The 72,089-nt window shown below is 44.8% G+C and overlaps 1 protein-coding gene across 1 annotated transcript; it reads left to right on the top strand.

Moving 5' to 3' along the window:
- The first annotated feature begins 33,142 nt into the window (after window positions 1-33,142).
- On the top strand, window positions 33,143-62,239 carry Pxdc1 (PX domain containing 1). Its single transcript, XM_046453393.2, has 5 exons — window positions 33,143-33,929; window positions 47,321-47,412; window positions 48,729-48,846; window positions 56,921-57,032; window positions 61,061-62,239. The coding sequence occupies exons 1-5, from the start codon at window positions 33,674-33,676 to the stop codon at window positions 61,176-61,178; spliced, it is 696 nt and encodes a 231-aa protein (XP_046309349.1). The 5' UTR covers window positions 33,143-33,673; the 3' UTR covers window positions 61,179-62,239.
- Window positions 62,240-72,089: the final 9,850 nt, after the last annotated feature.

The raw sequence follows: 72,089 nt of genomic DNA, 5'->3' as shown, positions 1-72,089 counted from the left end.
TATTATTTTCCCTACTTTCAAGATAAGGCTAGAGACAAGGTCCACCTTTGACATGTGGAAGATGTATTTATGGAAACGGTTTGAAAGGCAATAAATTGAAACACTATGGTGGTTATTTCTGGATGTTTAGACTACAAGGACTGTGTGTACACATGTTTTCTCAGCAAATGCACATTATTTATATGATTTTCAAATAGTAAAAATATTTTAAATGACAACAACTGATTAGAATTTCATAGACATAGATTGAACAACTTAAAACACTTGCCAAAGAATTTTCAGAGGCATATAGATAAACCACCCTCCCCTCTTTTTTTCTGGTTCATTCTTTAGATAGAAAAATAATAATAATGTTCACTACCAAAAATTTAAATCAAATCTGAAAGTTTCCAAAGGAGGTAAGAAATGCTGATAATCACTAGGACTTCAGTATCTATTCAGTATCTACCCTGACCCTTTGTCTGTTATAGTGACACAGAGCTGTACTTCATTTTAAACTATTCTGACTTCTGAAGATTCCTACAATGTTTTTGACATCTTAAAGATGGACATCCGTTGTCATGGCCAAGTCAATAGTGTCGCTGCCCATTAGGAAATGTGGTGAGTGAATAGTACTACCTCTCCTGGGGACAGACGTGTGGCTGCTTCTGTATGACAGAGTGAGACCCTCTGACTCACATCCTCTTGCAGTGGCGCAGCCTACCTGTCCGGGTTTTTGAGTTTCTGACACATGTTATAAACATGGACCTGCAAATTTTTTCTATGAAAAGTCAGATGGTAAATATTTTAAACTTTCAGGCCATATAATCTGTTGCCACTATTCAATCCTGACATTGTAGCATGAGTAGGGTGTGGTTGTGTCCCAGTAAAATTCTTTACCCAAACAAGCAGCTGGTACCAAGCTATGCTACACACTCATACCCTTGCTACTCAAAGTGTGGTCCCTGAGCCAGCAGCATCACTTGAGAGAATGTCAGGCATATGGAAGCCCAAGCCCCTTCCCCAATCTACTGTGTCAGAATCTACAGCTTAGGAAGATCCACAGGTGATTTGAGTGCAAATCAAAAATTTTTTTGAGTGCAAATCAAAGTTTGAGAAGTGCCGTCACAGAACCTGATTTTCAAGTCTGTCTGCTCATTGGAGAAACCTGTGGAGTATTTTTACATGTTATGTTATAGGGTGGACCTGGCATGTCTCCCAAAGGCTCATGTGTTGGAAGTATAGTCCCCAAAGCAGCAATGTTTAAAGATGGGGCTTTAGGGAAATGATTGGATTGTGAGGGTTTTGATCTCATGCATGGATTAATCCATTAATGGGTTCATATTTAGTGGATTATTGGGAGGTGGTGGAAACTATAGGAGGTTAGTCTAATTGGAGGAAGTAGATCACTAGTGGCATGCCCTGGAAGGATATATATTGTCCCCAGCCCCTACCCCCTTTCTCTCTCTCATTCTCTCTCTTTCTGTTTCTTTGCTTTCCATGAGGTGAGTAATTCTGCTCTGCTCTGCCACATGTTCCCTGTCATGACATTCTGCCTGGATGAAGTCTCAAACTGATGGCACCAAGTCACCACGGACTGGAACCATGAGCCAAAATAAACCTTTCCTCCTTTAAGTTGATTCTCTCAGGCATTTTGTCACAGAGATAAAAAGCTGGATAACTCCAGTACTGAGGCCCAGAGATGCTCATTTATTCTGGCAGAGTTCTGGCACTGGGATTCTTAAAAGTCCCCAGGAGATTCTAACCAACAGCCAGAACTGGTAATCTATAGAGATGGGTACTTGAACTATATCCAATTCATGATGCAATAACAAAAAAATTCTACTTGTCAGGAGGACAGACAAAGCACTCTACAAAACACTTGCCTGTTGCAAGAGAAATTACATTATTTATCCACAGGTAGCACTCAGGCCTGTTCCCCTGATCCGTGTTCTCGGGAACTGGTTCCTATGTGGCTTTCACAGCCTGTCCACGGAGGACACGGAGACCTGGGAGCCAGGCGGAGCCACACAAAGAGTAAAACTCCTCGGCTATGATTTAGCTTAAGGAGAACCTGGAAATACTTAGATTTCATCAGTCCAGAAAGAAAGGATGATTGTCAAGTCGGGATGAATCACATGATCAGAAAGCCTAACTCCCAATTGCATCACAGAACTTATTCATAAAAAAGAACAAACATCAAGACTCTGAATGCCAGATGGAGTCCTTTCCTTGGGGTTGGGGAGGGTAGAGCACACGCTGCAGCCATCGGACCTGTTGTTGGGGGGAAGGGGATCACCAAAGGCAAGGCATCCTCGAGAGCTTAAAATGTATTTGAATATAGAATTCGTGCAGAAGCTCTCACTGTGGCATGGGAACTGAAGGACAGTAATGTGACAGTGTGGTGACATATAAACCTGCCTCTAATGGAGCCTGAGAATGAATTCCTGTGAAACTTGGGTTTTCCCCTCAAACCTGAAATCTGCACCCAAAAAGCAACCATGCAAGGATATAAATGGAAGACATGACCCACCCCTTGACCTTGAGAAGGAACCCATCACCTTCATCAGCCCAGCGCCTTCCTCATTTGCAAATGGTCTGATTTGGGGTCTTCTCCAGCTCAGATGCATCTTTGGGCCTCTGAAATCAGCCAACGAAGCCTCTAAATAAGCTTACGCATTCGTGAAATAGCATCCATGAATTTGGCCTGCTTATTTTTGGAGAGCTGGCTTTGTTCTTTTACATGTTTGCAGACAGAATGCTTTAAGTTTCCTGCCACAGTCGCATAATTAGCTCAAAATGAAGGCTATGGATGTTCCCACTTTGGAAAACTTACCTGGCCTGTTATTTTCCAAGGCTGGGGTTGGGAGTGGCTTGAAGGCTTTGAGCAGGAAGTTGGTGTCCCTCCTCTGAAATTAGTTAGCATGAGAAATCTCATCGGAACAGAAAGGGAGGTAACCACAGACTACATGGTTCAAGTTGGAACAGCAGGCCCACACTGGAGCTGCTCTGGACAAGCCAGCCACTCAGTGACCATGTCACTTCCCACTGCCACATCACATTGTGTCCTTTGACAGAATAAAGAGATTAGAGTGTCTTGGTTTGGCCAGGAGGGCAGTCCATGGAGCAAATACAAGAGCTTCATAATGTATTTCTCTAACAGTCTTACTGTGACATATCTGTTGTACCATATGAAAGCCACTCCACTTTCTCCTATGCAACTTTGTTCACAAAAAGTGCAACACATTTCACAATAGCTAAGCTCTGGAGGTAACCTAGGTGCCTCTCAACAGACAAATAGATAAAGAAAATGTGGTACATATGGAGTATTACTCAGTCATTAAGAAGAATGACTTTATGACAATGACTGGTTAATGGATGGATCTGGAGACTATTGTGTTAAGTGAAATAAGCCAATCCTCCCAAAAACCCAAAGGTCAAATGTTTTCTCTGATATGTGGAAGCTAACCCACAATATTAGGGGGTGGGGGTGGAGAATAGAAGTTCATTGAATTAGATAAAAGGGCATGAAGGGAAGGGAGGGGGATAGGAATAGGAAAAACAGTGGAGTGAATCTGACCTAACTTTCCTATGTACATATATGAATATACCCAGTGAATCTCACCATTGTGTATGTCCATAAGAAATTAATTTAAAAAATAACTATGGGAAGATGGCAGAACAATCAATAAAGAGAAGGCAGTAGAGGATAAAAAAAGGGAAGTGGAAGAAGAGGTACTAGGGTCTGAATTAGAGTAAGATCTATTCCACACTTATATAGTTATATCAAAATGGATTCCACTGTCATGTATAACTAAAAAGAATCAATTAAAAAGTCAGGCTGCTGTCCTTTGAGGATGTCCAGGTGCATCAACACACACAACTCAGGAAATTATTTACAGCAGAGACCTCATGTTGGAGGCCTCCAGGCGTGTACCTGGGCTGGCCCAGGCTGCACTTGGCTCCATTCTGATATGTAAAGGTGCCCCTTTCTAGGGTATACAAGATACCTTGGCCCACATGACCTCCTGTTGTGAAAAATGCTAAGTGCATGCCCTTAACTATATTTTAATAAACTGGACACTTTGCTGTTAGGGAGACTGAATAGCTCATCTCTAAGCACAAGCTGCAGATATGACGCAAACAACTATTTACTAGTTTAAAGAGAAGGAAGAATAACAAACCAACTAAACAGATGCTCCTATGATGCTTTCACCATAGGAATGTTTTCCTAAAGATTAGGGATCACTAATAAAACTGGAGAATTAAAGAATAAGTTTCATCCACTTATTTGCTTTGTAGACTTGATTACCCTGCCTCAGCTTTCTCACCTGTGAAATTAGAATAATACTGCTATCCCCATCTCTGAGATGCCAAATCAGGTGCATGCAGGGCTTTCTTGGCACAGTGAGGGGCATGTGGTATCATTCAATTACTTCTTCAGTGGATTAATCCACCGGTAGCTGAGTGGACTACTGAGAGGTGGGACCTGGTTGAAAAGGGGTCACTGGGGACGTGTCATGAGAGAGTTTATCTTCTCCCCTGCCCTTTCTCTCCTCTCTTTGTCTCTCCCTCTCCTGCCACTTCCCAGCTTCCATGAGTGGACAGATTTCCTCTGCTACGCCTTTCCACCATGACGCTCCTACCTTGGAGCCAGCCAACCAGCTGGCCGTACCCTCTAAAGCCACGAGGCAAAATAAATCAAAGTGGATCCCAAGTTGTTCTTGTCAGGTACTTTGGTCAAAGTGATGAAAAGTCAACTCACACTCCAGGTGGATCGTTAAGGCCAGGAGACCCTGGCCATGACTCTCCAAGGACAGCAACAGAGAACATAGAGCAGCTGAGGAGTCAGTGAAACAGCAAGTTCCCAGGACCCTGAACTTGTCACCCACTTAGGTGTTCTCTGAGCAGCTACAACCCGTCCTTATCCCAAGGCAGGGATATCAGTACATCAACTGGAGAGATGTCATACTTGGTGCCAAGGCGGCCAGCTCACAGCGCTCACCCAAGAAAAGAAAAATACGTTTTTGAAAACATATCTAAAGCCAATTAACATTCCTAAACTCTAGTCCACCCTGGTCACTCCTTCCTAGGAACAAAACTAGCTCTGTCCTTTGTCCTGGGAGCCTGCGTGACACTCTCTTGGTCAGTGCTGTATCTCCCTTGCTGGATGAAGAAATCCCAACAGAGTCTTGTTCCCTTGCAGTTGTGCCTTGATTCTTCTGATGGAGAGCGCGAGAGCCCATTGAGCTGGTAGCCGATCCTTCCCTGGGATGCCGTCTGTCTCCAGTGGCTGAGCCACTCCTGAGACACTTTCCGCCCTTTGGCTTCCCTGGCTCCCCACCACCCTGGCAGGAAACCTGCACCACTTCATTGCCTCACCCTCCTCTTCTCTTTGCTTCCACCGGAAAGTCATCGGGCGTCCCAGGGACTCTGCTATGGTGTGTCCCTTTTGAAACTCATGGTGGGTCCATTGTGGCAGTGTCAGAAAGGGGGCCTCTCCAAGGTGAGTGGATGAGTCCATTCGTCAAGCCAGCTCTCTCCAGGGCTGGCCCACTCTGTCTCAACACACCCTGAGCTGAAGCAGCACAGGCTGTCACTTGAAGCCAACCAGAAGTGGCCACTCTATCTTGGGCTTCCCAGAATTTGGAACTGTGAGCCTAAATAACTAGGTTATCTAGTCTTAGGTGTTCTGCTATGGAAACAGAAAATGAACTAAGACAGGTTCACTATGAGCTGGTCTCCCCAAGATCACCTCTGGCCTCAGGGTCTGGGGTGGCCAGCCTCAGACAGCCCTTGTCACTCGGGTTGACCAATTTCAGTGTCTTCTGATCTACAATCCCTATCGCTGATGCCTCTGCTTAATTTACCCACATTCTTGTTGCTCAAGAAGGTTTGTGATGTTCCTGTGCTGTGCCCCAGGATGCTCCCTCGTTCACTCGCCCTCTCTGGGTTTCTGCAGAGTGGAACCACCTCTGCTGTTTCCCAGGGCCCTGCCTCAATTTCCTGGGCAGCTGTGACCCAAAGAGCCTGGCATTTGTCTGCACTCTGTACCAGCCCAGCATATGAGGGAGGGAGGGAGTGTGTGACCCCCACCCTCCCGGTGTGCGTAGCTGAGGACGCCTTCACTTACCTTCCCACCGTCTTTTTGCAGAGTCCTGGATCATCTTAGTTGCTCAACAAACATCTTTTAAACAGAGGCCTGACAAGAGCCAGGACTGAGATCTCCCGTGTCCCCTCCCAGTGAGGCCATGGAGATAGTGATAAGGTGGCAGTGCTCTCTGTCAGGTTGGCAATCAGCCATGGGCCCCACCCTTAATGCCCCTTTCTGTGCCTTGGACATCCAGGCCCCTCCCAGCATTCCTAAATCCTCCTTGAGCCCACATCCAAAGAGTGACCAGGACACAGCAGAAGTTCTGCTGTGTCCTGCATTTCAGCAAACGACCAGTCTGTCCTTTGGTGCCTCTGAGAGTCTTATTAAATATAGTCATATTTAAATACACTAGTATTTAAATATAGCAAACATAGTCTGAGCCTGCCCTGAGTATGTACACTCAGAGGAATACAATGCTGATCGATTTGGGGTTGTGCAACACATCAGTGTGGTCTGGGTACATCACGCACGTGGCCCCTAGATGCAATCAAGAGAAGCGATAAACACGAGATGGACAGGCTGCTTCCAGAGTCCCACTGCAGACAGGTTTGTAGTAAACCTGTTTTTCCTAAGTAAGAGTACTCCATGATAGCCATAAGTACCAGTGCCAGCCACGTGGTCGTTTCTTACCATTCTCCAGCACCACACACTGTGCCTGATTGCACGTGTGTACCCTACCCTGCTGGTGGCACAGGGGTTTTGTCGACACTGGTGTCTCCACAACCACGTGAGGGATGTTTTGTGTTTTGATGTTGTGTTGGCTACAATGTCACTGGAAGGTAGGAATGTTTTAAGGCCCCTATGATATTAGAGACTCACGTACGCAAAGCCTTTTGTTGACCAAAACATCGTTGTGCAGCTCAGGCCTGTATTTTGTGATAAAGTTCTGTTGTGTGTTGATAGTTTCAGGTAGGAGTAAACAGAAGAGGAATATGTGTCCCCCGATGCCAGGAACCACAGGTAAAGAACACATTAGCTTCAAACTGCAGCCCCCTTCCATGGCGGTGCATGCCAGGTGCCACGGCAAGGGTGAGGCATGTGCAAAAAGAGTGGGCAGCAGCCTCCAGAAGTGCTCTTGGCTCTGTGACAATCAGGAAGGAACAGCTTTGGCAAGCTTGTTACCCAACACCCAGGGCGTCTCTTACAAGAGCCATCCCAAGTCACAGCAAACACAGAGGAAAGAGCCCTCAGGGCACAGACCAGACAGGTGCCCGCTGAGCAGCCCCACGGAGAGAGGCCGAGAGGTGAGGTGTGTGACGCAGTGTCTTTTCCAGGTAATGCCAAAGTTAGGGTGTTTTTTCCCCCAGCAGGGCAGGAAGGATGCCTACTTAGCATCCCAAGAAAGCTATCTTCGCCACTTACCTTCAAATGCAGACATCCCGAGGAACTTCGAGCTGGTTTGGACATGCAAGATTTGAAGCAGGGAACAATAAAATCGTTTACAAGATTAATTAGGACGTGAGTCAGTGCAATTTGTCAGATAGTGCGATATTGCCTTTCATGCTAATTTTTCGATGGCAGAGGTGATGGGGTTGGGAACCAGTGCTCCGTGTCCCCTTGCTAGGCAGACAGGAATAACATCATAGGCTAGCGATCAATGCCACAACCCACAGGAGAATGCTTCGCTGGGGCTTTTATTGGCAGGACTGGTCTTCTGGTGTCTACAGCTGTGAAAAGTTTGAGTGCCCTTGGAGGAAGGAGAAACAAAGCAACACACACACACACACACACACACACGAGAGGTACATGGGCTGATGTGTAAAAATAATAATGTCAGTGTGGTTTCAAAAGTAGACAGGGATTTCAGCTATGAGTAAGAGAAAAAAAGCTGAAATGATATTCGTGCCAGCTGAGTTGGGTTAACTTAAACACACACTGCTTTTCTGGTCAGGAAGGGTCTGTATTTTCTTTGCAAGCAGCAGCCTCAGAGGAGATGAGCTTACGCTTTGGCACATGCTTAGCCATGCATGTCATTACACATCCTTGCTGATTTCATCTCATTTTGTTTTCCTGGAAGGGACTTCAAGCTGGTGCATGAAAATTACACGTTAGTGGCGGGAAAAAGAAAATAACAACAGAGAAGCTGCTTTCTTGACCAGCTTTCAGTAGTAGGGAGGGTTGCCGCTGGAGCTGGAAATCATCTCTTTCTCCTTTGCTGCCAATTATCACGTATGGATCTATTATTTATTTGGAGCAGAAAAGAGCGGACACAAAAGGCTCTCTGTGGAGTTCTGTGCCAAGGAACAAAGCAGCACATCGCTGGAAGTGGGCTTCCCTCAGAGGATGGCCCTGTGTGGCCTGCCCTCCTCGGCCACCCTCTGCAGGCCTGTGAAAAGAATTGGTCACCACCAGCAGTGTTAGTGTGACACCAAGGAATGACTGGCATGTGCAGGTCTTGGGGGCTTAGCTCAGCGTCCCTGGAGGGTTTGCACAGACACCGGGGAAACACTGCACCAGGGACCTCACATTGTCCCACCTCCCTGCCCCAGTGAAACACTTCTTCCTCTCATCCCACTCTCTGATAACATCTTAAGTATTTCTTTGGTGTTTTAAATAAACAGAATTAAAGTCTTGAGTTTCAAGTTCCTTTGAGCAAAATTTCTGTGTCTCAAACTCAGCCAAACCCAAAACTTGGCTTCTCCGCCATCTGCTCCTGAGCTCTCTGCCTGGGTTAGAGGCACCGTCACGTGGGAAGAAATCTCAGAGCCACTCCCATCCTCCCCAGGTCCCAAATCTAGTTAGTGCTCAAGACTGACGATGGGTCCCTCCCATATTCCTTCCCCCCTCTGTTTCTGCCAGTACTTCCCAAGTTCACAGCTGCTACCTGCTCTGCAGTCACAGCCCAAGACTGACTAACAGTGCCTCCTCCACTCCACACCACACCCGGCACCTTCCAGGACAGGTCGGCTCCTGTCACACCCAGCCCAACACAGGGGCATGTGCACCACACACGCAACATACATGCAACCAATACACCCAGCATACACACAATACACACACTCAACTCATACATACACCCAACAATACACACTCAACACACATACCAACTCAGACACTCCCAACACACCCCCTTAACACATGCGTGTGCCCAGCACATTTTTACATCCATTATACACCTGCCTAAAATTCAACCCCAACAGACACACCCAATGCACACCTGCCCAATATACACAAATACCCAGCACATATAGCCACTCAACACACACCAGTAACACACTCAATACATACCAAGTACACACATATGCACAGCACATACATCCCCAATACATATACATAGCTAATATGTACACTATACACACATATACACAATACACATACACACCTAACATACACACCAACACACACCTAACATACCCACACAGTACATGCATACCATAGTACACATCCCCAACACACACACACACACACACACTTATAAGCTCTTTACAGATCTTCATCATACTCAGAATAACACCTCAACACTCCTCGTCTGACACGCTCAGCCCACCACAGGTAACTCCAACCTAGATCGCTGGCCATGTATCCCACCAGCCCGTGCCCCAGAGACAAACCGTTAAGGGACTGCTTCAAACATATGTTATCACTTGAAGCAGAAAGCAGTTTTCAATGGTGTATTTCCTGTTTGTGTTTATGTGTTGGGCAGAACAGTAAAAACAACACACATACTGCATACGCACACACAACACACACAACACACGCACATGTCAACTGTAACAGGCTTGTGAATGTCTGTGAAGAAGGGGGAAATGTTCAGATGCAGGCCGCCTGACCTGGGGACTTCTGGAGTGGAGAGGGGGCGTTCCCCACAGGGTTCAGATGCAACCCTCCGACTCGCTGTTGGCATCTCTGCTACGGCTCTTCCCACAGTGGCTGTCATCCCTGACGTCCCTGCCTGAGACTGGATGAAGATTCTGTCACGAGTGAGCCCTAGTGGCCTCGTGTGAAGCAGGGCTCAGATTTTATCACTCGGTTTGCTGAGCACCATGGTGCCTCTGACAGCCACAAATCTTACGTTGCTCTCAATCATAGTTTTCCAAGGTTTAACTCAGATCCAGAATAGACCATTGGCCAAATAAACAAGGCCTCTGGGATGTTGAACTTATTTAAATGCAGGAGATGAAGAAAAAATATATAATCATTCCTCAAACAAGCCTCAAAAATGTTTCCAACTGCATCCATAGAACTGAAACTCTTAGAGGATATCTGGGAAGCCATATCTCAAAACCACTGTCTAAAATAGAAAATATAGTGATTGATTTTACATTTATGGAAATAAATTTAACAAAGAACATCTTCTCTGTTACCATTTTTAAACCAAATATGAACATTTGTTTTTAAAAAAACTGAGTTCATAGTCCATTTTTCATACCTTAAACATGGTTCATTTCAATCTTCATTTTAACATTTGTTGTTTGTCCAGATGCAGCACAATATAAGAGGTCATTAAGTTGGGTTTTTTCATATAAAATTAAAATGTTAAAAAGCACAAGTCACTCTTTAAATGAGAAAAAATAAAAATGCATCAAAATCTGATCATCATAATATTACATTTGAAATATTTTATAAGACTTCCTTTACTATACTATAGATCTAACATAAGATACTAAAGTTGGGGAAATGTTTGGTTACAGTTATATGGGAAAGGGGCTACATGGGTTGGAAATAACATTTTCCTATAATTTGGTGTATTCATCTGTTTTCTGTTTCTGTAACAAAATATCTGAGGCTAGTCACTTAATATAATATAGGGAAAAAAAGGTTTATGTAGCTCACAGTTATGGAGGCTCAAGGGCATGGTGCCAGCCTCTGTGCACGTCTGACGAGGGCCTCATGGAAGATGGCATCACAATGGTATGAGTACATGTAAAAAGAACACAAATGACAAATGTTGGCAAGGATGTGGGGGAAAAGGTGCTCTCATACATTGCTGGTGGAGCTGCAAATTGGTGCAACCACTCTGGAAAGCAATATGGAGATTCCTTGGAAAACTTGGAATAAAACTACTATTTGACCCTCTATCTCACTCTTTAGCATATACCCAGAGGACTTAAAATCAACATAGTAAAGTGATGGCGTCACATCAATGTTCATAGGAGCTCAATTCACAATAAGCTATGGAACCAACCTAGGTCAATGGATAACCAACAGATGAATGGGTAAAGAAATGTGGTGTATATGCACAATGGAATATTACTCAGCCATAAAGGATAATGAAATTATGGCATTTGCTGGTAAATGGGTGGAGCTGGAGATTATTGTGCTAAGTGAAATAAGCCAATCCTCAAAAACCAAAGGCCGAATGTTCTCTCTAATAGGTGGATGCTAACACACAATGGGGGGTGGGGCAAGGTAGGGAAGAATAGAAGTTCATTGGATTAGACAAAAGAGAATGAAAGGAAATGAGAGGGTAGGAATAGGAAAGAGTAGAATGAATTGGACATAACTCACCTATGTTCATATATTTATGAATATACCACAGGTGCAACTCCACATCATGTATATAAAAAGAACAAATAAAAAGATTTTTTTAAAAAAGAATAATCAGACAGGAAGATAGGAAGAAAGAGACCAGAGAGGGTTTAGGATCACTCTTTTTTCTTCTCTCTCTCTCTTTTTTTTTCAGTCCTGAGGATTGAATCCAGGGGTGCTGTACCACTGAGCAACACCCTCATCCCCCTTAGTTCATAGTTTGTATCTTGAGACAGGGTCTAGCTAAATTACTGCAGTAGGCCTCGAACTTGTCATCCTCCTGCCTTAGCCTCCTGAGTGGCTGGAATTATAGGCATGCCCCAGTGCTCCGGTCAGGTTTCCTTTTTTATAAAACCCACCCTCATGGGAACCAACTCATTCCAGGGCATTGTCCCCAGTAACCGAATCACCTTGCGTGAGGCCCCGCCTCTTCAAGTTCCCACCACCTCCCATGGCCACACTGAGGACCCAACCTCCACATGTGAATGTTCGGGGGACCCACACACACCATTTCTGAGCCATAGCACAGAATCAGAATCACACAGTAAGCTGGTTAAACAAGGAGACTTCTGATTCTCAGGTCCATGAAACACAGTCTCCAAGAGGGATGCTGGGCACCTCTATTTTTAACAAGCATCTGAGATGATTACGAGGATGAATCTGGTGTGGGAAACACCCATCTTGTCAGAAAGCAGATCTCTTAGGCAAGAAGAAGCCAGAAAAGCAGGTTTGCTGGCTGGCAAAGCAGAAGGAGCCCAGATCTGAGGGTGGTGCTATCCTGGAGGATCCTAGAAAGTTGGGATCAATGGAGAAGACCTGGAAGGAATGGATCAAGAATTAGGGAAGGATTAAAGACGCAGATTATCACTCTGGAAAGCAGTATAGAGATTCCTCAGAAAACTTGGAATGCAACCACCATTTGACCCAGCTATCCCCCTCCAAAGGACTTAAAATTAGCATACTATAGTGACATGGCCACAACAATGTTCATAGCAGCTCCATTCACAGTAGCTAAGCTATGGAACCAATCTGGGTGAATGGATAACCAACAGATGAATAGACAAGGAAATGTGGTGTATATATATACACAATGGAATATTACTCAGCCATAAAGGATAATGAAATTATGGCGTTTGCCAGTAAATGGATGGAGCTGGAGAATATCATGCTAAGTGAAGTTAGCCCATCCCCAAACACCAAAGACCAAAAGTTCTCTCTGACATGTGGATGCTGACTCACAGTAGGTGGGGTTGGGGAGGTGGAGGGGTGGAGGTTCACTAGATTGGAGAGGGGAATGGGAATGGGAAAGGCAGTAGAATGAATCAGACATAACTTCTCTGTGATTCATATATGTATGAATACAAGACCAGTGTAATTCCACATCATGTACAACCACAAGAATGGGAAATTATACTCCATGTATGTATGATATGTCCAAATACATTCCACTGTTGTGTATAACTAAAAAGAACAAATAAAAAAAAAGATGCAGGTTATTGCAATTGAGCAGACTCAATTATTAAACTTAGTTCTATCTCTTACCAGTGACCTTGGGGCAGTTACTGACCTCAGTTTCCTCATCTGTATAATAGGGACTTTCAAAAAATCATCCACCTAGAATTGTGGTAACGTTTAAACAAGAGCATCCAGGCAAAGCATGTGAACCCACAGCAGCGAACCATAAAAGAGAGGGTGGGAATGGCTTTGAAGAGTGGTTTTGACTCTGCCTTTTGGCCTGTCCCAGAGAAATTATTAGTGTGTGTATATATATATATATATATATATATATATATATATATATATATATATATATTTGAAACTGTAACTTGTCTGTTGTCCTATTCTTTCAGGTATGGACAGTTTATTCACAAATCCAGCCAATCTGGGTATCCATACCATTTCACTCGGGTGGTGTTTCAGTCATTAAACTCTCTCTCCGAGTTTGGAAATTATTTATTCTTTGGAGTGGTCAACTTAGAGCATTTGGTTTTTGGGCTTAATCCATGCTGTGTTCCAAATGTAGTTTTTCTGAGATTTTATGGGAGAAGATGGGTGTTCTAGAGAAAGAGAATCTTATAACATAGACCTCTCTGGAGTAATCAAAAAAGCCAGGTTGGGGGTTATGGGATGGTCTATGCTGAGATTTTTTTTTTTACTCTGGTCTCACCGCAAACATTCTTCTATTTAACATCCTCTGGCCATGGACATGTAATGGTTAGCCTGGCTTACAAATGGCAGGGACGATTCTAAAGGCTGTAAAATAACTCACTAGAAGCGTACAGGCTGGTAATGAGATTAGAGACTCAATTCTCAGACATCACACAGAATAAAATACATATTCAAATGCCCTCCCCTACCCTTCAGGAAGCCCGGACATGCAACCCAGTAGATGTCATGCAAATACAGAGGGTAGGTATTTGTCAGGAAAGTGATGAAAATAGAAAGAAAATAATCTCCAGACGGCTCTTTTCCTTAAAGAAAAGATGTGACTGGCTCCGAATTGCCCCCTGAGAGGACTCCTCCTCCTCCTCCTCCTCCTCTCCGTCCAGGCTGGCTCTGAAGAATACAGAGTGGATAGGCAGCTCTGGGAAGCCTTATGCAAATGAACCCCCTCCTGGTTTCCAGCATCCAGGGCGCCCAGGACGCACACAGAGCTGCAGCAATCAAGCGAAAAGGAGGAAAAAGAATGAAATGATTATTTTCCTCTTTGTCCCTTGTGGTGAGACATGGTTACTCTCAATCTATTGTTGGAGTTGATTACATTTTCCTATCTCTACCTTCCTTGCAGGCACAATGCTCTTAACTGCTTAATATTATTAGCATATTTCAGCAAAAATTCTGACAGCAGACCTGTGCCACCCAGGGATGGATCGTCTTCTGAATAGAGGAACGAAACTGGAAGTTTAGGACATTCTCATTCCTAAAGTTACGTATCCAGACTCTCTCCTTGATGGTTCTCTGCCTTCTAGTATAGACTGACTGAAAGCCAGAAAGTGTAAGTGAATTTTAGAAGGAGAGCATGAGAGATCTGTTAGGACTCATCCAATGTGCCATTTAAAATTTACTAGAAAGGTCTGAAATGAGTGCTTCTCAAATTGTGAATGCAATCTATAAGTAGGCTTGTTACCACGGAGAAAGCGTCCCTCAAAATGGGTGAGAAGATTCAGGCAAAAATAAATGGTGTGGCTCGGGTACCTGTGGCACAGTGGCAAAGCACCTGCTTAGCATGTTTGGAGCCCTGGGTTCAATTCCCAGCACCAAAAACCAAACCCAACAAACAGACAAAAAATAGAAATAATGTTATGATGTCTGGATGTGTAAACAGACACACACACAAATCTTATTATCCAGGTAGTAGCATTCTATACAAAGTGAAGCTAGCATCGACACTAACGAAATGTAAAGCAATATTTTAAAAGAGTTCACTTTGATTACCGTCAGGGGCACAGTTGCTATTGCTTACATTACACAACAAGTTCCTTCTACTCTGAAAACAAAACCACGGTGGAATTAAAAATTGATAATGAACTTATCAGAGACACTAGATGATCAGGTTCTAGAATATCATCTTTCTCTCCCTGCAGTGTCCAAGAGCCGGGTTAATTCATGATCTCTTAGGCTGATGTGTTAGTCAATTTGATGTTTCTAACACAAACACCTGAAATAATAAAATAAGTGTGTGTGGGGGGTATTCCAGTGCCCAACTACCGCTGCTGACAAATCTGAATTTTTAAAAGATAAACAATAATCCTGAGACCTCCACAGCTTCTTAAGGCATGGAGTGATCGTTTATCTTTTATTAAGAGGCAACCAACAATAGAAAACAATTCTCCAGCAACACAGGCACTACTCTCACTGGATTAGCCACCTCCTTGTAAAAAATGGTTGAATCAATGCATGAATGAGTGGTGAAAGTTTGGGAAAGGGGTGGACAAAAGGGGACTTTTGTAGGGAAGGAAAGAGTGCTGGATAAATAAATTTAGATTCAATGGGAAAATATACATGAAAGATACACATGCTTATTTTGGAAAAATAGACATAGGTTTTGTGTCTGCATTTATATTAGGAAAAAAAAAAGACTTTTCTCAAGATTAGCAATAAATCTTCAGGGCCTTTAGGAATCTCATTTCCCAAGGAAGTGTGCCGCTCACATGCGTTGTCATAGATCTTTTTAAAAATGTGGGTCTCCAGCCATGTTGTTTCACTGAGGAAACTGGTAAGCCCCCAGGATCCCTCACACTCCTCACTGCCCACCCCCCACCAGCCAGGAGACCATGTCCCTCCTCTGGCAGAAGAGATCCTGGAAAGGCCGTTTGTTTGAAAACACCCCTTATGGCTCAGAACCAGTGCACAACAGGGGAACACGCAGCTATCATGGAGTAAACCTCAGGAGGCAGAAGCCAGCCACAGGTTTCAGGAACACATGTACAGTCAAGTATCTAATTGGGGATAATTTGGAATATGTGGAAATATTTCCAGCCACCTTATTATTAAATTGCTTGACATTCAATATTTACATGAATTAGTTAAATGGCATGAAAAATTAGCCTAAAGAATATCCTTAGGGGGCTGGGGGTGTAACTTAATGGTAGAGCGCTTGCCTAGCATGTGTGAGGCACTGGGTTTGATTCTCAGCACCACATATAAATAAATGAAAATAAAGTTGTATCAACAACTAAAAAATAAAATTGATTAAAAAATATCCTTAAAAAAAAAGAATATCCTTAGGTCTATTTGTTTTCCTATGAGTCTCTGATTTGAACAAGGGTATTTCCAGACTTAGCGTTGCTTTCCCCTCACCCATCACCCTTCCTCATTTCTTAGACACTGTGAACTAAAAAGAGAAACCCAACAATAGGGAAATGAACTGAATCAGATGAACCCAGTTTCTGCCCAATATCCTGAGTTATTAAATGTATTCATTTTTTGGGGGGAAGCTACTTCAATCCCTTTTTGGAAAGAGATAGTTATAAGTTCAGGGGTCTCTCCATATGCATGGGATCTGTATCTGTGAGTTCTGCATCCAAGGATTTGACCAACCAAGGATCAAAAGTATTCAAAAAGAAATTGCACTGGACTGAACACTTAAACTTTTTTCTTGTCATTATTCCCTAACCAATGCAGTATAACAACTACTTGCATGGTATTAGAAGTCACCTAGAGATGATTTTAAATATGCAGGAGGATGGGCACAGGTTCTATGCAAATACCACATCATTTTTATAGAAGGAGCTTGAGTTTCTGCAGGTTTTCACGTCCCTGAGGTGTCCTGGAATCCATCCACAGGGGATACCAAGGGACAACTGCAATTGAACAGTATGTGTGCAGTTACATTCTAGGAAGAATGACATTTCTTCTAATGTGGGACTCACAATTATTGGAATTAATTCATTAGAAAATACTCTCCTCAATGCCATTTTCTCTCAGATGAAAAATACTGACAACATGTCAAAACCTGTTTCCCTGAAGGGAGCCCCAAACAGCAAAATTAATCACCAAGAACTGTTATCTTTGAGTACTAAATTACATAAAGGCCTCTGAAGACTAGACAGGGCTTAAACTACACACGGGTGTGGTTGTGGGTGTGAGATGTGGAGAGCGTGTGAGCTTTGGCTGTTTGCCAGGCATGCCCACACAGCTGCCCAGGCTAGACAGCTACGCCAGAGGCTTGACCATTTTTCGATGTGGTTAAAAGGGCCATTTAGGCTCTGTCAAGGCAGCTACTCTTGTGTTGTCTGTCTTTCAAATGCAGTGCACTTGCAAACCAAGAAAATGTACTGTCAGACAGGGATTTGCTGATGCTGAATTTGGAGTGGAGTTTCAGACGGAGTATAATCAGAATCTAAAGAGATGCCAGTCTGCTGAACTCCGAAATGGGTTATTAACAAAAAACAAAATCTGTAGAGCAGTCTGCAATTGCTTAGCTTCTAAACGATAGCTGTAGTTTAGTCCAAGATTGGGCATAAAAACCAGCATTGGTTTTCTAGGGAAAAAAAAAGTATATATATTTGGGATTGGCAAGAGAGTGGTGGCAATAAAGACCCCGAAACAGTGTGCATGCATTTATTTTCTCTCTCTCTCTCTCTCTCTCTCTCTCTCTCTCTCTCTCTCTCTCTCTCCACCCAGAGGTCCAATATAAGCAGTATAAGCAATTAATTTTTATTAGATAAGTAGGAAGTAGATGTTCCATTTTTTCTTAGTTCTCCTTCAATCATTGGTCCAAATTGGATTTTGGAGAGAAGACAGTACTTTCTCTTAACTCTTTAAACATTTATTCATTTATTTTTTTCCATCTTGGCCTATGACTTCTGTTCTGGACGGAGGCCAGGTTGTTTTGAATGTCTGAATTACAGAGCCCCTGGGAAAAGAGGTTTCAAGTATTGTCCTGCCTGGGTAATTGTCAGAACAATTCATCATGACAACTAGTACAAATGAACTGGAGCCTAGAAAAGTCACTCCTTGAATAAGACGGTAGATTTTGTTTCATTGCCCTGGGCTTTTTCCTGGTTTCAGTTCACCAAACACTTCACCTGAGCAGAATGTAATTCTCCACTGAGAAGGTGTGCACAACCACAAGACAATGTAGAGCAGAAAGTTGACAACCAGCCAAGATACTTGGGACAATACAGACCACTAAGTAATTTGGTAAGTAATAAGGTAAGCAATTTGGGCCATACTTCAAAATAAATATTCTGGCCAACTAGGGGTGAGGGGAGAAAAGTAAAATTATAGATTTTACTGATATAGCCATCTGCATTGAGCAAACCCAGGTACAGGTTTCCTCCCCATCTATAAGTCTGCATTTTGCAGTTTTACTTACCCATAGTCAACCATGCATCCAAAATATTAAATAGAAAACTCCAGAAATAAAAAAAATAAAAACTTTTAAATCATACTTCATTTTGAGCAGCATAATGAAATCTCACAACATCCCAGATGGGATGTGAATTATCCTTTTTTTCAGTGTATCCATTCTCTATATGCTACCTCCTCATTAGTCACTGGGTACCCATCTGGATCATTAGATTGACTGTCAAGATATCACAGTGCTTGTGTCAAAGTAACTTATTTTACTTAATAATGGCCCCAAAGCACAAGACTAGTGATGTCAGCAAATGTATTATAGTATAGTGTTCCATTTTATTATTACTTGCTTTTGTTAACCTCTTGCTAGGTCTAACTTATAAATTAGTCTTTACTATAGGGGGGTATAGGAAAAAATATAGTGTATATCAGGTTCAGTACTCTCCATGGTTTCAAGCATCCATTGGGGGCTTGGAATGTAGCCTTGGCAGTAAGGAGAGTGTAAACAGAATGAATTTGGTGATTCCTCTCTGAAACTGGGAATGGCTTCCTCGGGCTGAGAGTAGAGGCTGGGTGGGGGACCAGATGGGGACCAAAGAAGCTGAAAATGGAAATTGTCTTCAGCCCCTGCCTGTATCTCACAAGCTGATGAAATCTGCATGTGTACATTCTTTGCCATTTTTCTCACTCCTCTGTCTCTTCTTTGAAAGTTCTGCTCACCTTCAGGGATTCTGATGATGGAATTTCTGGAACAATTAATTTTCTTCTATCTTTCTTCAAAGATGGCTTTGAATAAAATTTGTCTTTCTACCAACTGGACTGAATGTTGCTACAGCAGCAAGCCCAGCCTCTCCCTCCCTGGGTTGGTACTGGGGCCACCTGGTAACAGGGGGTGACTGTATACATGAAAGCCAAAATGGAAATCGGAATGTGGTTATTTTTTTTTACGTAAGAGGGTTACCTGGAACTCAGAAGTCCTCTCGACTGGTAGTAAGGTATCTTCAAGCATTCATATAATATTTCCCCACTTCCTTAGACCAGGAATATAATAATCATAATTATTATGTCAGGAATACAAAGAAAAAGAAACCAAAGTTTCTCCCCTCAGGTTGTGAGATTCCAAAAGGAAGGCTCTTGAGATTCTCATAGGAAGACCACAGAAGATCAAGAAATAATGGTTATGCCTTAGAAAGAAAGGAAAGGAAATGTCTAGAGTCAGGTGGGGTATGGGGCAGGGAACGTAGTGGCCGGTGTGCCTTGGCGCTGGATGGGAAGGGAATTGAGAATGAAGAGAACCAATTGGTAGATTGCACATGCTGCCCCATGGATGCCAGCCACACCTCGTGCACTGCAGATGGCCGGGATCTGCTTTCCTGTCCTTGTTGGGCCAAGACCTGGCTGCATATGACCTCCCTTGAATGGCCCAAACAACATAATTCCTCCAACACAGCAGGGTTTTGCTACTCAGTAATGCTTCTGGGGACAAGCCCAAGCCTTTTTAGGTGGGAGACGTTAAATGGTAGGATATACTAAATATTGCAAATCCGTGTCCATTCTGATACATGTAAAAGGATGTAATCCATCCACACCTTTTCTGCAATACACCTACTTTATAAGGTGAGAGGCACTGGGATGCATCCTTGGTCTTCCACACCATGAGCTTTTGCTCACTGAGTCCTAAGTGTCTGATCATGTGATCAGACTGAGACTGCACCCAATGGGCAAGATGCTTGGCATGTAGACACGAGCAGATGTCCGATGAAGTGAGCATCAACCCAAATCTCCAGCCACAGCTCCTTGAACAAGCCTGAAGGAACTACATCCCCTTTCATTGACTCATAGAATAAAAAGCTTACTGAGTACCAGCCTCAAAAGTCTTCGTGTTATGTGATACAACTAATACATTCAGGACAATACCTCTGCCCTGCAGAGCTTGAATAATTTCACAACCAACGTTCACCCCAGTTAAGTGATGATTAAAGCCCTTTTCAGCTGGAAGTTTAAATGATTCTCTTAAAGTTGAGTTGACTATCTAACGTGGGGGATTTGGATATAAAATGCTATATTCTGGACTTAATTTATGTGGGGCTCTTTTGTTGAGGGAGGTGTGCAGTAATCTCGGACTTATCAGGAATAAAGAGGCTTGAAATACAGCTGCTGCCACATCTGTCACCGTGTGGCTAACTGTGAAACTGTCTTATATGCTCCATGAATACTTTAGGAAGTTGTGATACCCACTCTGTAAATATTCTATGAAGTTGTCTTACATGCTTTTGAGTATCCCATGAAATCTTTTTAAGGACAGTTCATTTGATTTTACTTTAAAATTTTTTCTGAGTATTTTTAAAAATTGTTAACTGACATCCCCAAATTTTAAAAGCTGTACACAGTAATGGGGTACCCATGTACTGTTTGATTCATGTATATATGCATTGTATTATGTTTAAATTAAGTTAAACATATTTTTTCCTCAGATATTCATCATTTCTTTGTGGTAGAAACTTTCAAATACCTTTCTTCTGGCTTTTTGTAATATACACTGTATAATTGTTATCTATAATTGCCATACTGTGTAATAGTACCCCAGAGCTTCTGTTCCTATCTAACTGTAACTTAGAACCCATTGGTTAACTTTTCCCTATCCCTCCACCTCCTGCCCCATTGTGGTTGGTCTCTGGTAACCACGTTCTACTCTCAACTTTTATGAGATGAACATTTTTAGATTCCACCTATGAGTGAGACCATGCGGTACTTGTCTTTCAATGCCTGACTTACTTTCTTGAACATGATGATCTCTAGTTTCCTCCATGTGGTTTCGAGAATTCCATTCTTTTTTTATGGCTGAGTACTACTCCATTGTGCACAAGAAACAAATTTTCTTTATCCACTTCTCAGCTGATGTGCTCTTAGATCATTTTCATTTTGGGGGGTATTGTGAATAGTGTGCAGATGTCTCTTTGACATGTTGACTTCATTTCCTCCAGGCATATACCCATAATGGCTGTTCTAATTTACATTTCCACCAACAGTGTGCAAGAAATCCGTTTCTTTCCTTCACATCCTCACCAGAAATTGTTTTCTTTATACTTTTTTATATCAGTCATTTTTTACTGGGGTGAGGTGATACCTTTGTGTGTTTTTGATTTGTGTTTTCCCTATAATTTGTGATGTTGAGCATTTTTTTCATGTACTGATTGGTCATTTTTATTTTGAGAAATGTTTATTTAGATCTATTGCCCATGTTTAAATTGGACTTTTTTTTGTATTGAGGTTTTGGAATTCTTGATATAGTCTAGATATCAGTCTCTTGTCAGATTTATACATTGCAAACATTTTTTTTTTAATTCTGTAGGTTATCTCTGCATTCATTGAGTGTTTCCTTTGTTTTACAGAAGCTTTTTGTTTTATGTAATCTGTCTATTTTTGCTTTTATTTCTTATGCTTTAGATGTCTCAACCAAAAATTTCTTCCCATTCCAATGTCCTGAAGCATTTCTCCCTAGGTTTTCTTCTAGTAGTTTCACAGTTTTAGGCCTTACATGTAAGTCTTTAATGCATTTTGAGTAGATCTTCCTAACTGGTGAGAGATAGGGGTCTACATTCACTTCTATGAAGTTATTTTTCATATTCTGTAAACACTCTATGAAGTTATCTTACGTGCTCCACGAATACTCTATGAAGTTACCTTACAAATTCTACATAATACGTGTCTTCTAACATAGAAGACACAGTATTGCCTGACTTTGTTTTTCTTTTTCCTTGACCTTTGGCTCAATGAATAGTCTCATTGAGAAATGTTTATTTAATGTGATGGATAAAATCCTGTGGCTACTCATGCTGATAGTTAATCTCAGCCTTAATATCATGGTGAGAATAGCAGAAGAAATAAATGTGTTCTCAATGCAGAAAGTAGGGCCTTACCCTTCTCTTTTTTTAAAAAAAATATACAGCTTAATGTTTTGAAATTATGCTTATATTATCTGAATTCTATAAAGAGTAGAAATATTTTATTTTTCCTCCCCAACTTTTTTTTGTGTAAAAATTTTCGCGTATTCAGAAAAGGTGAAAAAATAAAATAATATGATAGGGCCTGAATCCTTTCTCTTTGATACCGCAATTATTAACATTTTGCTATAGTTCTTCATATATTTATATATCTACCTATCTGTATTTATTTATTGCAGGGTCAGTTGAAAGGTGATACATCATAATGCTTTCATACTAAGTACTTCAGCCTACAAACCCTAAAAAAAAAAGAGAAAAAAAAAAGGATATTTCTATTACAAAGTACCATTAATATGCTGCCTTAGTCAGTGTTCCACTACTATCACAAATTCCGGAGGTAGAAAACTTTTTTTTTTTTTTTTGTATTGGGGATTGAACCTAGAGGTGCTTTACCACTGAGTTACAATTCTAGCCTTATTTATTTATTTACTTATTTATTTATGACAAGAAGTAATGCTAAGTTATGTAGGACTTTGCTAAGTTGCTGAGGCTGGCCTCAAACTTGTAGTCCTCCTAAAACTTCAGCCTCCGGAGTCACTGTGATTACAGGCATGGGCTACCATGCCCAGCTTTGAGTTAAATAAACTTTTGAGGAGACAAGGTTGATTTTGGTTCACAGTTTTGGTGGTTTTAGTTTATCCCGTTGGTCATTCAGTTCATGGCCTGTTTGGGGCCTGTGGCAAAGCAGCACATCATAGCAGCAGAAGCCACTCACCTCGTGGTGGTCAGGAAGCAAAGAGAGTGATGCAAAGGGGTCAGTGCTTTAGTCCCCCAAAGGCCAATCTGTTGTAGGTTTGGGCCCCAACCCATAACACTATAGGGAGGTGGTGGGACTTTAGGACGTGGGGCTGGTGGAAGGAAGTTAGGTCATTGGGGGAGTGCCCTTAAAGGGGATGTTGGAGCCTCTTGGCTGCCACGAGATGAGCAGCCTCCTCTGCCATATGTTCCTGCCCAAAAGGGACTGGGTTAACCATGGACTGAAACCTCAGAAAACATGAGCCAAAACAAACCTTTTACCCTTACAAGCCGTTTGTTTCAGTTTTTTTTTTTTTTTTTTTTTTGGTCATGGTGATGGAAAGTTGACCAGCACAATTAGAGTCCCAATATCCCCTTTAAGGCACACCCCCAGTGACCTAACTTCCTCCCACTAGGCCCCACCTCTTAAGGTTACGCCACCCCTCAATAACACCACAGGCTGGTAATGAAGCCTTCAGCACATAGGGAGATTCTAGGCCCAAACTCTAACATACACATAGAAAAATAAAGAAAAATTCTAAAATAACATATTAATCCTATTTATATTTAAGTTTTCCTAGTGACCTAAGAATTATTCTTTTTGCTTATTATATGGTTTTATTTTTATATGCTAGGTGTTTTAGACTGCTTTTTCACTGCTATGACTTAAAGACCTGACCAGCACAATTGTAGAGGAGGAAAAGTGTGTTGGGGGGGCTCATGGTTTCAGAGGTCTCAATCACAGACCACAGGCTCCATTCCTCAGGGCTTAAGGTGAGGCTGAACATCACAGTGGAAGATTGTAAGCAGCTTACATAATGATCAGGAAGCAGAGGGAGAGAGCTCCACTTATCAGACAAAAATATATACTCCAAAGCCATGCCCCTAGTGCCCCACCTTCTCCAGCCACACCCCACCTGCCTTCAGTTACCCCTGGACTAATCACATCAGGTAATTAATTCACTGATTGGGTTAAGGCTCTCACAACCCGATCATTTCCCCTCTGAATCCTCTTGCATCACCTCACATGTGAGCTTTTGGGGGATACCTCACATCCAAACCATAACACTAGGAGTGACTATATTGACACATGAGTCTTTCTAACTATTGACAGAAAGCAGGGCTTAAGGGGCTGTTCTAATGCTGAAGTTGTCATTTATACTCCTAAACTGAGTTACCTGGAGGCACGTGCTATTTGACAACAAAGTTAACCTGGTGAAGCCACCAGAAATCTATATTTGGAAACATGTGAAAAACAATGAAATAATATAACTGAAATTTTCCCAGGTCCAAATCACCACGGACCCACTGTAGGGCAGATGACACTGGGATTCTGATTGTTCCATTGTCTGTGTATCGGAGCAGCTGCTGGGATGCAGGAACTTTCAGTGGCCGCTCCTTGCCCTACCACCATGCAGCAGTGAGAAGCTCCTCAGACGTCATTGTGAGGAGTAATCAGATTCAGACAAGCTTTTCATGTGAAAGGAAGCCTGTCCAATCTGTGTATTCAGTTGGTTTTAAAAAGCACATGGAAATGCCTCCGATCAGCAAAACAGAATACCTGTACTTTGCCCCAGGCCAGCAAACATGACCTCAGTCATTTGCTGTTCTCAGGATAGAGTGGTCTACAAAGCAAAAAGCCTTCCACAAGTTTACCTCGTAATTAAGGGACAGTTCACAGATATATACACACAGACACACACACACACACACACACACACACACATCCTCTGAAGAAACATAAAGCACAGTTTGAATGTGTCTCCTGAAAGTTCATGTGTTGGAAACTTAACCCCCAGATTCATGTTGATGACATTTGGAGGTGGAGCCTCAGGTAGGGAAATTAGGACTAGGTGAGGTCATGGGGTAGGCCATCACAATAGCATTAGCTAGCGGCTTTGTAAGAAGAGGAAGAGAGACCTGATCTTGCCTGCTTTTGCTTCCTCACCACATGATTCCTTCCACAATGTTATGACACAACAAGAAGACCCTCATCACATGCAGGTGCCATTCTGTTGGACTTCCCAGCCTCCAGAACTGTAAGAAATAAATCTCTATTCTTTATAAAATACCTTGTCTCAGTTATTCTCTGATAGCAACAGAAAACAGACCAAGACACACAGCAAAGAGAAAGAGTGTTGAACAGGAGTGTGCCCCTTCAGGCAGGAGGTCAAGGGTGACTTCTGATTGATGACTTCAAATGGTGGATTTGAGCAGAGATCACAGAGGGAGAATCCAGATGGACACAGGGCAGAGCGTTAGGTGGATGCAACAGTTACTGCAGGACACTGAGGTGAGGCCTTCCTGGCATATTTGAGGAGCAGACTAAGAATGTGAGTGTGTCAGGGAAGATGGGGATGGCAGGGTGACAGAGGCAGCCACGGGGAAGTCTTGTAGGCTAGGCTAGCATTTTGGAGTTTAATTCTAATACATAAAGTCACTGGAGGGAAGCCATTTGAAATTCATATTTAGTAATTGAATGGCTTGTTATCCAGCCATTTGTCACCTCCTTTTTTTTTTTTTTTTTGGTCCTGGGGAATGAACCCAGATGTGATTAACCACTGAACCACATCTCCAGCCCTTTTTATTTTCTTTTATTTCAAAATAGAGGCTCACTAAGTTGCTGAAGCTGGCCTTGAACTTGCAATCCTCCTGCCTCAGCCTCCCAAGCCACTGGGATTATAGGAGTGTGCCATCACACTGGACACTTCCTTATTTTTCAACATTTCCGGAGGCCTTAAATTCTGATTTATATACTTTTTATTGTACATATGTTTTGGGAAGTTATCTCAATTCTTTGTGTAATCAAATAAGACCTATATCTATCTCTATATTTATATGCATGTCACTATTCTGTATCAATTTAACTATGTGGCAAAAAATTATACCCTTGTTTTAATATTAGTGTTTGGTATGAGGCACTAAGTTATCTCAAAACATGTAAGAATGAAATTCATGCATGGAAGTTTTACTTCTATTCAGAATATAAGGAAATGCAGAATCCTAGCTATAATAAGGATCTCTTATTTGATGATGCAGAGAGACACAATGTTTGTCAAAATGTAACAGACAACCCTAGTACAAATATTCTGGGCAAGCACTATGTCTATCTTAAGTCACAAGGTTGATCCATAAATATTTCAAAATTAAACTTTAGACTTTCTTTCCTACATAGTTTCCAGAGATAAGCTCACTAACTATGCTTGCGGCAACTTAACGGCAGTAGGTTGAGCAGATGTGAGCTAAAAGGTGGGAGGAAAAAAGCTCAGCTTCAAACAAAAAATAATGTCAATCATGTCATATATTCATGCATTCCTACATTTGGGATCTATAGGGGCTGGGGTTAGTACAAAAGCTCTGCTGTCCCAAAGCTGTTTGGACCTCGTGGATTATTTGTTTACTTTAAGATTGTTTACTGAGTGCCAGTAGGAAGACTGTAAAACTCTAGCAGCCCTTCCCAATGGGATTAGTTAACCCTGTGACTAATACTGATAGTCTTAAACACTCTTAGGTTTTCACAAATCTTGGTTTTTACAAGAATGGTGACTCATGTTGTGTCTAAGCCTTTACAATGAACAAAACTAGATGATACAGTTGGCCTTCCATGTTCATGAATTCAGCTAACTGCTGAATTAAGATATTTTTAAAAATTGTATTTGTATTGAACATGAACAGGCTTTTTACTTGTGATCATCCCCTAAACAATACAACAACTATTCGTATAGAATTTACCTTATAACAGGTGTTATAAAAACTCTAGAGATGATTTGAAATATCCAGAAGGGTGTATATAGATTATTTGCAAATACTAGACCCTTTTAAAGAAGGGACTCAAACATTTTTGGATTTGGGGGCTCCTAAAATCAATCCCCCTAAGAAATTTGGAGGGGTAACTGTGGTGATTATTCTACAAGCAGAAATGTAAATGATTATTTCATATTAATATCACCAATTCAAACTTGTGATTACAGGAGTTTTTTTTCTTTGATTTTATATTTATCTTTCACCTAAAGTCTTGATTCTTATGAATATGATTTCTCAATTACCTTCTCCTACCAGGTATAAATAAAAGTTTTCAAATAAGAAGAGAGAGAGAGAGAGAGAGAAAGAGAGAGAGAGAGAGAGAGAGAGAGAGAGAGAGAGAGAGAGAGAGAGAGCGAGCTTATATCCAAACACCTCTGAGGCAGCTAAGGGTAAAGTCTGTTACTTAGGCCTTAGATCAGAGATTTCATCCTCAGAAAAGGGGTAGCATGAATCACAAGTGTTTGACAGGAGTGTGCAGAAAGGAGGCAGTCAGGATGGGGAGGGACTGCCTCACCTTGGAGTAGCAAGGCTCAGAAGGAACAGAAGACATAAAAAGATAGATTCATAGAGAATTCGCATGGGGAGAATCTTGATGGTCATCTGTAGCCCAAGTTCACTTCATGGTGGTTGTGGTTTGGATCTTAACTGTCCTTTGAAGTCCTATGTGCTAAAGTCTTGGCTTGCAGCCTGTGGCACTTTGAGAGGTGGTGGAATCCTTAGGAAATAGGCCTCCTGGGAGAAAGTTAGGTCACTGAAGCATGCCCTTTAAGGGGCTATTGGTACCCTAGCCCCTTCCTTTCCTCCTTTGCCATGAGACAAACAGAACTCCTCTGACATGGCATTTCCACCAGGATGTGCTGCCTTGCCACAGACCCAAAACAACACGATTAAGTGAGCAGGGACTGAAACCTCTGAAACTGTGAGCTCAAATAAAACTTTGCTGCTTTATCTCAGGTATTTTGTCACAGTAACAGAAAGCTCACACAGTAGTTGAGGAAACTGAGACAGATTAAGCTCAAGTGATGGACCGTGGCCATATAGTAGTAGCTCATCATCAGCAATGATGCAAGAGAAGTGACCATGCAAATGAGAATTTGCTTGGATGAACTTTCAAATCCTTTTCAATTGCCTCAGTAGTGCTCAATAACTGCGTGCATTTGAAAAACACTGAAAAGTGCACAAAGAAAAATAGAAGTCTGTAATCACATTCTTGAGAGAAAATTACCATGAACATTTGGGTTTGTCCCTTTTAAGATGGTTTATTTCCTGGGGTTTGTGTCTCTGGGAAAATCTGGAGTTGATGATGGTTTGTGAAACTTGCTAAAATATTTCATTATTGGAAATCAAGGGATAGCTTTGTTTCTATGAGGACAGTTTTGGTTTGCTGGCTCATTCATTCAGGTATGTCATTCACTCAGTTATTGAAGAGATGTTTAGTGAGCACTTACTGGATGCCAGCCATTGTACCTTGTGAATACAAATATGAATGAGACGGTGATCATTCTTCGCCTCCTAGAGATTACAGTCTAGCCAGAAAAACATGAGGAATACTTCACGATCATTATGAACCTATGCAGGGTACTATACAATTGCACCACTATATCTCTGATGCTTTCTAGACAAAATGAGGTTTATGCTAGGATTAGCCTTGCTACTTAGAGCAGATTACAGAAGGACAAGCTCTTGCATTGTACTAGAAATGAAGCAGCTCAGGCTTCCACCGAGAAGTTCTGCATCACAATCTGCTTTTCAAGGTCTCAGAGAATTCCCAGGTACTTTAGTTTGAGAAGCACTGGTCAGAAAGATGAGTGGGAATCAACAGTCCAGGCATGGGTGAGGAAGGCCATTCTACACTGAGGGCCTTCTGGGTCTGTTCGTGGCTCTGGGTGGGAAGGCACTTGGTGCTTTGGGAAAGTGAAGGAAGACTGGGATCAAGGCCAAGAGACAGTGGTAGAATAAGTATCAAGCAGAGCCTTGGAAGTCCTTGGTATGGGGCCAGCCCTCTGTCCAGAGCCACTCTTAGGAACCTTCAGTTTCTACTTCTGCCAGGGAAGAATGATCTCCTCCCTGTCCCTTTGGGCTGCCGTAAGGATCACATCAGTCAGTGTGTTTGAAAAACTGTTTACAACTGTGAGATCCTGTCCCTATTGTTTTGAAGACACACACACGCACACACACCAGCGGCACTTCGAGGGATGCTTACTGAATTATTTCACTGCTTCTAGAACAACCAGAGAGGCAAAAGTCAAAACGGAAATCATGGTGCTCCTGTGAGTATTTTATCAATCCGCGAGCTTCCAACTCATCCCAAGCACAGGTAGTCTAGCTTTAGCTCTAGCTTTGCATACTGAGGGAGCCAGAATGAAGTGGGAGTGGGAGTGGTTACAGATGCTGGAAACTGTAGGTGTGGGTCACTCTGGGGCCAGCATCTCCTCTCCTCTCCTATTCTCACCTCCCAGCTCTAGACTTTGGGCAGAGTACTCAGTCTTATTTTCAGACTCTAGCAGCACTGAGCTGCTATTGTGTTAGATGCCAAAGGAATGGGTCACAGAGGGTGAACTGGGGAAATGACTGTCAATTTTGTGTCATCTTTCTCTTAACATTGAAAGCTGGGGAGAAAGGATAGAGTGAAAAAAACAAACAAAAACCCCAAACACCTAAACCAAGAAAAAACAACCCCAAAGGAAAAATCAACAAAACATTCACACATCCCTTCCAAAGTGAAGGCCTTGAATTTCATGAAGACTTTTATTCTCATTATTTACTCTTATTAATTGGACTGAGTGTCTTGTTTCCAAGGCTCTTACCTACAACTAGGGCCCTTCCTTGGATACACCTTTGTAATTTTAAACCGGGCTTGGATCTGGGACAAGGTGACCCAGAGAGCTCCTATTTGTTTTCCATTTCACCTTCTATTCTGTAGCCCCAGACACTGGACTAACTAATCAGCTTGATTTATAACCTGAAACCACTCCTGCTCCTCTGGATGGCTTCCTGACATTTATATAACACAGGTCCTCAAAGGTGTTTACAGCACGCTTTCTGCCATATGCTTTTTTATTGTCCTTAGCAACAATTGAGGACTTTTTTATATTTTGGTTTTAAATTCCCAACTTAATTGGAGATAGCACTCAAAAAGTTCCAGATTTCAGAGAATTCATATTTTCAGATTAGGGATGATCAACCTGGTGAAGCTTATGAAAATATTCTAAAATTAAAAAACAAAACAAAAAACTCTTTGAGATCTGAGACATTTCTAGTTTCAAGCATTTGAAAGAAGGGATAGTCAACTTGTATTTATTTCAGGGATTCTTTCCTCATTTTCTTCATCACCCTTAGAAAATATTTAAAACACAGAAAAATATTAAGAAGAGAATATTAATAGCACTTATTCCCACCATCTGGAGTCAAGCACTACTGACTGGCCTCCCAGAGGCCCCATTCCCCTATTAAAAATTACACAAGTAATAGATGCATTTATTTAATTAAAAATGTACATAAGAGCATTATAGAAAAAGCAAAAATTCTCTTGACACCCTCCCATCTGGACTTGTTCACCACCTCTAAAGGAACTTTACTGATTTGGTAGGTCCCTTTCTAAATTTATTGTTGTTTTGTTATGTGTAGCTATATTACCATATTATACCCATCACCTATTTCCACTGACATTCTGTAACTGAGATTGGTCCAGGCTTTTTTAACTGATTCATTTTTGTGGATTCGTAGTAGACCATTATGCTGTAATTTATTCATGTGGCAGTAATTTATTCTTCTCCCTTTCAATGAACATTTAAATCACTTACAATTTCTCACTTTAGTAAACTGTGCAACAATGAATGTCCCTGTGTGTTTCTCTCAGTACATATGTGGAAATGTTTCTCCAGGATTGAATCCTAGAAAAGGGAATTGTTGGGACACAAGTTATACACATTTGTTTTTGTTATTGTTTTAACAAATATCGCAAACCTGTTTTCCAAAGAACCTCTTCCAACTGATGCACCAATATTAGTCTATAAAGGTCCTTGTCTCTCCACACCCTTGCAAAAGCTCTTGTTCTGGTTGAACTTGTACAAGCAATTTTTTTTTTTACAGGTTGGAAGTATGACTCTCAAATGGTTCTGCAAATATGTGTCCAAAAATATTCTACTTGTTAATTAATGAGAATTTGTAACACGATAAGGCTGATTCAAAGACCACTTGAGGGCCTAGGTTTATATGATCTTTTAAAAATAAAAGTTAAAATAAGCTTACTAGGCTAGATTAAAAAAAACATTTAATGTCCTAAAGGGCAATAAATGATAACCTTTAAGGTAAACTTCATTTTTTCTGGACAAAAATTATTTGTATCGGCTGTGGGCATAAATTTACAAATTTACATGACTTCACAGTCCTAGCATATTGTTAATAATAAATAGCAAAATAAAAGAAAGGTATATGGTCCAAAGAAATTAAGTAATCTTTGGGCTTTTAAACAATAATTCAACATGACATTGAATGCATGACTATCCTTTTCATCTTATTTCCAGAATTTGGATAATTTCTCTTATTTAAGTAAAATGCACCAATTAGATGGCATCTCATTGTGTTTCAATCTGAGCAACTTTTCAGCATTTGCTATTTTTACTAAGCCATCTAGTTTTCTCAAGTTCCAGGTTTCTTTAAACAAACACGTGTCACTAATATGAAAACACTTTTTTTTTTTTTTAGTGAACAGGAATGCCTGGCACAAACTGAAGGGATTAGGCCTCTTAAGGCAACAGGGGAACGAAGACCTGATTGTCCCTAGCAAAGACCATTCACACAGCAAGGCTTCATAAAAGCACCATAAACCTGGAGGTCCCAGAGATGCTGATGGGGGAGGGGAGAGCAGCGAGGGAATCAGGTGTGTGTCCAGGAGGATGGAGGGACAGGAGGGCCTCCTCCAGGCTTTGAAGCTGCCAGCTCCCTGAGTGCTTCTGTCTTCAGGCCTCTCCCTCTGGCCAGTTACCCTTCAGTAAACACTGATTGCCCTGGTTGGGGGTGGGGGTAGTTTGGGGAGTAGTTCCAGATTGTGGAAAACATCTTCTCCAGTTTGCAGGGCAAAGCGGGAGGCTGACCAACAGGGAGAGGGGTAAAGACAAACCCTGATAAAGAACTTTGAAGATATATATTCACAAGTCCCTGGGGGCAGTCTGGAAAAGACTGGGCGGGGGGGTGGGGGTGGGGGGATAGGGTGGTGGAAAACAGACATCTGGGTCCGGACTGGACACAGAGACAAGCCACCTGTCTTCAGCCTCTGACGTTTCTAACGCTGTATTTGGGCTCATTTGGGTGCTGTAGGTTTTCTAGAACCACGTAAAAGGCTGTAGGGCTTCTCTTGGTCTCCCACCCAGACCTTAGCAATGTGTCGTCACCGAGTCACTAACGAACCCAACTTCCAGTTCTTAAACTATTGTTAGACATTACCTTCCAATTAGAACAGCCTAAGAAATACGCAAATGCCTACTTAGTGTGGGCAAATTTCCCAGTTCCATCTCCGAAATCCCTCAGCTCTCAAAAGGGTTGGGATCACTCCCAGATGCCCTTTCCGAGGGGACCCCTTTTCCCACTACTGTTTTGTCCCACGTCCCTTTTTGGAGAGCTGCCCCTCAGCTAGCTGGCTGAGCTCCTAGGGGCCCTCCACCCACGCTTCTGGTCTGACTGTCCCGCCGCGTCCGGGCAATGGCCAGGCTTAGGCACGACCGGAATGCGCGGGAGGAAGCGGGGCGGAGACGTCAGGCACCCGAGGGGACACGGGGCGTCCAGCCCCGGTCAAGGCCACCGGGCCCGGGTGGATGGGATGCGGGCGGCGAAGAGATCAAGGCAAAGCCAACCGTGCGGACTCCTGGCGTTCGGCCCGGCCCTCGCCCCCCACGGGGACATGCGCTGGCCTGCCTCGGGACGCCGGCCGGCGAGCCCGGCGACGTGCTGGTTCCATCCCCTCGCGGAGCGGGTGGGGCCCGCAGCTCCTAGAACGGAGAAATCCTGAAGATCGAAAAACGGAAAAAGAAAAAAGTCTTCTCCACCAAGCGCCCCCGTGAGCGCAGGGCCGGCCCCGCCCTCCCCTTCCAGCTTCTCGTCCAGTCACCGACCGGCGGCGGGGGGCCGCGGAGGGAGGAAGCGGCGGCGCGGCCCGGAGGCGGGGACGAGAGCTCGGGTCCCCGCGGCCGCAGTGGCGCGGGCTCCGCGGAGGCAGCGCGGGGCGTGGGGCGCGGTGGGCCAGGCCACCCCCTCCGCGCGCGGCCCGTTGCGGCCTTTCAGAGGGAGGGAGGAGGGAGGCGGCCGCGACCAGGACTCGACGTCGACAACCGCACCGCCCGCGATGGGAAGTGTCTTATAAAGCCGCCGCCGGGCGGGACAGACCGACTTTTGTCGCGGCGGCGCCCGGATCGCGGGCAGCACCCGAAGGCTCCCGGAGTGCGCGCAGAGACCGGGCAGACGCGGGAAGACTCCTGCAGCTCCGGCAGCCCCAGGACGGACCTCAGACCCCAGTACGACCTCGGCTGGGGACCGACCCAGGTCGACTCCAGTCTCGCACAGACGCGGGTCCTGGACGGATCCCGGCCCTTGACGCACTCGAGACCAGACGCACCCGGCCGGACCCCAGCTCCGAACAGACCCCCGGCGCGGGCGCGCCTCCTGCCGGCGGGCGGGCAGGCAGGGGCCGAGGGCGCCCCCGGCGGCAAGGGCATGCCAGGCCCGCGGTATGGCCTCGGCGGTGTTTGAGGGCACGTCGCTTGTGAACATGTTCGTGCGAGGCTGCTGGGTGAACGGCATTCGCAGGCTCATCGTCAGCCGGCGCGGCGACGAGGAGGAGTTCTTCGAGATCCGCACGGAGTGGTCGGACCGCAGCGTGCTCTACTTGCACCGCAGCTTTGCCGACCTAGGCCGCCTGTGGCAGCGCCTCCGAGACGCCTTCCCCGAGGACCGGCCCGAGCTGGCGCGCGGGCCGCTGCGGCAAGGTGTGGAGCTGCAGAGCACCGGGCAGGGGTTGGGCAGGGAGGACCGGGAGATGGGGAGGGGGCACGTCGTGGAAAGGCAATGCAAGAAGTAAGCAGGGAAGAATAACTTAAACCGATTATGCGCCTTTCCGCTCTGTTGCCGGCGTGACAGGGGACGCTTAGACTTGGAGCTTCTAAAAGAAGGACGCCAGAGCAGACCTAGCGCCAGCCCTGGAGCCAGGAGGCACTCACTCCTGAGGGAGAAATGAGATGAGATGGGAAAGGGGCCGAGGCCGGCAGACGGGTCCCCTGTCTCCAAGGACAAGTCACTTCTGAGGAAGTCACGGTCTGATCACTACTCAGCCCTAGCCCCCTAGGCTGGAGCGATGACCCCATACCTCCACCCTCAGAAGAGCCAGTCGGTGGCAGAAGGAGGGTTGGGGAAGTGTTTGGAAACAATTAAAGCGTGTCCGAATTGGGGATGGAGAGGGCTAGGACAGCTGCCTCTGAGTCGTTCCCTGGGGAGACCGCGCCTCCTTTTCCCTGGGAGTCAGCTGAGCTTGAGTGCGAGGTGCCACGCAGCAGCCCTTTCACCCCTCCCCAAGAGGGGGCCGCCCCGCCTGCGGCGGCATGGACAGCACAGGGTCCCCACCCCAGGGCTGAGTCCACATTCGGGTTTGATTAGCTGCGGCCGCCTCCTCCCTGGCCTTGTGACTAGTCCGGCTTGGCCAGGACTCTTGTTTTCAGAAACTGGTGGCTTCCCTTTTCCTACTGCCAGAAAGGGGGCTGGAAAAGGGAAGAAGCAAGAAAGAGAGGGGCTGAGTTGAAAAGGGAAGAATGTGGGGTGAGAAGGTTGGAGACATGAGGGCAGAGAAGACTAGAGTTGTGTGGTCACTTGATCGTCTTCCAAGCAAAGACCCCTGGCAGCTGAGGGGAAGTTACCTGAGCTGGGCAGCCAGCACAGGTCTCTTTGGCTGCCTGTCTGGCTGAGGTCTTGAGATAACCTCTATTTTCCCCTGGCAATAGGCCCCACCCCATGTGTGAATTATGTGGATAATTAGCTCAGTTCTCATGACAAGTCCTCTGGCAGACACATCACTTGGAAAGGCTCCCAAAGTCAGCCCTGGGTGAGAAAACCTGCCTCTCCACTTCTCTTGCTTCCCAGATTCTCACATGTGTAACTGTTTTTGAATTGGAGTATTATTTCAAGTATGGAAACAGATTTCTTTGAATTTGCTATTTATTATAACATTTGTAATTCAACAAATGAATGCCAATCGAGAAAAGGATGATGAAGGAACAGCGGTTTATTCAGTGGCTTTTTCTGGAACAAGGCAGGCCATAAACAAATGGGACTTCCTGAGTCTCACTCACTCTGGCCAGGTGTCTGAGCTCAGCTGTGACCCCAGGCAGACTGGTGGGAATCCAGCTCTTCCCGGTGTCTTTTGCAAAGATTAAAATGCATGATAAAGTGCCTGACAATAGTAAACCCTTGGTAAATACCAGTTGTTTTCATTACTGTCAGCATTAGCTATTTCTGGCTAGGGTGGCTGCTCCAGGTGGTGGGGAAAGGGGTGTGGCTTCATTGTGGAGGCCCAGATGAAAACACCTTCCCAGGAGCAGAAGGTAGGTGAGTGGGGACAATTTGCCTTGTCATGCACATGTCCCAGCACTGCATGGGGTCAGTTTGTGCTGGGGTCAGTTCCTGGAATGGAGTGTCTCTGCAGAGTGACTAAAGAAATATTTAGGAAGTGGTTGATTATCATGAAGAAAAATAAGAAGGTTTATGATAGCTGCCTTTACCTTTTAAAAGGAACAAAAGTCAGAAATAGGGATTGGAGCAAAGGTGATAGGACTGGCAGAGGGCGGTTAGGTTGAGGACCAGTTACCGGATGTAAAGGACTTCCTGACAACCTGCCATGTAACTGTTGGAACTGTTGCTGAGGCTGATGGTGACCTGTTTGGTGGGGGCCTCTGGTAAGGACCAGCCCACAGCTCCCTAGAGGGGTTGAAGAGAGGCCCAGATGAGGAGTAACCTTCAACCCTGTCTCCCTTCCAGTCCTTGGTCTCTGCTTGGAGGTAAGCTGGGTCTGCCCCAGTTCCACCAGAGTTTTGTTGTGCCACACCAGGGAAGTCCCTAAATTGTTTGCTAAGCAAGGTATATCATAGAAATAGAAAAGTAGATTCTTCCTTTTTCTCATGGAGATTTATTATTTGCATAGAAAGATTATCAGAATTTGCAAATTATAAACACCAAAAGGCAACCAGATGCGTGTATTGTATTGGCAAGGCCAGCTTCTCTCCCTATAATTTCTGTTAAGATTCTCCATTTGTTGAAATTTCTGGGCTGTGTTAAATTTGCAGTCTCCGGTTTCATGAAAAAGCTTGGAGAGGAAATCTGAGTTCTGAGCTTTGCTGGCAACAAGCTGGTAGCTCTCATCAGTGTTTGGCTGCACATTCTCAGACGGTATGGAAGCTTTGGTCCCCTGCTTTGCATTTTTGAATCTGTGTGCAATTAAAATGATGTGGAGCCCTTTTTCTTGGTCCCTCAAATATTGCAGTGGGGGGAGAGTGTGCATTTGGAGACAATTATACTTTTTGTCCTTTGCATACTCTGGAGTCATGCTTGGTAGCAATCCATGGGCCCTTGATGACACATCTGCAGGGATATTAACCCCTGTATGGGATGGAGATTCAATGCTCACCAGCTTCCCTTCCTGGTCATTTATTTGGGTAAAGTAGGGCAAGGCCTCTTCCTTGGAATCTGGGCCTCTCACCAGATCCTAACCCTGTTCTTGACTTGAGTCTAATACCCCTTCCTTTCTAGTCCCCCAGCCCTAGTTGAGGGAGGTAGATACTTATCTCTGGGTTCACAAGATAATTCCCTGCACTCTAGCCCAGTAAGGGCCAGGCCTTGAACTTAAATCTCCTCTATGCAGTACCTAACAGGGTTCAGGGTTTCCTCCCTGGAGCATGATCAAGGTCTCTTACCTTATTTCCATCTCTCACATTTACGAAAATTTGGGATTTAGAACATCAACATGCAATATTTACTCACTGAAAGAGTCTTTTTAACTATTTTGGTCCTTTAAAAATTGCACCTGTTTCAGGCCTGTCACCTTTGAGCTGGCCTGGTCACATTTGCTGCAGCAGATTCTATTTCTAAGTAGTTGGGTGATCTTCGATGCTTGGGGATTACAACATCAACGTTTTGATTTTACATTCATTCATTCAATCAAATATCTGCTGAGTGCCTACTGCGTGCCAGGCTCAGGTGCTTTGGACAATGAAATGAAAAGACCACCCTCCCCACCCCCGCCCTCATGATTTTTATATTCTGATTGGGAGAAATCCAATAATAAACAAGATAAAATATAAAATAAACTATGTTAAATAGTGATAAATGTTCAGAAAGAAAATAAATAAGCCAAGAAAGGGCTATGACTTTAGGGGAAGGGGAGGGGCTCAGCTTTTAGGATGGTCTGGGACTAATGACCTTTGAGTGACCTTTGAGTAGACACTTGAAGGAAAGAAGGGAGCAAGCCAGTGGATATCTAGGTAGGGCACCCAGGTAGAGTGAGAGCCAGTGCAGAGGCCCTGAGTCCCATGTGTGCCTGTTGGGTAGTGAGTCTCTACTGCATCTGCAGTAGAGAGCGTGGGTTAGGAGTGAGGAAGATTGCAGTCAGACTTGGGCTCCTATTCAGAGGTAGCCATCCTCCCTGGAGGGCTCTGAGCAGGTGACTGATTCGATCTCAGGTGAACTCTGATGACTGTGCTGAGAAGGACACTGAGCTGGACAAGAGGGAGACACTGAGACAGGTAAAGAGGTACCGAGCCTGGGGTCAGGCGCAGCAGAGCCAGTCTAGAAGGTGTTAAACAGGTTGGTCTGGAAGAGGGAGGCTCAGGAGACATTGAGGGATCACAGGTCGGGTGTGAGCAGCCTCAGGATGAGCCCAGAGTGTTGATTCTGGGACGTGGAACTGTCATGAGCTGGTGTGGGCAGGAGGTGGCTCAGGAGCTTGGCTTGGAATTAGCATTTAGCATGTTTTCCAAGTAAGTTCTGTAATGTTAGCCAGTGTGTGGTGCTCATGTATCCTCTCTGTTCCCCTCATTTCATGCTGACAGATCTCACGCTGCCCCAGGTGACACATGAGTTACCTTGCCAGTTGTAGAAGAGCCAGCCAGGGACTTACGTGGATGGTTCTGAGCTTGCTGCCAGGTCCTGCTCACTTCCCACCAGATCTTAAAGGAGAAACTCGCTTCTGCTTCTCTGTCAGAAGTCACTGTAAACCCGCTGGTAGCATCCGGTTGCCCTTGCACTACCACCTGCAACATGGGCACCCTACCCTTTAAAAATGTCTGGGCCAGATACTTCTCTGCTTTTTGTTTTTGCTTTTTCTTCTTTTTATTGTGGTGCTGGGGATTGAACCCAGGTGTGCTCTACCACTGAGCTATACCCCCAACCCTTTAAAAAAAAAACGTTTTAAGACACAGTTTCACTAAGCTGCCAGGACTGGCATCAAACCTGCGCTCCTCCTGTCTCAGCCTCCCAAATAACGGGGATTATAGGTATGCACCCCAGTGCTGGGTTGTGCCGTTTTGATGGATATTTTCCCAGGGTCCAAAGATGTTCCTGCCTTGTGAATAGTTAAAATAGGGGCAGAGTCGAAGTTCTGGTGAGCCCTGATTGTACCAAGCAGTTTATCCAGTGCCTGTTAAGTTTGGCACCTCTGTTGTTGCTTAGCATGCAGGCAAGTGACACTCAGGGGTGAGCCTTGGGAGGCTGCAGAGACTTGGGAGAACCTGAGCCCAGGGCACATTTTCTCTGAGAGGCATCAGTAACAGATGTCCACACCATGACCTCCTCCCCTAGGCAGTCGCAGCCTGGAGACAGTAGATAGGAAGGTACGTTGCTATCAGTTGTTGGCACAGAAAGACTTTTATTGCCATTTATTTATTTAGTGGGGCTGAGGATTGAACACAGGGTCTTATCGTGCTTTACCACTGAGCTATACCCCAGCCCCTTTTATTGGTGTTTTTGTTCACAGAAGGTATCCAGTAGCTGGTTTTGGTTGTTACCCCTAAGAATATTGTTCCTTTCTCACATAACAGGCCTGAGAAACCCCAGTGCCCTTGATGTGAACTCTCTTCCCTGATGATGTGGAGGGCAGGGAGGGAGTGTGAGGCCCAGGGCTCTGTACTCCCTTCTTTCCTTATAAGATACCATGTCATTGAAGCACATACCCACAGTGACCCTCCTCCACACAGACCCCTCCAGCCCCTGCCCTCTTCTTATCCCACCCGCCAAGCTGAGTGATGATGGTGGACAAAACATGGTTACTCTTTTGCTAACTCACACTTGCAGGTTTTCTCCCCATTCATTTTAAGAACAAAAGTCTTAATTATCCTTTGCTGACATGTCATTTAGAATCAAGTTGGAAAAACACAGCACCTGGACAGAGAGGAGAAGGGAGGAGGGGGAAGGCACTTTTACACACAGTGTCTCTTTGTCGCAGCAGCCACCTTTCCTGCCTCCTGTGTAAGCATATCCAGGCTCTGTGAGATTGAGTGACAAACCAGGGTTATAACCAGGTGATGGTGAAAGAAGTTAGTCTTGGGGGTTCCCCTGCCTGGGGACTCAGCCAAGTGATGGTCAGGTTCTGGTTGAAAGCACTGGCTTTGGACACAGATAGGTGGGTATTGGATACTGGCTCTGCCACCTGTTCCTTGCTGAGTGACTTCAGCAAGTTGCTCAGGGCTCCAGGGCTCCATGCCCTGTGGATACAAGAGTAATAATGGTATCTGCGTGGCATGTTTGTTGAGAGTCCTGCTAATCTGTAATAGCCACAAAGTGCCTAGCACCAACTGGACCCATGTGAGTTGCTGGCCTTGAACTCGGGCTGTTCCCTGGCACAGGCAATGTCCCTGATGACAGCCTCTTAGAGGGAGAGTGAGGGAGTGAAGTGTCCTGCAGGACTGACCCATCCCTGTGCCTGCCTGCTGTTCCCCACAAAACCCTCGGCAGCTGTGGCCACCCCCATCCTTCAAGGATATCCCTGCCTGGACTAAGGGGAGCACTCACAAAGGAGGGTCACCACCCTACCTTGTTGGGACCCTCATGGATTGACTCATGGCTTTGTTGGTTCAGAAACTAGAATTTGGTGCTTGCATGTGAGCTGGGCTTGAGTTACTGTGGAATCCTGAAGCCAATGTGTAGTTAACCCCAAGAAACAGAATTGCCAGATACATAGAGCTTTTGTGGCCAAAACTTACATAGGAAGCTGTGGTCCCCTTAGCCCTCTGGGAAAACCCTTAATGGGTTCTACCTCGCCCCCCCCCCCCACCTCTGCCATCTGCTCACCTGCAATCCTCTTCCTTCCAGGATTGGGGCATGCCCTGCTGTGTTGCTTAGCACCTGGAGTCCACCTCCTAGGTGACACTGTATGGTCAGTGTTGGCCTCCTGTCCACCTTCCTGGTGAGCAGGAACACGGGGGAGGCAGGGATCCTGCCTGTCTTGGTGGCTGTGTTGTGGAAGCTCCTGATGGCCTGATGGGTGAGCCCCACAGGTTGGTGTGTGAATGAACCAGTGCTTCCTTCCTATTTGGATGGGTCGGTGCTTTTCATGTCTTAAGACACACTGGCCAACTGAATGGCTTTTTAAAACACTTTAAGTCTAAAGTGTCCGGTGGTAGTTTTGCTTTTGATGGGGAGAATAATGAAGAGGCCCAGGGAGGAAGAATTAAGGGGAGAGCATAGTAAAAATCAGAAAATTCAAGTCAGATATGTTTTTTTCCACTTCATGAATTGACTTACTCAAAGAGGCCACTCCCCAGAGCAGGAAGCTGTCCTGGAGGGGAAGGAAGTACAACTTCCTCTTCTAGGGTTCTCCGGAAGTTTTACTTCATCTCCACCTCTTCTGTCTCTTCCCTCTGCATTCTCTGCCCAGCTTTTCATTCTTGGGAAGAATGTAGAGCAGAATCGATCCTCAACCCCTATAGATCATTCCCCAATACTGTGCAAGGGGAGCTGCAGTGGAGGGGTGAACCAGCCTGCCAGTGTCCCCCTGTGAGTGAGTGAGGGGGAGCAGTGTCCTGCCCTGGTCAACACCTGCCAGGTGCGCTGCTCTTGATCTGCAGTTACACACTGGGACACCGCTGGGGGAAGCAGGTGGGGCCCCATACTGAAAGGTGTGGCCATTTTCTGGGATAATAGAACTTCCTCTGGGATGCTTCAGTCATGCAAACTGGGAGCTCCCCATTCCTTACTCCCTGCGGTCTTGAGTATTAACTACCTGGTTAGAAAGTTGGGGGTTGGGGCTATAGCACTTGCCTAGCATGCTTGAGTCCCTCAGTTTGATCCCTAGTACCAGCACTACCCTCCCCTGCAAAAAAGGGAAAAAAGAAAAATATGTAGGAATACTAAAAGTTTTCCTAAAAAAATTAAAATATTGTGTTTCCAAACTTTGTATTACACTTTCAATAGTGTATATCCAGGGCTGGGGGTGTAGCTTAGTGGGAGAGTGGGAAGAGTGCTTGCCTAGCCTGTGTGAGACCCTGGGTTTGATCTCTAGAACTGGAAAAAAAAAAGATAGAGATATATATTCTTTTGGGGGGATTGATTAACCATGTGCTCTATCACTGAGCCACACACTCAGCCCCAAGAATACATATACATAGACATACATATACATGTATATGTGTTCTTGATGACAGTCATAGCACTTTACGGAGCAGTGTGCTCCTGTGCACAGTACATCGATGTGCATTTGTTAAATGGAAAAGAAATGATTTGAATGCAATTTGCTATTTGACTGTGTTTGAAAATTCCCTGGGTAGAAAGCTTCCCCCCGGGCTGTCCATTGTGTCTCAGTCATAAGCTGGCTGTCTTCTTATAAGAGAGGCCTTGCTTTGGGTCACGGACGTTCCTTAATGTGTGCTCTTCTCAGTTCACCCACGCAGCGTCGTGCCTTTATGTCCAAACTTCAGCCACACAAGCACTCAGGTTAGATTCCGACTGCCCAGGTCCTCCACAGAGGAAGCCTGTTAGAAGTGTGGAGCCCCCAAAATCTCAAAGAAGGCAGGGAACAGGAGCCTTGGACCCTGGTTTGAGATTAGGAAACTGCATTTATTTATGTTTGCTTTTGCTGACAGATCTGGGGTCAGTTTTGGTTTCAGGAATAAACCAGTTATTTGCATTTGCATATGATGGCTAATCCTAAGACTTGACACAAGCACACCTTGTGTTCTCAATTTCCAAGGCCCAAGTCATTTAGGAAGAAAGGGCACCTGGTGCTACTTCAGACTGATATTTAACCCCTAAATGTATGTGCAGTTGACTCACTGAAGTTTATATACAATAGTATTAATAATTTTTCAGTTTCAAATTCTTAACTGCTTGGATAAACCTGGGTAAAATTCTTCTGTCATAAATTGTGTGAAGCGAGATTTTTTACTTTCATCAGAAATTAGAAACATTTCTAGAAGCTGTGACACTTTCTGGGTCAACTTCTTTAAATATAGGTAGTGGACAGTTGTCCCTTCCTATGCTGAGAATCCCTGAATCAAACCCAGCAGCTTCCACAGAGTGCTTGCGCCCCCTGTTGGCCAGTCCTGGAACAACATCCTCCTCATCAAGGGGGTGTTGATTTCCTTTAATTTTCAACTGTGCAAATAAATTCACAACCATCCCACCCAACTGCAGCGTTTGTGAGCCCACATAGTAAAACTGTGTTGGACAAAATTTTTATGTTCTCAGTAATGTTTGCAATACAAAAAATTAAAAGTTTTATGTTATCCTAAGTTACAGTGTTTAAGCACAGTTTTGAAAGTAATGTGTAAAAGTGTTTCTTATGACAAACAAGCAACGTTTGGAATAGCTGCACTTGCCCTTAAGAGTCAAAGGACTTGAGTCACAAAGGGACAGAACAACAGGGGAGATACCAAGGCACAAAGGCCACAAGTAGTGTGTTTTGGGGGTAGCAGTCCTTACAGGACTCATAGCTCTTGTCCTCTGTCCTTGAAAAACAAGAAAGCAGTGGCTCACATGTGGATTCCTCAGAACTGCATCTTTCAGTACTGTCACTCTGAGAGCTTATGATAATTTGGGGCCTGGGCAGCAGGTGTTGAGGTTCCCACCAGCTGTGAAACCAGAACCCCAGGGAGTGTGAAGCAATTAGAAATTTCAAAAGACTTAATTCATTTCTTGCAGTGGGGCCCCAGAGTACAGATTCTGGTTCCTAAGTGTTTTCCTTCCACATTAACTACATCCATCCTTTTCGTGGAAAATACTGTTAAAACAATTGAAGGGGAGTGACGCCCAGGGCCTGGGAGAAGGGCACTGTGAACTTCAGTGTTTGGGGCTGTCAGAAGCCACGTGGCCAGCAGTGAGTCCTCCGTGCCCTGGGGTGGGGCCTGTGCTAGGCTGGGCAGCCTGCCTGGGCTGAGGGCCAGTTCCGAGGGCCAGTGTGTACTTTCTCATCACTGCTCTGCAGCCCTGCTGGTGACAGCTGAAGCAGTGCTCTTCAGTAGGTGGGTTTCAGTAAGTTCAACAGAATCTACAGAATCAGGAGGGAGGGTTCCTTGGGGAAAGGAGGACAGCCTGTTAAAGAGAGCGGATCCACATGGCTAGCCTGATTGACACCCTGGAGCAAGGATGGGGAACTAAATGATTAAAGTGCCCTTAAAAGCCCAGAGATTCAGAAACCAATCACCTGCCATTTCTGTGCTTGCAGGCCAGGATCCAGCTTCTTCCCCTTGTGCTCAGCCTCGTTTAGTTTTCAAGCAGGTTTGCTTTTCTAAGGAGAGACACTTGGATTCCATCCAGAAACATAGAAACTGGAGAAAGGAAGCAACCTGCTTCTTAACATTTCCACAAATAAAACCAAAGCAGAATGGCCAAGTCTTAATGTCCCTGGGGATGGATCTCCCTGAGGAGCACTGCGGGGGGTCAGGTTGGCCAGCAAGCGGGGGGGGGGGGGGGGGGGGGGACCTGTTCCTTGGTGTTGCTATGAGGGTATGGGGGAATTACAGGGTGCAGAGCTGGTAAGGTGGCCTGGGGTCAAGTCCAGGAGGGTCTGCTGGCCCAGCCAAAATACTGATGCTGTTTCCAGAGGCCTGATGGGGCACTCTTGCCTTTCTCTGCCTCCATCTAGAAAATGGGTCACAGAGATGACGGAATACAGGGCACACAACTCACTTGGAACATAAACAACAAATATGCTTTTAGTGTGCCAGGCCTTACTTTTGCATTATGTGTTGTTTATCTGAAATGCAAATTTAACTAGGTAAGATTTTATATATATAAAATATATATTTAAATTATATATTATATATATATTAAATATATATATTTAAATCTGCCCACCCTAAAAGATAAATCTGAAGTAGGATGTATTAATCTCACTAAGAGTTGCCCTCAGAGACTGTAAACCCACCTAGGAAAATCAAAGAGGTAGCCGGAAATATGTCATCAAAGCAAGCATGCAAAGACTGTAAAACCCTGTAATGTTGCAGAATTGTTGCACAATGCTTTACATCCTGTAAAGTGGGTGTGAACACGCCAGATGCATTGACTATACAAGAGGATAATCTTCAGAACATAAAAGTACGAGTACTGTGTCATCAATTTGCTGGGTTCAAAGCTAGTATTCTAAGAGCCGAAGGATAATAGTAGCTTGTCTAAGAATAAAGAAGCTCTTTGTGGGAAGGAGTTATATAATTATCTTCTCTTTAAAAATATTTTTTTTCAGAGAATTTCGAATTAGCTCTCGTTTCCTCTGTAGACTTCACCCTAACAAGGAGGGGATCCAAGCATTTTGGTGCAAAGAGCAGCATTTACACACACACACACACACACACACAAGCCTGCACGCACATGCAGCCATGCTTTGCATAAGGACAGGGATGTTTTGAGAAATGTGTCATAAGGTGATTTTGTCATTGTGCAGACATCCTAGGGTCTGTTGACATAGACTAAGCCAGCTGCTGCATCACTGGGTGATATGCTGTACAGGACCCCTGTCATGGATGCAACACCATTGGTCAAAACATTGTTATGTGGCACATGATGGTATATAGGTGAAAACTGAGATTCATAATTATTTGAAATTCTATGCAAGGCATTTGAGCTTGGGCAGAGATATCCATAGAATAAGGCATTCTGGTGTTTTCTATTTTTCATTCTTCTTCCTGCTCCTTCCAGTGAGCAGAGTGGTAGGAAGGGACACAGGGTGAACTGGTCCCCTTCTCTGGTGATGGCCAGGGCATCATACTCTGGTGCATACAGGGGCCATGTGGACAAAGCCCCAGTCTTTTCCAATGGGCGAGTCACAGCCTGCCCTGCTGCTTCTCAGACCTGTGATCTCTGATGGGCCAGGTAAAGGGGTTCCCTGGATTTTGCTTTGGGCCTAATTTCTGACCTTGACTCCAGATGTGAGGGATCCTCCTCCTAGGGCCTAGGCTTTCAGAAATGCACCCTGCTGTGTCTGGGGAGTACCTCGTGGGAGTTCTCAAGAGCTAAGGTGCTGGAGCCTCTTTTTCTTTTTTTGTACCAGAGATTGAACCTAGCCCCCCTATCTTTTTTTTTTTTTGAGACAGGGTCTCTAAGTTGCTTAGGGCCTTGCTAATGTTGAGGCTGGCTTTGAACTTGCAATCCTCCTGCCTTAGCCTCCCGTATCACTGGGATTATAGGCATGTGCCACCACACCTAGCCTATTGGGGTCTCTTAATTTCAATCAGATCATTTAGAAAAATTTTTTTTCTATTTCTTTTGTAGACCCACGCAATGAGTGGCCTGAAAACTGAATAATCCTTTCCTCATTCGCAAAACAAAAACAAGTCACTTCTGAAGAACTTCTCAGTGACTTCTATGATCTTCACAGTGATCACAGTTCTGGGATTCAGGCTTCTGTGGCTTGATTGTAGTTCACAGGGTCAGGACAGGAATATCCTAAATCCCCCAAAACATGGGGGAAAAAGCCAGTGTCCTTGGGAATCTAATTCTCACCCTTGGGAATCTGATGGATAGAAATTGTAATGGGAAGTCTTACATTTGCGTTGCTCATGGGGAGGCAGAAAAGCATCCCATGTCGCCTAAGAATGTCCTGGAGTCATGGCATTTTAAAAATAAAATACTGTGCACCCAAGAGCCAATCACAGCCTCTGGTGACTGTAATAAGCATAAATGCTCAGATTCCTGGAAAGTGCTATGACTCATGACCACTTTGTTTTTCTCTGGGCAAAAATCTGACTTTTCCCCTCCCAAATACAGCATTTACATGACTTGTCTAAATATGAGCTCTGTTTACATGGGCCTTGTGGTCTGGGCATCCGAGACCAGCAGAGTGAGCCCTTTCCTGTGTTGCTGGGGGTGGCAGATCCTAGGCCAGTTGTCCCTTGCTGCAGTCACCATGCTGGTGGAGACAGAGTGGTCCTGGATCAAGTTCTGGCTATGTGCATGGTATTTGCAGAGTGGTCCCAGGACATCCCACACTGGGTTATCTTTCCCCTGCTTTTCATTTCACCACCCTGTATTTGGGTTTAGAGTATCAGCCCCAACGGAGCCATAAACCATTCATGGGTTGATAAAACCTAAATGAAGTTCAGAGCAGGACTTCGAGAATAGGGCTTCCCCATACATGTGGCTGAGTGAGTAAGGTAGGCCTTCCTCCTTTGAGGTTTTACTTTCTGTTGTTTTACCTGTGGTCAGCCACAGTGTCAAAATATTAAATGGAAAATTCCAGAAGTCAACAATTTGTAAGTTCTAAATGATGTGCCCTTTTGAGTGGGACATGATAAAACCTTGAGCCATCCTATTTCATCCCACCCAGGTGTTTCCATGCTGTATATGCTACCCTCTGTTTAGCCACTTAGTAGCATTTTTGGTTAGACCTACTTGTGGTACTGAAGTGCTTGTATTCAAGTAACCATGATTTTACTTTATAATGACTTCAAAACACAAGAGTGATGCTGGCAATTTAGATATGTTTCAGAGAAACGGTAAAGTGTTTACTTCCATGAAAAGGTGAAAGTTCTCAATAAGAAAAAGGGGGAAAAATCATGTGCTGAGTTTGCTAAAAATTACAGTAAGAAGGAATCTCTGAAACTTGTGTTGATTTTGCTTTCTTTCCTCAAACTGCAAAAATTACAGGCACAATGAGATACATGCTTAGTTAAGATGGAAAAGACATTAAATTACAGGGTTTGGGACTATCCATGTTTTCAGGAACCCACTGGGGTTCTTGGAACATATTTCCCTCAGATAATGGGGACTCCATATTTCCAGACATCTCATTACAGAAGATGACACCTGGAGGTGATGCTCCTGTCTTGGGGCTCCTGTTGTGTATTTCGTTAGGGGGATGTGTGCCCTGGTGTGATTTTTCTGACTTGGGGCATTTCTCTCTCTGTTCCAGGACTGGTTGCCATAAAGGATGCACACGACATAGAGACCAGGCTCAACGAGGTGGAGAAGTTGCTCAAGACTATCATCGGCATGCCATGTAAAGTAAGGACAGGGTCTGCAGGAGGGAGGGAGATGGCCTGTCGTCTTCCATGTTTAAAAGATGTGCACCCTCACAGGTAACTTGCCTGTGTGCTGTATGTTGCTTGGCATTTTGTTCCCTCCCTGGGAGCACCCGGCGAGAGGGAAGCAGGAAGATGTCATCAGGGAGAGGAAGACTTTTGTGGGCTCCCTGCTACTTTCTTTTTCTGTCCCCTGGCACAAAGGGGAAGCAAAGGGCCCCAGGAGGGGTGGAGCAGGAAGGGGCACAGGACCCTCTTCAGATGAGGGGTCTTTGCTTCCTTACCTCAGCTCAGAACCTGCTCTTGCTCAGGGGATTTTAGAACAGGCACACAGAGGCCCAGAGGAGTGCTAGCATTTCCACATTGGCCAGTGACATTGCTGGGACTTTGCTCTCTTTAGGTGGTTTGTGAGCTTTGGATGGAGTACCAGTTAAGTACCTGGACGTGAGAGTCAGAGAGAACCATGAACTTCTTTTTTCTTTCCATGTTTTTATTGGTGCATTATAGTTGTACATAAGGGGCTCTGTTGTTACTTATTTGTTCATGCACACAGCATAACAATATAAACAGTGTTCTCATGTTTCATCCATGTTCCTGCAAATGACATAATTTCATTTTTTCTTTATGGCTGAATAAAACTCCATTGTGTATATATACACCATGGTTTCTTTATGTATTCATCAGTTGATGAACACTTAAGCTGGTTCTATAGTTTGTTGTGAATTGTGCTGCTATAAACATGGGTATGCATGTGTCACTGTGGTATGATGACTTTAATTCTTTAGGCTAAACATGGAGGAGTGGTCTAGCTGGGTCATAGGGTGGTTCCATTTCTCGTCTTTCGAGGATTCTCCATTCTGACGCCCATAGTGGTTGTATTAATTTACAGTTCCACCAACAGGCAGCTGGTAGGACTACTGAACTCCTTTAAGCCTCTGTTTGCTCAACTGGCACATATCGAAATAAATGCAGCCCCGAGTTTCTCATCCAGAAACAGGGAGATGTGGGGAAAATGTGGACCTGCGAATCCCTGTGAGAAGCAATGGCCATGGCCATTATATCTGTTATCCCCACGCTATCCTCGAGGCCTTGCATCTTAGCCACAGGGGACCACACAGGAAGAGAAGTGGGACTTGGCTGTAGCCGTTCAGGTCTCACTGGAGCCTCTGCAGTGCTGGACGTTGCTCCCTGGGCATTAGCATCAGGCAGGACCCACCTCCACCAGAGAGCAGGGCCCTGTCCCAGGCAAAAGTATGGGGCCAACTTTTCAGTTTGGGTAATTACTGTGTTTCTTTCCAGTATTCTAGGTCTGAAGTTGTGCTCACCTTCTTCGAAAGATCTCCGCTGGACCAGGTGTTAAAAAATGATAATGTACATAAAATTCAACCCAGCTTTCAAAGTCCAGTCAAAATATCAGGTAAGAGCCACAGTGAAGGCGTGGAGGGAAGGTCCCACTGTTGATGGCCATGGTGTGTCCTTGGATACAACTTCCACCCGAGGGCTCCAGAAAGACAGTTATTGGAATTTTGTGAAAATAGTGGTTGAGAAACTGTTTCTGATTTTTATTAAGCTATGTGTTTTCTACCTATTGCTCTGCATGCAGTTCACACTCTTCCAACTTCCAAAGGGATTTATTTTGCATTTAAATTGGAACTTATTTCGGAACTAGTAAGGTAGTCACTGTGTGGTGTTGAACTTGGTTCTTGGTTTTAGGGCAGACAGCCCAGGGGAAGTATAAAGAGTGGGTATAGTTAGTGTGGACATTGGACCTTAGCTTCTGGCCGTAAAGGTCAGTAAAGGCAGGCAGGGTAAGGTGGGATCACCCACAAGAGAATGGATGGTGAGGAAGGAGCACTTTTCGGTAACATCTTGGGACCAGGTGGCATGTGTCATAAGAATAGTAGACTTGTATTTTTTCAGTGCTGTTTCCTTGAAGGCTGCTGAGGAGAATTTTGTAGAAAAAAAAAGAGTTCTGTCCTGGGAGTTCCCAAGACTGGGTTTCCCCAAGTAAGGGGTAGTCACCTTGTAACATAAGAGGTGACATAAGAGTGCGATCTTGCTGGGGCTTGCCAGTGGAAGAAGGGCAAGTGGTTATGAGAGGAGACACGCTTGGCTAAGGGTGGGATTCTATGTAACATCATGATCTGTAGGAAGGAGGGGAGAGGGCATAAGGCGCCATCTTTGCATTTCTGATTGGAGGAGAAGGTGGGGTGAAGAGGAGGGGACTCAGTGGGAAGCTGAGCCCGGAGCTGTCTACTGGAAAGGAATCAGGGAGAGAGGACTTATAGGGACAGAGCGATGATGCCTAGATGTAGTATCCTTATGAAGTTTCAAGCCACCCAGGGATGAGGTTCCGGACTGTGTGTGGGTGAACTGCATGGGTGGGCAGGTTCTATAGCCTGGAGTGGAAGAGGTATTGGTAGATACCACTGGGAGTGCAGGGTGGATGGACATCCAGGTTTGATACCTCCCACAACAGCTTCTTGAGTGTTCTTAGAAGAGTGGGCAGTGCAAGGGCCCCTCCTTAGCTGGCACCTGGTCTCCAGAACTTTCTTTACAGCAAAGTGAAGATGGCTATGTTGTTATCCTGTTTAGATGTCTACAGACCCTCATCTTGCAGGGAAAACAGAGAGCTTTGGAATCCCCCATTGGCTATCATGTGGGATTATGTATTGCATAGCCTGGGGCATGGGGAAGCTTCTCTTCTTTAGTCTGGGTGGGTAGGGTCCTTGCACGGAATCTTAGTGTCTGTGCTTTGCTCTATTTTGTTCTGTTTTAGGAAAATGAGAAAGTGAAGAATAGCAGAATTGTCGCAGAACCTTGTGTCATGGGAGGAACTGGGCTGTTGCTTGGGAATGACCCAGAGACTCCAGAGTTGAGGGGACAGGCTGGAGCTGTGTGGAGCTGCCTCTTGGGGAATGACTCCTTGGGAGCAACAGCCTGGAAGTCCCTTAAACCCTATCCTTCTGTGCTGTTTTTATTAGCAATGTGACTGACACATGGGCCGTGTCTTTCCTAAAGGGCTGAAAGTCATGAGATGAATTAAAAGGGATAAATGTGGAGTCCCACACTGGAGCTTTATGTTCTTTGTGTCTTTTTGTAAGGATTAAGGACAGGTTTCAGCCCACGGCCATCCGTGAGCCTCCTGGAGCCTCCTTGGGGCCTTTCTACATGCCCAGGGCCCAGCATCTAGGTCTAGGAAGGTAGGGATTTTGACCTTCTAGTGCAAGTCAAGACCCCAGGCCATGTGGGATGTCCTATCCAGCCCTGGAACCATTGCAAAACAGCCATTGCATCTGGAGAAGAGATTCTGGGGAGGGGAGGGGTCAGAAGAGTGGGAAGAAATGGAGAAGAGAGATTGAGAGGAAGAGGATGTGACTCTGGTGTTGGCAGGCCCCCCCACTAGTGTGGCACCAGCACTTGGGAATAAATGCTGCTGACTTTGGCTCAGCACAGAATACTTTCTAACAAACGAATAGTGTAAATGGCCTGTAGCTGAAAGTCTCGGTGCTAAGGCTGGGGGAGCCTTCAGGGCCTTGCTGCATGAGCCTCCTTCCAGAGAGAAGTGTCCTCAACCCCTCTAGATATTTCCTCCCCTTCCTGCGGGTTCTCCCCATGAACTCTCCCAGTCCTCTGGCTTGGCTTCCCGAGCAGCCTACCCTCAATTGTCTGTCCCCTCACTGTCTGAGCAAGGGCTTCCTGACAGATCAGTGCATGCCCCTTGGCGCCCCCCACCCACTCAGTGCAGGAAGTGCTTCATTACTCAGTGAGCGAGGAAATACATTGATAATGACCCATGGCAGCTACTAGTCCCAGTAGCAACAACATCTCTTGAGAAAAGAGCTCCCATGTGGGCACATCAGGTCATCAGTCTCAGTGCCATATCTGGGGTAGACTCTTGGGTTCCCAGGTGGAGACTCAGGGTCCAGAGAGTGCTAGCCTCACAGGAAACATCTACATGCCTGACATACCCCGAGTGCTGATGCCAAGCCTCCCAAACTGACTCCCAGGGTTCATTAATGTCTTTAAACCTCACCCTCAGAATAAAGCCCGGTCCTTTGGTTGTCCTGGGTGTGTCAGAGTCTGAACTCTGGCTGCTGCTTGCCTTGTGACCTTGAGGGTCCTTCAGGTGAAACCTGCCCATCCATTGCTATTCTGGTAAATTCTGTGCATTTGGGAAAACACTCTTCAGGGCTGAGACCTACATCTACGCTTCTCCCCTACCCTAATTTCTTGATGCCTTCTTGTGCCAATGTGCCATTCAGCGAGGAGGTGCCACAGGTAGGGCACTGACCCTCTTTTTACCATCATAATTGAGACAGCACCCAGACTCTGAATGCTCCTTTCTTTCCAAATGGTGAGACTGCTTAATGGCAGGGCTCCACTAGATGGCGCCAGGCACCAGTCGTGGTGAGAACCCTGTCCATTTCCTGGCTCCCCAGCAAGGCTAGCCCTGCAGCCTTAAGCATTCTTGGCCCCATGTTAATCTAAGTGCTCATCAGATCTAAAGAAGCCAAAATATAAAGTGTTCTGTGCCAACTGTGTCTATGCAGAGTGAAAGAAAACATAGTTTTCACCCTTCATCTGCTATGGCTAGTTGCATAGATGGATGAATCTCAGCCACAGAACCTGATCATGCAGGTCTGAGGGGCCTGAAAACGATCATTTAAATTTTCATTATTCTGGCATCTGTACAATCTCAGCCTTAATTTTTACTATCCAGAGACAGTCCAGTTAGCCAATGAATAGAAAGGCGTCGGTTTGGTTTTTGTCTTGTTGTTGGAGTATGTTGAAAATATAATGGGAGAGAGGATTTGCAGGCAGGGAAAGCTACATCATGAATACTTCTGAGACACAATGTCTGCTGAATACAAGGTATAGAAAAGTTAGTGGAGTGACAGGGTGGTGGCTTAAGGGGACAAATGAAAACTTAGAAGCAGTTAAAAAAAAAAAAGAAAGTACACCGTTAGGACAATATGCACCATGGTAGTTGCTGCAAAATAGATCTACAAGTGGATATATGCTGAGATTATTGGGTGATAGTTTGAGGAGAAACAGGTCTTTCGTGCTCTGAAGGCCTCATCCTCTGAGATATTTATTAATTTCAAAGGAAAAGAGAGTAACTTTACTTTGGAGACAAGTGGCAGAACCCTCCTTCCTCAAGTGATCCATACCAGCATCACTAGTAATAGGGCCTGTGAAACACGCGCACGCACACACACACACACACACACACAATACTGCTACACTGTGGAGAACACAGCATTACTTCCTGTGGGATCCCTGCCAAAGGTGTGTCACCTGTATCTCATGGCTCAGAAACCCAACTGAGGGACATTGCATAAAATAGATGGCCCACCCTCTGAAGTGTTACAGTCATTAGAGACAAGAAAAGAGGAGAAACCGTCGAGGTCCTAGGAGACCAAGACTCACCAGCTTGGTGCACCAGCATTCCGGATTGGAGGCCAAACAGAGAAAAGGGACATTAGTGGAAAAGCTGGTGAAACTTGAGTAAAGGAGGTCTCAGTTAACAGTATTGTCTGCCTGTGAATTGCCTGGATTTCATCTGTGTGCCATCCTTGTGTACAATGCGGACGTTAGAGAATCCGCTGAGGGAAATGTGAGAACCTTCTCGACTGTGTTTGCAGCTTTTCTGCAATTCTAATATTAGCTCAAGATTAAAAGTTAGTGGGGGAGGAAAGACATACTAAAAGTAGGGCTCTTCTCCATGTGAAGATATGAATGCAAAAAAAAAAAAAAAGCTTGAAAATGAAATATTTTATGAAGTCAGTCATGTATATGATCAAAGTAATTAGACTGGCCAATGATTTTTGTTGAAGGTGCTAAATTGACATCTAAGAAATTCACATTTTCAGTGTGTTTGAAGACAGGCTTCAGGGGCTGTAATTTTTCTTTAATCATACCATTTCCTTCAGGTCTCTCTCTTTATTTTTTTCCACGTGTCATGACAGACAGGAAGACGTTACCAACAGTGAGGGTAATCATTAAGTTTATTTGAGCTCCCAGCATTTGTTAGATGCTTTACATATATCATCCCTAACCTCAGCGTGTACCCTATTGAATGGATACAGTTATTCCCATTTTATAGATGAAGAAACTGAGCAAGAAGTAACTTGCTTCCTAAGCATCCGGAGGAGACCTGAGCCTTGAACCAGCCCTATTTGAGTTCTAAGTCCACATGCCATGTACCCTGGAGGACCCAATCTTTTAAACTGCAGGCCTTCAACGCTTGCTGATGCTGCGTTCAAGGCAGGTTAACAGGAGGGTCTTGTTACAAGTCAGATTCTCTTGTCTGATAACCATGAATCTCAAGGAAACCTTTTGCTTGAAGGTCTGAGTCCCCTGTCCATGCTACCTACCCTTCTGTGAAAATTGACCTGCCAGGGTGATTCCCAATCGAGCATTTGCTGTCCTGTTTGTCCACAGATAGGAAAAGACAGAGCTAGAAGGTTATTAGCAAAGAGGATCTGCTTAAACTGGTGGTCCCGGCTAGAAATCTGTTATAGCTAAATGCTTTCTCTCTCTCTCAACCACTAATTTGTATAACTCTTCTTAAGACTTTGTTTTTTTCCCCCCCAAGTGATGGCATGAATAAAAATACAAACTGTCACAGAATCTGTGCTGGTTTTTCAACTAGCGCAGGATATAAAAACCGCGTATGTTTCCTAGACTTTCAGGCTGCCATGATCTGATACTTGTTTACATGTTAAAAGATCATTTGCTTTTCAGTCAGCCATCCCTTTCCAAACCAGAGTTGGGAATGTATGTTGCTAAAGCGGTTGCAAACCCACCAGCTCCGTAACCTGGTTTGCCTCTCCTCCGTTATTCCAGACAGAATGGAACCAGAGTTTCTCAGGGGCCCTCAGTTGCCCTGAGGAAAATGTGCAGTTTGAGCCAGGTCCCTCCCAGGGACTGGGCCTGAGGCTTCAAGCACTGACAAACCTCAGTGTCCTAACGGGCCCAGATGGCCTCGCAGACAATTAAGCAGCATTTATGTGCACAAAGGCTTTTTTTTTTTGTCAGATGATTAAGAAATGATTAATTTCAGATATTTTTGGAGGGGATTGGTAAAATTCCATTTTCTAGAACTCCAGAGTTCACATTTAAGAACCATTAGGAATGTAAGATAACTTCAGAGTTTTGTTCAGAAATGATTTGCAGCAGTGACATCTGTTTGAACTTGTAGGGTCCCCCCGCCCCAAATTCCCTTGGCAGAGGGGTGGGGAGAAAGGGGGGATGAGGGCTGTCAGCTTAGCTGTATGGAGGCTGCTCCCGAGTTTTGTGTGCTTCCTCAGACAGACAGATTTGGGTCAGAGTTAATAAAAACAATAAAGAAAGTGGTTCTTTGCTGCCACAAACCTTTTAAATTGAGAGGGAAGGGGATCTGAACCTACCTTATTAAGGTTTCTAATTTTCAGAGTCTGCCTGCTCAGCCAGACCTAGCTAAGAATCTTCTTTTTGTTCTTTTCACACCTAGAAATGTAGTTGACCCTAGAGTTCCCAGACCGACGCATCATAGGTTTGCAGAGCCTCGTCTAGGCCCAAAGTCCCCACCAGAGTGGAGCAGGGAGGAAGACCCAAACAAACCACCACTGGATGCCCCACGGGATGTAGCTAAGTGTCACAAGAGACCCATGGAACATGAGCGGCCCCCTCTCCAGAAAGTTAGGCATAAATCCTAGCAAGAACTTGGCTCGTCTGATTGATGACTCATCGTTTTGATCCTATTGGGAGAAAAATCTTCTATTTTTCTTTCTTGTTTTTTTTTTGTGTGTGTTGTTTCCCTAATTCTCTTCATATGGAGCAAAGTTCAAAGAGCTGAGAGCAGAATGCCTAGAAAGATCAAAGGTATTCAGGAAGTGACAATTTCAGTTAGAAAAAAAGCAACTTCATCCTTTGGAAGAATTTAGAATAAACTATGCTAAAGTATAAGAAAATAAATAAATAAATAACAGAAAACAATTCTCCAGACAACAAAGGGAAGATATTTCCATGAACACTGTGGACCAGGAGTGATGCTCTTTTTTGGGGTATGGCAGGCTCAGAGGACGGGAAGGCTGATCCCGAGCGGCCTGTGAGCGTGAACTTGGCTCCGCATGGTGGGATGGTGATTTCTTGCATTTGAGAATGCTCCCGGACTTTGAGGTGTATTGTCAGCATGTCTTTTACAATGCAGTTAGCCTGATTTGATAGGACAGCTGAGGTGGTCCTGGGCGTGGTGCTGAGGAAGGGAAGAGAGCCAACCTCACAGGGAGGGGAGGACTTCAAGGCCAAGGAGCATTAATGGACACCAGATCTGTTCCTGTACTGTGGCAAGGGATGAAAGCAGACCCTTGGGAAATATAAATAAAGACTAGAGCAGGAGAGAGGCAAACCACACCTGGCTCTTACGCATTCGGCCAGTATGCATGGATGCAGTCAAACACAGGTCAAGAGAATTGGAAAAGAAACCCTGCTGTACTGGACACGTACAAACTCTCTCTTTCTCTTGTCATTATTTCCTAAATAATGCAGAATAATAAGTACTTAAACATTGTATTCGGTATTTTAAATCTTCTGGAGATGATACAAAGCATACAGGAGAATATGTGCAGATCTCATGCCAGTGCTAGGCCATGTCACCTGTGGGCCTCGAGCAGCCTTGGATTTGGGTATCCTTGGAGGTCCTGGAACCAATTGTGCATGGACCCCAAGGGACCACTTTGCTTAAATGGACAAGACAACATGATGAATCATATCCCATAATGAGGTTTCAGAGTTAGAAGGATCCTCAGAGGTTATCTCATACAATTTTGAAACTGCAGTAAAGCTCACAGTCAGGCTGCCTGCAGTGTCCAGGCCCCCAGCCCAGTGCTGGTCCCACATCTTTCATTCCACCTCCCCTAGCCATGGACCCAAGCCTCAGACCTCCACTTTGCAAACTAACACCATTCAGCCAATATAAACACAGGAAGTCATCTTTCTCTGTTACCAACATCAGTGCTTATTGTGTGTGTCGGGGTGGAGTGGGGGGATCAATGCCTATAAAGAACTATATATAGACAAAAAGTGAAAGAGTCCTGCTTGGTTCAGAATGCACATTTGATTTCATTTGATCCTTACAGGAAGCCCAGGTGGTGGATGTTGTCAGCTCTGCCTCAGCCACAGGCGAGAGCTCAGAAAAGGTTGGGTGACCTGCGAGATGGTGTATGTCACTTTAAACTCAGTGGGAAGGCCATGGGGGGAGTGCTCACAGATCCAGAGCCTCTCCCCAGGCAGAGCCACACTGGCTGATTGACAAGGGTCAGCCCGCATGGCTCCCTCAGGGACTGGTGTCTGGCAGAGCACTAGAATGAACCTCCACTGTGCAGAGTGGGACAGAAAGGGGGACAATAGGTGGTGGGGACAGTGGGGAAATGGTGTAATCCCTGAACTTCAAAACCTCAAACTCTGCCCCTCCCGAATACTCACTTGATTGCTTTGGTTTTCAGAAATCATGAGGTCCAATGGATTTTGTTTAGCAAACACAGAAACGATAGTCATTGACCACAGTATACCAAATGGAAAAGACCAGCACCTGGGCGTGGATCCCGCAGAGCATTTGTAAGTATCTTGGTTTGACTGTGGTTTTATAGAAAGGGTCCCCAAGCTGCCGGCCCCTGCTGGAGACTGGGGTTTGCAAACCCAAACCGGCTCCATCAGAAGGAACCCAAGTGGCCAGAGGCACCCCGCAGCTGACTCTGCCCACGTTTGGATACTTATTTTTTAAAATGTGTCCTTTTCTAGAGTTTGGTGAGACCTTGATTCATGGACGTTACATCTTGAGGATGTTACATCCTCAAGAGATCTCTTGAGACTGGGGATGTAACATCCATGTTGGCCTCACGTCAGTGGCTCAGGGTAGAGCCTGGCCATTGGCCCTGTTTTGAGACCGAGGGCATGTCCCATCACTGTAGACTGGATGGACAAACACACCATTGTCCCCTCCATTCCTTCTACCTCTGATAATACAATTCTTGACCATAGTATGTGCTCTGGAAAGCACAAACACCTTGGCACAGAGGCACAAGACTTCCTTCTGCTCGGATCTCTGTCTGGCAGCTCCTTGGTGAATCACTGAGGCACCAGCATCCCCAGACACTTAGAGGGGGAGTTACACCTTGATTCTGTTTATGTCTAGGCCAGGTCCAGGCTTCTTGGTTGTGTGAGTTCAGGAAATTATCTAGCCTCCTCTGCTTCCCTTATCTTCAAGGGGACCATTCTGCTCTCTCATGGGTGGCTCTCTGAAGACTGCAGATGACAAGCATAAACTATCCAGCTCAGGAACCTGTAAGGAGGAAGTCCAGGCTGCAGAATCTCCCTGGGGGCCCCATGAGTGACACAGAATGGGGACAGCTCATATCTGGAATGCTCATGTCCAGCCCCAACCACTTGGTAGCCCTCAAAGGCAGAAGGAAAAATAAACAAAACACCTAAGATAAAGCTAAGCACCCATGTGACACACCTGGGCGAGTCGGCTGCAGGAGACGCTGACCTGCAATGAGCCTGGGTTCTTGGAGGTGGCCTGAGCCTCCTGTGCTACACTCCTGCTCCATCACAGAGCTTGATGGCTTGTGGGACTGACGTCAGCCCATAGCCACCCCTTCCCAGTTTTTCAGGTGTCTCTTGGGGATTTGATGCGAGGATCCTTCACAGTGGATGTGCCAGGAGATGCTGGCATGGGAAGCAGTGCTGCTGGCAAGGTCGGCTCCGTGGCTTGGCATGCCTTGCCAGGACACCCTGTGGCACTGCAGACCCTCTGTATAATTCACCACTTCACTGAGGCCTCTGTGTACCGTTGCTGTAGATCAGTGGGGGAAGGGAAAGAGTCCTGTAGCTTTGTGGTCAGGGATTGTCTTGGTGGAGAAGATAGATGGAGACCCTTCCTCATCACTAGCTGCTGTAGGGTCTGGGTTCTGACTCTACCGTATCCCTAGGGGGACACCTCTGTCTCCAGAAGCACTCTGGAACAGGGTTAGGGTTTTCCCCAAGTGCTGGGATGGAGCCCTGAGCCTCACGTGTGCCACGCACGTGCTCTACCACTAAGCCACACCCCCAGCCCACGATGCCAGATTTACAAAGTAGTTTCCACTGTGAGCAGTTTTGAGCTTAGAAGAAACAGAGAGAAAAGAAAATCTGGCCGGAAGCACGACTCGCCCAGCTGGCCAGCACTCTGCATGGACAGGAATGGCAAATCTTGAAATCGTGGCCACCTGCTCCAGGACACCCATCTGGTAGGAGAGTAGGAGCAAGGAAGAAAACCCATTGCTCCCAGGGAAGCCTTGCGGAGGCTCAGGGGAGCACTTAGAGGGAATTTCCTACGGCTTGCCCGGCATGGCTCTCGGTGCCTGATCTCGTTGCCTGATCTAGGACAGTGAGGCCCAGCTCCTGGTCTGGCTGCAGTTGGCTTCCTGGGAGCTGACTGTTGGAGTGTTTGAACTCCAGTGACTGTCAGGCAGGTGGCACTCGAGGCCACTGTGTGACCTGCCCCTAGGGCCGTGGTAGAGTCTGTACAGGCAGCCCCCACACTCTGGCCCAGGGTAGGGTGGACCCCAGGGCTGGGAACTGGAGATGAGCTGCAGTCAGAGAACTGTCAGACCCCTGGTCCCAGCAGGCTGAAGCGATTGCCAGTCCCCTGGGCAGACACCCAGGGCTGAGGCCTTGGGCAGTTCTGCTAAGGGCTGGACCTCAGCCCCATGATTCATCTTGCTCTAGCCTCCCAGCCTCCCTGGAATTCCTTCCTCCTGGTCTTGGGTCACCCTCTGTTCTGGGGTGATGAGGGCATGGCAGGTGATGGGGAGCTGCGAGGACAGTTGCCAAGACCCTGTCCCAGGCTGGTTTGGGGGAAGATTTAATGCCTTAAGGTGAAGTTAGAGAGTTGGTCTGGTCCCCATGAGGGACTCTGACCAAGTGGAAGCTCTTCACGGGGCACCTTGAGCTGCCAGGGGAGTGAGGGGGCCTCAAGGAGGAGCCTGAGGCAGGATCTGGGCCCTGCATCCTTCCTGAGCTGGGCACAGACAGGGGGGCTCCCCTTGCCTCTCTCACGCCTCACTGGAGTTAAAGGAAAGCCCCCCTCTGCAGCCCTTTCAATTCAGACATTTTAAAGCTACCATCTCCTCCTCTACATTTTTTTTTAACCACAAATTACTTAATTTGCAACTTAGAGGAAGCCTGCCAGGAAGCCCCATTGTCTGAGGTCTGCTGGGTTCCACACAGTCGTGTGTACTCAGCTTGCAGGGAGGCCCCCCTCTTAGGGCCCATTGCATCATGTTCCAGCATGTCCACATCAATGGTGGTGACCTGTGGTCTGGACAATTCATGGACTTCCTGGTCACTTAGCAAGTAGCATCAAGTTCCTATCACTGTCCTGTGGTCAGAGGCATCTTCAAGTGCTGGGAACCAACCCAGGGACTCGGCATGTGACGTGGACTCCAGAGCTTCCTTCCTGCCCTCCTGCCTCCCCCGCCCCCCTCCTCCTCCTGCCTCCTGGGCACTGATTTCAGATTTGGGAGATGGAGGCAGCACAAGCAGGACCCGTCTCCCTCCCTGGTGATACGCCCACATGTGTGGCTGAAGACAAGGAATCTGTTTCTCACAGTTCTGGAGATGGGAAGTCCAGGTTCAAGGGACTGATGCCTGACTAGGGCCTTCTAGTGAGAGACAGAGAGAGAGAGCCAGAGAGAGAGAGAGAGAGAGATAGAGAGGGAGAAAGAGTGAGCAAGAGAGAGACGGAGGGTGGGTGCTGAACAGGCTTTTAGAACAAACCCACTCCCATGATTACATTAATCCATGCCCATGGGCAGAGCCCTCACTTGACACTGTTGCACTGAGGATTAAGTTCCCAGCAGATAACCAAACTTGGGGGAACACACACACGAATCATAGCAATCACACTTTTTTCTTTGTTATGCCTTTTTTGAAAGATTTGGAATCTTTTTCTGGCTCAGGAGGTCTCATCTGGGTTGGACAGGCAGCAGAAACATTTCTAGTTCAGGGGGAAACCCAGCAGGAGGGCACTTACTTGACTTTACGTTTCTTTACATTTGGGTACTCAGTTCCCTTCCACCCCACATCAGCCTCCCACATTCAAATGTGTCTTATACTTCACAATCTGAGTTTAATAATAACAGCCCAAAGGAGGCTTCCTCACTAGAAGGTCCCTCTCCATTACCTCCACGGGCCTCCTGCCCCTCCCTGGTCTCCTTAGCAGGCTCCTGCTCCCTGAGGATAGGCCCCACCTGTCTTGTCCACTGTTAGACCCCAGAACTGATAAGGCACCTGGCACCAAACAAGAGAGAAAAATGAGGGCACCATAAATGTGGGAATGAACAAGGTCCTCACTAACTATTGGTTAAACCAGCATGGATAGTGGCCACACAGGCAGGAAAACCAGAAGCCAAGATGGATTTTAGGAGGGCATCCATTTCACCCAAATAATTTGTAACCATGGTTCTTTTCATGTGTCCTAAGCATTCCTGGAAAGGCCAACCTGTTGGTCCCTTCACCCCTTGCACAGAAGGTTGGCCCCTCCTTTTCTCTCCGCTCCATCTGGAACTCCAGGAGCCAGTCTCATCTCTTTTTTCCTGTTTCAGGTTTGAGAATGGTGGGGAGTTCACCTCAGAGCTGGAGAACGGCGATGACCCAGCAGCTTATGTCACCAACCTGTCCTATTATCACCTGGTCCCCTTCGAGACGGACATTTTGGACTGAGCCCCTCCATTGGGACTCCCCCACCTCAGCCCTTGACTGCATGTCCGGACGCTGTCCAAAGCTGCCACTCAGTCCTGGATTTCCCAGGGTCCCAGACCCCATCCCTGGTGAGGCCTGGGGTCAGACAATTGGAGCTGCAGGGCTTCTTGGTGGCTGTGGGCTGATTGCAGGTCTCCAACAACCAGGGCTTATGTCCCTGCGTCTCCACAGCCTGCAGTTCTGCGGGGTCTTCTCTTCTCTCTCCACTTGACACACCAGGATGCCTCTTCACTCCTGGGACTCGCTGCCTACGCTCAGTGCCTGCAGGGCGTGCTCTCTGCCGGGCCAGGGGTGCCAGGCTGTGTCTGGCCTCCCTCTCACTGTTACTCCTTCTCTGCGCGGGACATTCCCTTATACCAATGGCCTCAGACTGCCTGCCTACCTTGACTCCCCACCATTCCTTCATACGTGAAAGGCAGGAGGCATTTCAAGGGGAGATTTTGACAAATTGCCAAGTTCTGGATGACTTAAGCAGGGGATGTTTAGTAATCCCGATTTCCCTGGAACCAGGATGTGTGGCTTTTTTTGTGTGTGTTTCATCTCTCTGGAAACTAAGTTCGGGGTCAGCCCGGAGGAGTGTTTACAGAAGGTCAAGCACACATGGGGAGTATTGGCCTCAGAGCAGTGGAATCATTGATGACCAGGTGCGTGCATGTCTGAACTTGGCCTGAGAGTTAATGATGCCCTTCAGGAGCAAAGGAAGCCCTTTCCTGGACCGCCAGCTTCTCTCAGTCAGCCCTTCCACTTGGGTGTGACGCTGTTACTACCGCCTGCAGGCGGCGGGGGTTCCTCTCTCCTGCCCTCGGTGCCATCATTGTCATAATGAACCTGAAAGGAAGGAATTGGAAGGAAAGCTCAGGGCCCCGTACCTACAGGGGTGGTTCTGAGATTTATCTCCCGGTGTCTACTAACGACCAGCATTTGCTAATGTAAATAATAGTAAATTATTGAGAATTCTAATTCTTTTACACAGTCTGTTTTTAATCTATTTTAATTAAATAAAATCTATTACTCTACTTTGATATGTTTGTGTAGAAAGGTGTGGTTCATTTGTCCCCTTTACGGGAACAGGACGGAAACCAAACACGGACCCCTTGTGCCTGGCTCTGAGCTCTCTCCCTGTCACATTGTCATTTAGGAAATGTGGTATGTTCTTCCCGTGGGGAATAATCTGTCCAAACTGAAAAATGAACAAACAAGCTTGGTAGTTTTGGGGGTTTTTTTTGTGATTTTTTTTCCTTTTTCCTTTTATTTTTTCCACTTAGGATTTTTCTCCTTCTCCTTTTTCCTCTGTGGCAGCCACAGGAAACCTCTCTGGTGACCCAGCTGTAATACATCTGATATTTCCATGGATTTTTACATTTCCCTTCTGCTTTCCGGCCTTGTTCAGTTTCATGCAACCTGATCTTCAAATATGCCATTAGGTGGCTGACTGAGGTTGACCAGTTGCCTGTTTCTTTTCTCTCTTTAACAGAGTTCTCAGTTCCATACATGGATAGAACTTTTTGCCTACCACTTAAAGTTAGAATCGATCAACACGTTCAGTTAATTCCAATGCAACTTTCAAAGTGTGATCCATGGATTAGGCTAATCACCCATGTTCCACAGGGTGCTTTTCTCCAGCCACTTACCTACTGAGATGGTGACTTCCTCAGCTCACCCACCTGCACTGACTGTATTTCTGTATTTGTATGTTAAGAGCTGAGTTTGGTTCCCCAAGCTCTTCCTCTCAGCTTTATTGAAAAAGTATCACTGTTTACAATCAGTGCACGATGAAGCCTCTAAACAGGGCTCAGATGTTTGGAAATTTATTGGCCTGTCAAAGCTCTGCCAGAGCATCCTATAGCGTCCATTTTTTTTTTTTTCTTGTAAAATTTTGGCTTGGAATAAAACATATTCTTTAGGTTCCCATCTTGGAAAGAACCAGAGTGGAGATAAATATGTTAGTGCAATGAAACATGGTTAGTAGCACTCAGCATCACTGTGTGAGGACCATCTGCAGCAAATGGAGAGCCCATGCACTGCATGAGGGGAGCAGCTACTGCTCCTCAGTTTAGCTGATCGAAGTGTGGACCCAGTGTGGCCAGAACTCCACGTTTTTCAATAGAAGCTAAAGTCAGAACTTTTATGTGCAAAATCCAACTTTGGTGTGTTAGAAAGAAAAATAACAATAAAATAATGACAAGAAACTTAGCCAAGTAAAAGAATCATCAATTTGCAGCGTCTACCCTAAACTACAGTTCAGAGATTAATACCAGAGGAGCTCGGGTTGGCATGTGACTTGTGCACTCTTGCCCATATCTTCTTCCAGAGACATGCTCCTCTCCTTTGTTGGTTCTGTCACCACATCTTCATGCTACTCTGGCAACCAAAGGAGGCTTGGCCACAGTGTCCAGGACACTCCCTTTATTTCTGACAATTGTGTGACAGCTACTATCCTGAGCCATGCTTACTACATTAGACAGCCTCCTGCAAAGTAATGTGCAATTAAATTCTTTTTGGCAAATCAAATTATTTAAGTCACCTCATTTTCCTGTTTGAAAAGAATGTTTGGCAAATGCTATTTATAGGCTGAGGAATGGTCTCCTCTTTGTTTTGCAAATCCAGGCTGGTTTTCACACAGGCTTGCTTAGAGTGAAAAATGCACACTGTGAACATGAAGTAGGCCCACCCTCTGATGATTTCTGCAGAATGGACACACTGTAATACATGCCCTCATGGTGGGATACCAGATAAGCACGAGTCACCTGGTAATTGAGCAGACTGTGGGCTCATTAATAAACATACAGTTCTCATGGATATGACACTTATTAATAGAAATATATGCAGGAGTGTTGGCAGCCAAATCATCCTGAGTGATGTGTCCTAACCAGCACCATCTCCTCCTGGGGATAGAACACATTCTTGGCTTTCATTTAAGAGGCATTTTGTCAAAGCACAAGTGTTTTGTTTTGTTTTGTTTTGTTTTTTATTGCAAATGCAATTTCTGACCCACATTCCATGGTACTAATGTACTCTTGCAGACCAGGATTCTATTCTAGGTTCATTCTGTTTTAACATGTAGATTTTATTATTATTTGATCATGGCCAGGTCAACAGATCAGGAAGTGACTGCCATTGAAAAATGGTTTGTTGTTGTGCTTGCAGAATCCAGGAGGAGAGGGCATGCCATGCCACAGGAAATCATGCAGGCACGGACCAGAGTAGGTTGGAGGGCAGAGGGAAAATATAGCAAGAACCTTTACGGTGGTTTCTGTGGGAAGTAATGGCGTGAGGCAGGCTGATTTAGGATTGGTAAGTTTGAACAGTGGTCTCTGGGGCCTAAGCCCTGGACTGATTAGGTTTTGATCAGGTAAAGTCCTGGAGCTCAGTAAAGAAGGTCACTGGGGGTGTGGGCTCTGTATTGGTTGGTTTACAGGTGAAAGTGTTGCTAGCAGGTAATTATTATCTCTTAAGAATTAGATAACTCTTGAAGGGGCAGACCAGTTTCAGCAAGAGCCCAAGATGTCAAAGCATCAGATACAGAAATTAGAAATCATTGTTATTATTACACATATTTACCCTATAAACCCTGGGGCTATGGGAGGGATCTGATTTTATCCCCTGCTGGGAGCACAGAGAAAAATCCCAAACGTGGCATATCTGTGTACTCCAAGCAATAAAATTTTCCAACAGGAAACAAGATTCCTTATGGATATACAAACTCTTTTTCTTATTTAAATGAGTGATATATTCCCATGGTCCAAATAAATAGAATGATGTAAAATATTTTCAGCAGAAAGTAACACTCCCATTTCTGCCCCATCCTAGTTTCCACCAATACCAACATTGATGAGGTTCTAATATGTTTATATGCAAACACAAAATAAACCTGACCATATGCTTTTCAAACAATAGCTAGATGAATTTCTCTGGAGTCTACATAAAATTCAGTATTTGTAGTAAATAATAATATGTCTTGAAATTCTCTCTATATATATACTTCAGAAATAGATAATCTCTTCAGATTTGATATATTTTCCTTCTAATAAAAATGTGAATGGCTTAAGGGCTTGGCTGATGTGGAGCATAGCATATCTGAGATATGCTTAATTTTGCTAGGCTTCTAGGTAAAGCTAGATTTTTTTGTTATTTGCTCCCATCTGTTGGGGGTGGAGGTGAGAATTGGGGAGTGGAATGTAGTAGAGGCTGGGAGTTTGCTACAGGGTAGGGCCTAAAGTAACTTATAGTAAACTTGAGAGCAAATCCCTCTCCAGTGAGCACACTCTCCTTAAATGATCTTGAGGCAGATGTCCAAATGCCATAATGGCTGCCCATGTGTTTATTTACAATAGGAACAACTCACCCAGAAATCAGAATATGTAGAAATTATGGCTGCCCAGTACCTTCTCTTTCCCTACAAGTGGGAAGTCAAATCATGATCTGAAGCTGGCTCCATCAATACAGAAATTGGAATAGAGGGAAATAATTAGATTAACACCACTGGAAATATCACTGGGACCAAGGTTTTAGAGTTTTCATGGAAGGCATTTTCACATCTCATTAATTGAATAAATTAGCAGTATAAAAAGAGACTCTACTTTTCTCATTTTTCTGTGGGCAAGTGAAAACTTGACAAAGACAGGCAATGAATTTATTGGAAATCCTGAGGTGAACAGAGAGACAATAGGGATGACTTCACTAATGGAAATCTAAACCTTAATATCTCCTGAGTCAGGGTAGCCTTGCCCATAGGCAGCTGGGACTGAAATGTCCAGATGAGGGTGGGGAGGGAGGATGTTCTTCTTGGTCCTGAATCATCCTTGATCTCCAGGGAAATGCTTCTTCAGGAGGAGCATATTGGTAGGAGGATAAGCACTTTTGTTTTCCTGCTTTACCCACATCATCTGGGAGGGAGCCATTAGGGCCACCTGCAGGATCAGACACTCAAAGGTGGTTGGCTTGGTCAAGATCTCTTCTCCACTGGCTGATGCTTGACGACACTGAACAGACTTGCTTCTGTAAAGCTGCTGTGGTAGTTTGTGCTTTCCCAGACACATTTTTTCCCAGATACTTCATATATTCATATAGGTCTTACACTAACGCATTGGGGTTCATTCTTCCAATATGAAGAAAATTTGCATATCTTCTCCAACCCAGTGTTAATTTTAGAGTATAACCTACAAATAGTCATCTTTTATTAGGATTTTATTTGCACATGGTACAAAATTTAAGAGTAAAAAGAGTTGCTCATTGAAAACCTTGTTCCTGCTCATCCCTGTCCCTCGACACTCAATTCCCATGTTTAGGGACAGTTATTATTACCAGTTTCCTGGGTAACACTTCAGAAGCATACAATCTTTTTAAAAGGTAGCATACCCTTTCATACACCTGGATTTCTCACTTAATGGCTGGGTTGGGGATTATTTGTAGAGCACGTTCATTCTTTTTACTTATGTACCTTTTTTTTTTTTAAGCTAAGCTACATTTTCCCTTTTCTTTTATTTCTCCATAGATCCTCTCTGTTTCTTTTTCTACTTTAATTTAATTTTGAAAATAGGTAAACCACTCATATATTTCAAACTATTAGCCCATTGACTCACTATTCAATTATGAAATACTGTTGAGTCCTCACAGAATACCAGTTGATGATCCATGCACTAGGGATGTAGCAATGAGCAATGACTTATTTCTAGCAAAGGGGGCGTAGTAATAATAATAATAATGATAATAACAAGGAAATTATCTAGAAGGTAAACTGGAGGCCTTGGAGAAAAATGAGCAGCAAAGAAGAGTTTGAGGATGGAGACTGTAATTTTAGATAAGGTGATGAGGCCATTTTTGCAGCAAAGAAGAGTTTGAGGGTGGAGACTGTAATTTTAGATAAGGTGATGAGGCCATTTTTGTCTGAGAAGGTGATGTTTGAATAAGATCTGGAAGGGAGTGAGGGAGCAAGTCACATGGCTATCTGGTGGTAGCCTTGAGGACTTCGAAGCCATTGCAAGGCTTTGGCTTTACTCTGAGTGAGAGGGCAACCACTGGAGGGTATGGGCAGAGGACTGAGGTATAGGACATGGGTTAGGATCATTTTGGCTGCTGAGTGGAGAACAGATTGGAGGGGCAAGAGTGGAAGCAGGGAAACTAGTGTCTTAATTAGTGTGGGGCTACTATCACAGAATGACTTAAACTGAACACATTATAAACCACAGAAGCTTTTCTCTGAGTTCTAGAGGCTAGGAAACCCAAGATCAGGGCACTGATAGATTTGATATCTGGTGAGGGTCCCTTTTCTGAAAAGAGCACCTTTTATGTGCCTCCACAAGGCAGAAGGCACACATATGCTCCCTCTGACCTGTTTCATAAGGGAGCTAATCCTATTCATGGGGGCTCCACCCCTGTGACCTAATCACCTCCCTCTTCATTACACTGGGGTTAGGTTTCAACGTGTAAATTTGAGGGGAAAACACCAACATTTAGCCCACACAGCTGGTTAGGAGACTGTTGCAGTACTGTAGGCAGGAGAAGAAAGTAGACCATGGTGGAACCGTTGTGACTGGATTGCCCTGGGCAAGAGAGGAGTGGACTCAGGGTTGGCAACAAGATGGAGGGTATGAGCCCAAGATCATTCCGTTTACCTCAACTGCAATGGCAGAGAAGTTTTGAAAAGGAAGATCAGAAATTCTGTTTTAGGTATGTTAAATTTGAGGTGACTAGTAATTACTATTGGAGTTCGGAGTTCAGACAGGAAAATAAATATGGAGGTGGAGGTTTTGGGAGGTGTCATAAGAAATAGAAAATATGTAGAGCCATGAGACTGGACTTGATCACCATGACAGAGGGTTGAGGTAGAAAAGAGTTGAGGACTGAGCCCTGGGACTCTCCAACGTTAACAGATACTCCCACATAGGAGAGTGAGGAGCTTGTAAACTTGTGTTATACAGCAGGAGCTGACTGGTGCACAAAGAACTTCCACAAAGAACCACTATGAATCCACAAGGAACTTTATTGATTGCTTTTGCTGATTCTCACTATGTAGATTGAGATGGGCCAGGGAATAAGAGCAAAGCCAAGGGAAAATAGCATCCTGGAAGCCAACAAAGAAGGAGTTTGAAAGAGCAGAGAAATTACTAAGTCAGTTGCTGTTGATAATCGTGTATAGTGCAGATTGAGAAAAGAACCCTGGGTCTGAGCACAGCCAAAGTCACTGTCAACCTCAACAAGAGCGGTTCTAGTGGAATGATGAGGACGAAGACATGATTGAAATAGAAAGCATACAATAAAAATTCTCCCCATTCCTATAAACCATCTTCCATTTCTGAGAACCCTCTACCTCCGCTAAGTAATCCATTTTATTAATTTCTTATCCATAGATTATGAATTTTTATGCAGATATTTCTACATGAAAATATGCATTCTTATTCTTCACTTTTTAACATACAAGCATACTATACTCATTTCTCTATACCCTGAAGTTATTCCTTCCAATAGCCTGAGGATATTAAAAGCTTCTTCACTCTTCGTTTTCTGTACAATGCTTCATTGTCATTATCTTCTGAGTGGTCCCCTATTGATGGACATGTGTGCAACACTCCAGTGTTTTGTAATTATTATTTGATTGTTCAAACAATACTTCAGTGAACAGCCTTTTCACAGCACATGTGCAAGTATAGCTATAGGACAATTTCCCCAACAGTGGGCTTCTGTGACAAAGGGTAGATGAACTTATAATTTGGTAGATTTTTGCCAAATTTCATCGATAAGTGTCGTTCTAGTTTGCATTTGAACGTATGCAATGCATGTGATTATTGTTAGGCCATCACTGATGGAAAATGGGATCATTTCGAATACTTTTCTATAGCAAAGTATTAAGCAAAACACCTGGATATACAAAATTTCTCATGAACAAGGATGCATTTGTAGAATGAAGTCTCTTATTGACTTTTAGAGATTCTCCGTATGAGAAAGATAAATAGGAGTTCTTTGTATATGAAGAAAAACGATACCTTGTATCAGTCAGTTTTTGCTGCGTAACAAGCTCCAAACATGATAGTTGAATGGCTGCTTATTTAGCTCTCAGCTTTGTGAGCCCATAATGTGGATTTAGCTTAATGGTCATTCTGTTATTCGGGGTCAGGGTTGAATGGTCTTGGCGGGGTCCACGGAGGGATAGCTAGCATAGGAGAGCTCCACTAGAATAACTCATTCTTTCCACTCCATGTAACCTCTCATTCTCCATCTGGGTCAGCTAGTTTCCCCCCCCCCCACATGGGAACTCATGGTTCTAAGAGCAGTTAGAAGGAAAACTCCAATGTACAAGTGCTTTCCAAATTTCTATTTGCAACTCACTTGTTACCATTTCATCAGTTTAAGCAAGTCACATGGCCAAGTTCAGGGTCAGTGTAGTGAGACACTACCCAAGGGCATGAATTCAGGCAGGCATGGACAAAGTGGAGTCATTGTTGTAATCAGTCAATCCATAATGGTCCATAAAGGTCCACTCTTAACCCACTGTTTCAAATATTTTGGGTTATTACTCTCACCTCCTTTATTGATAAAGGCAGGCATGGTGCTAGGATTGGCCATAATCTTCTTTTTTTTTTTAATTTTTTTTTATTGGTTGTTCAAAACATTATAAAGCTCTTGACATATCATATTTCATACATTAGATTCAAGTTGGTTATGAACTCCCAATTTTACCCCAAATACAGATTGCAGAATCACATCGGTTACACATCCACATTTTTACATAATGCCCTATTAGTAACTGTTGTATTCTGCTACCTTTCCTATCCTCTACCATCCCCCCTCCCTCCCCTCCCATCTTCTCTCTCTACCCCATCCACTGTAATTCATATCTCTCCTTGTTTATTTTCCCATTCCCCTCACAACCTCTTATATGTAATTTTGTATAACAATGAGGGTCTCCCTCCATTACCATGCAATTTCCCTTTTCTCTCCCTTTCCATCCCACCTCATGTATCTGTTTAATGTTAATCTTTTCTTCCTGCTCTTCCTCCCTGCTCTGTTCTTAGTTGCTCTCATTATATCAAAGAAGACATTTGGTATTTGTTTTTTAGGGATTGGCTAGCTTCACTAAGCATAATCTGCTCTAGTGCCATCCATTTCCCTGCAAATTCTATGATTTTGTCATTTTTTAGTGCTGCGTAATACTCCATGGTGTATAAATGCCACATTTTTTTTATCCATTCATCTATTGAAGGGCATCTGGGTTGGTTCCACAGTCTAGCAATTGTGAATTGTGCTGCTATGAACATCGATGTAGCAGTATCCCTGTAGTACGCTCTTTTAAGGTCTTCAGGGAAAAGTCCAAGAAGGGCAATAGCTGGGTCAAATGGTGGTTCCATTCCCAGCTTTCCCAGGAGTCTCCATACTGTTTTCCAGATTGGCCGCACCAGTTTGCAGTCCCATGGCCATAATCTTCAAAGAAGCTGAGTGTAAGTTTTAGTTCTAGAATGAGAGTCTCTGTCCATGAAGCTCTTTCCTTCTGAAGACAGACAGCCCTCACAATGGCAACAGAGCCTGGGAAAGCCCAAGATCAGGGGCAGGACTACTACAATATAAGGGGTGTACTTCACCTTCATGGTTTGGAAAACAGATGTTTATATTCCAAAGCAGTTTACTTTTCTTCATTCAAAAGGAGCTTGATGGCCAGGTATCCCTTTGGCATTCCATACAGCCCAGCAGGGGCAGGTTTGATCTTTGCTGATTTCAGCTGCTAATGTGTCATGGTGGAAACAGAGAACAGAGAACAAGGGCTTTCAGAAATGCCCTGGAACAATTGGATGATTAGATTGAAAATTCCCCAGTGACTTGAAATTTTGACTCATCAAAAACGGTCTTCTTTAACTTTTCCCCCATCCAACTTATTATTTTTATTTCTTGAGTAGAGTGGACTTGATGGAGTCAGCCCTGGAACCTGTTGTTTTGCGGAGAAAGGTCTATAATAAAGCCCATGAAATTAGTCTTCTGAGAGTTTAGGTAGATAGTGACAAGGACCTCATAACTCCTGAGGCACTACTATTGCTGTGATGTGACAATTGTCCTTCACATCCAATCTGGAAACCAAGGAAGGCCCTTGACAAGGAGCAGGAAGAGGGGAAGAAAGAGAAGGGACTTTTATTTAGCACCTACTGTATATCCCAAGCATGTGCAAGACACCGAAGGTACAGAGATGTAGGAGATGCTATTTCAGTCCTGAGCGGACATGAGTCACCATGAAAAACCCCACTTAAACATAATATGGAGGAAGGAGAGGAAAGAGCAGAGGAGACAGGGAAGAGGGAAAAGGAGAAGAAATAAAGGTAATCAGAGTAAAATAAGGATAATGAGAAGGGAGAAGGTGTGCGAGGGACAGCTACCTGGCAGGACGTTTGAAGGTTTTCTTTAACCATTGTAGGAAAAAGTCCCTGACTGTTTCAGTCTCTGTTCAGCCCCAAGCCTCTGGGAGCTCCAGCCGTCCTGGTGGTAGGGGCAATATTCTCCAGGCTGCGTGACCTCACCTTGCACCTAGTCTGCACTCCTAGCTCAGACCGGGTGTCATGGGATGCACAAGCATCTCCTTTCCATAGACCTGAACTCCTCTGCTGTGTGATGGGCACCCACACAAGAACTGAGCACTTTGACTGTTCCAGAACCCCTCCAGGGTCCCTTGGGTTAGATTAAGTGAAATCAGAGACCTAGCGAGTCTCGCTTGCCCGTCTCGTTGCTGTCCCTGGAAAGAGGCCTCACCTGTGGGAGGCGCCAGACAACCACGGAGCCAGCATATCCTGCGCCCCAACAGGTTAATACCTCTCCCAAGTGCCAGAGATTCCCCCAGGGAGTCTTCTTTTTTTTTTCCCCTGGGAATCCGGTTCAACTTGCTCTTTAATAGTC

The sequence above is a fragment of the Marmota monax genome, unplaced genomic scaffold, assembly GCF_021218885.2.
Source record: "Marmota monax isolate L192 unplaced genomic scaffold, Marmota_monax_Labrador192_F-V1.1 WCK01_AAM20220418_F8-fsc00029, whole genome shotgun sequence".
Taxonomy (NCBI): Eukaryota; Metazoa; Chordata; class Mammalia; order Rodentia; family Sciuridae; genus Marmota; species Marmota monax.
Note: the sequence above shows the minus strand (reverse complement) of the source record. Positions and strands in the feature narration are given on the sequence as shown.

Excerpts from the sequence above, each read along its gene's own strand:
- Pxdc1 (XM_046453393.2), top strand. The coding sequence starts at position 33,674 with ATGGCCTCGGCGGTGTTTGAGGGCACGTCGCTTGTGAACATGTTCGTG. Across the intron at positions 47,413-48,728 it reads TCATCGGCATGCCATGTAAA|TATTCTAGGTCTGAAGTTGT; the intron begins GTAAGGACAGGG and ends GTTTCTTTCCAG. Across the intron at positions 57,033-61,060 it reads GTGGATCCCGCAGAGCATTT|GTTTGAGAATGGTGGGGAGT; the intron begins GTAAGTATCTTG and ends TTCCTGTTTCAG.